This window comes from Delphinus delphis, chromosome 2 (genome assembly GCF_949987515.2).
Source record: "Delphinus delphis chromosome 2, mDelDel1.2, whole genome shotgun sequence".
Classification (NCBI taxonomy): domain Eukaryota; kingdom Metazoa; phylum Chordata; class Mammalia; order Artiodactyla; family Delphinidae; genus Delphinus; species Delphinus delphis.
In genome coordinates, this window is record NC_082684.1 from 40,053,475 (window position 1) to 40,125,563 (window position 72,089).

The 72,089-nt window shown below is 36.8% G+C and overlaps 1 protein-coding gene and 1 long non-coding RNA gene across 4 annotated transcripts; one reads left to right on the plus strand and one right to left on the minus strand.

Moving 5' to 3' along the window:
* The first annotated feature begins 1,579 nt into the window (after positions 1–1,579).
* Positions 1,580–36,842, plus strand: LOC132420219 (uncharacterized). Of its 2 annotated transcripts, none has more exons than XR_009518330.1 (3): positions 1,580–1,776; positions 20,220–20,281; positions 36,033–36,842. It is a non-coding gene; the product is annotated as an uncharacterized lncRNA (long non-coding RNA). The 2 variants fall into 2 exon arrangements; XR_009518331.1 differs by lacking the exon at positions 1,580–1,776 and adding an exon at positions 19,150–19,703.
* On the minus strand, positions 4,738–46,170 carry HIF1A (hypoxia inducible factor 1 subunit alpha). 2 transcript variants are annotated; one of them, XM_060004441.1, is made up of 16 exons: positions 45,828–46,170; positions 28,897–28,975; positions 26,242–26,432; positions 25,605–25,750; positions 25,433–25,517; positions 21,612–21,724; positions 20,483–20,685; positions 15,992–16,098; positions 14,701–14,848; positions 12,701–12,921; positions 11,798–12,084; positions 10,212–10,334; positions 9,675–10,099; positions 7,242–7,350; positions 6,548–6,674; positions 4,738–6,062 (listed from the first exon to the last, which is right to left on the minus strand). In XM_060004441.1, exons 3-16 carry the CDS (start codon positions 26,288–26,290, stop codon positions 5,911–5,913), a joined length of 2,295 nt encoding a protein of 764 aa, XP_059860424.1. In that variant the 5' UTR covers positions 26,291–26,432; positions 28,897–28,975; positions 45,828–46,170; the 3' UTR covers positions 4,738–5,910. The 2 variants fall into 2 exon arrangements, with proteins under 2 accessions (XP_059860424.1, XP_059860423.1); XM_060004440.1 differs by lacking the exon at positions 28,897–28,975.
* Between the last annotated feature and the right edge of the window lie 25,919 nt (positions 46,171–72,089).

A 72,089-nucleotide genomic window follows, 5' to 3' on the forward strand; every position in this document is an offset into this window, starting at 1 on the left:
TACTCTACCAGTAGGCTGTAGAATTAGGCAACAGCTTATAATGGCTTACCCCAAAGCTTGTCCAGTACTCCTATTAGAGTATGTCATAAGCAGTTGTGTGTGGAACCATTAAAAAAAAAAAAAAGCCATTTTAAAGAGCCAGTAATATTATCCAGAAATATATGGAAAGGATCTCTACATAAAAATGTTTCATGTTTTAATATTTCAAAGATCTCTAAAAAATATGACTTAACAGCGTCCTAGACTACTTGTCAGGCTATATATGATGTTTCTCAATTTTAAAAAATGCTTTTGTGATTAACATTAAAGAACCCTACTCCTCCAATCCCCTGGCCTGCTCTCCTCCGTGAAGAATCACCAGTTTACAATGATTTATTAAGCATCAATAAGACCAAAAGAGTTGTAGTATTCTCCCTAAATAACACCTAATTAAGTACAAACATGGTGACTGAGGCTACAGTTCAGTTTTTATTAGGAAAAAAATATTTAGAACACCTCGGCCACTTGTTTTAAATGTTAAAAGAGAATTTTTAATGTCCTACTTTGTAGGAAATTCTATTTGAGAAAACATGAACAATGGATTTTCCTGAAAAAAAACAATTTAAAATAAAATATAAGATGTAGTCAGCTGTGTATATACAAAAGCGAGGTTATTTATTCTAAACAATACCTGGCTCCGTACTTTACAACAAACTGCGCAATCATAACCTAATTACAGGAGACTAAATTTAATGCCCCAAGCTTTTGTTTTCCAAACTCACCTCCCTTCTTTCCAAAAAGATTATCTTCTCCCAAAGGATTCTCAGGGTGCAGACACACAATAAATTCAAAAAACACGACAAGCAGAAAAAAACAAAACAAAACAACAATAAAAACCCACCCAGGGCAGCTAGTTTCCATTTAATTACTTAATCAAGCATATCTCAAAGTGCTTTATTTAAAATAAACGAAGCCTTTGAGTGCCTTAGGGGTAATATGTTGAAATGTACACACAACGTCTCTGTTTTTGATAAGATTAGTAGATAGGACTAATCTTTTTAAACTGTTGCGTAGTTACGCAATCTGTTAGGCGACCCCTCGACATTTCTCTGTTCTACAGAGCACAGCTTAACACTCCAAAGCATCTGCTTGGGAGTTCGGAAGACAGCTCTACCTACAGCAACACTTCACTTCTCCTTCCCTCAAATCTCCCCCCGCCCCGCAAACTCCAACATCCAAAACGGCCAAGTTTCAGTAAGGGCTGGCAGGCGAATCGAGCAGATCACGGAAGACAAAGGGCAGCGCGGGGCCCACGAGCCCCCGCCGACCCTTCCGTCCGCGCGCGCGCGCATTCTAAAGCCGGGCGGGGCGGTGCCTCCACATGCGCTCCCACACGTAGGCGGGAGCCCGGAGCAGCAGCCACACGCGCCACTCCTGCCGCCTCGCGCCGGCCCCCAGTCCCCGGCCGCGGGCGGGGCTGGGGCTGCGGTGCTGAGCCCCAGCACGTACTGGGGCGTGGCCTGAAGCGCGGCGGGCGGGGTTTGGAGAAGTTTCTCCGGGCGGCTCACATTTCACATCGTCATCATGTAGGCACCAGGGCGCCAGGGCCAGAAGTGGTGCCGGTCCCTTCCGCATCCTTGCTGTTCTCCCCGCTGAGGGTCTGATCACTGCCGCTCTCAGGCACCTGTCTTTCCTCTCCGTGCCGGAATGGAGCCAAGACAAAGGAATAAAAGAAATTAAATAGTACAAGGAGATCGGGTGTCTGAGCAGCGTCTTGGATAATGCCGTCCACTACAGGTAAGAATAAAAATTATGTCCAAACCTCTTAAAGATGTGAACACAACAAAGCTCCGAAGGTGTTCATAGGAGGGTAGAGGTAAGGTGTAGTTTTTGTTTTACAGGGAGACTTTCATTTCACATCCTACAGATTGAACTACTTCTCTGTAAAATGATCTGGGACAACAGGCTCAGCGCTATTTAAAGGGAGGAAATATGAGCAAAGTGGTTAGTGGCAGACTTAAAAAACACCCCAGTAAAATTTTTTTTACATTTTTGTTGGTTCTACATAGCAACATGTTTGCAAAGGTTTTATTTAACCAAACACCGTTAAAAAAAAATGATTTTGTATTATTTGCAACTTGTTTTTGACGTTGCTACATTGGAAATTTGAACTTTTGGAATGTTGACGTTTCTGCAAAGCCAGTAGCTTTAAGTTCATCATTTTTCCATTTTAGAGGTTGTAGGGGGAAATCAAACTTTAGAATGGTAGTTGTGAGGTTAATACAAACTTATAAGAAAATAAACGTGTCTAGCATGCTATTAAATCGAACAGCGCTGACAGAACCATACCATATATTCATCTGGCCTTTTATAGTTTATCAACATGCATTTCATATACCACCTCATTTACCTGAGTTAATGTCTCCGTAACCACACACCAAAATCTCTAGCTCAAACTCAAAACCCACTAAATAGCACCAGAACACCTCTTTTATTCATTTCCATTTGCCTTGCCATTCCTCTCATAGACCATCCCCTCAGTGTCCTCTATGATTTCATTACCATCAAGGGACAACCACTCTCAGTTCCCTACACCCTCATTGCTTTCTATTTGCCATTTAAACAGTTAATGGGAAAAGGGGTAAGGTTCTACTGGACTGGCTAGCACTTCACCAGCTCAGACACTCTGAATCATAGGCCATCTCTCCAAGACTGTTTTCTCATCTACAAAATGAGATACAGGTACTATTTCATAGTGTTTTTTTGAAGATTGTGAGATAACATGCAAAATGCTTAGCACAAAGTCTAGCATTAGATTCATTTTAACTCCTAATCTAAAAGAAGTTGTACCTACCAATGGTAGGCTCCCTGGGGAAATCTTTTTCAGTTCCAGAGTTAATAGTGAGGCTTAGAACAAATGAACAAAATACACTAAGCTCCTTTGCCATACTTTTTTCAGATGTGAAAATAATACTGTGGTCATTCACTCACAGCACCGCCAGAGGAAGAAGTATAGGCATTCATCAGGAAGGGAGACAATACAGGACTGTAGCTGCTGGGGTAGAGCTATACTTGGCTCAAGGCATTATAAAGACATTTGTTACGGTCTCAAAGAGGCTGGCACAATGCTGGGAGGAAAGGCTGGTTCTGCTATTTAAAACAGCTTCAAGCACTCCAGGGGACTTATTTTCTGAATGACCAAGGGGTGGATACTTGTTTTCTCCCAGCTTTACCATCCTTTAAAGTGGCTTTTTCATCTAAATCATTGCTCCACAAGTCATTTTCCTACTCGTGGTCATTACAGATCTGACCATTAACTAATAATTGAAAACGATCAACTTCTAGATTTCAGCTTAAGTTAATTTGCTAACAAAATGAGCAGAATTTTAAATTTCAACCCGGGAATATTAAGCAACTACTTTATTCTAAAATACCACCTCTAGTACTATCTGTAATTAAATGCAGAAGCACTTTGGATCATAGTATTTGCAGTGAAATATGCCCCTAAAAACTTAGGTTGAGTCTTAATATTGTAAACTTTTGTTCCCATATTTTCATGTAACTGTAATCAGATTTTCTTCATTCTAAGATAAAAACAGCCTCCTAAGATCTGTGGCTTAATTTTGTCCAGGATATTTTGTTCCTCTAACCTCAGGATACAGGGCCTAAGGCTCTGGCACTGCCTATGTAATTTGTCCATAAAAATAATTTGCTGTTACTTCTAGGAGCAGGGATTCACTATCTCTTATTATATCTTTTTGTGCTGTCTGATTTTTTAAATTTTAAGTAGGAATGTATTACTTTTACAATCATAAAAGAAATAATGCTATTTCATTTTAAAAATATAGGGAAAAAAGCTATTTAAAAAATTTTAAATATACAGTATCATTAAGACAAAAACAAAGCAACGTTTTTCTAGTTTCATATTAGAGTCAGAAGACCTAAGTTTAAATCTTCGGTCTGCCACTATTACCTTTAAGGCTTGGACAAATCCTTTATCATTTGAGGTCTAAATTTCTTTATCTGTGAGTGACAATAGATCGGAGATCTTTAGAGCAGGGGTCCCCAACCCCTGGGCCACAAACTGGTACCAGTCTGTGGCCTGTTTGGAACCGGGCCCACAACAGGAGGTGAGCGGCAGGTGAGCGAGCGAAGCTTCATCTGTATTTATAGCCGCGCCCCATCGCTAGCATTACCACCCGAGCTCCTCCTCCTGTCAGCATTATGGTGAGTTGCATAATTATTTCATTATATATTACAATGTAATAATAATAGAAATAAAGGGCACAATAAATGTAATGCGCTTGAATCATCCGAAACCATCCCCCACCCCCCAACCGTGGAATAACTGTCTTCCACGAAACCGTTCCCTGGTGCCAAAAAGGCTGGGGACCACTGCTTCAGAGGAACTTTCTAGCCCATACAACATTATGTAACTATAATGTTCAGGATTTGCTTCATTCATCCCATTCATATTAGAACATTAAAATTTTGTTTTACTTTAATAAATTAAAGGTTCATAAATGACAAGTTTCTTTTCTAAAAGCATACTTTTCACAGTGGAACATTACCGTTTGTTATTATTTAACATTACATTTAGGGACACAGTATAACTTAAGGTGATGGCAATACGATAAATGTAGAAATAAACAAGAGTAATGTAATATTCATAAAATACTTAAACTGTTGGTAAACAATATTATGAGTTGGAGGTGTTAAAGCAAATATTATTTTAACATAAAAGCCGATCAAAGGGGGCCTGGTCCACAGAAGATGTTTATTTGATGTAACAAAACAATACAGTTAGTGTTAGATCCAACCACAAAGAGCAAAAGGAATGAAAAATTTGTACAATGCACATAGAAAAACAAGATGTTTACTGTGACAACTATATATTTCTAAAATAATGCTTTTCTAAAATTACTCAATTATTGAAATCTATATGAAAACAGAATGATGTTAATAGCGACAAAGTGCATAAAACCAAACATCAAATTTCGAGCAAATTAACATACTAGGCAATTTTGCTAACAAAGCATGATTTTTTTCTTGTTCACAATCTGCTCAAAATACCTTTATACCAACATGGTGGGCAGAACATTTAGGTTTAATATCAATTACACAATATTAGCATAAACTTCCACAACTACAGATAGGGTATTGTTTTCTTTTGAGCTGGCAAAGTGACTACAGAAACATCAGATCATTTCTCTGAATTGAGAATTTTATCCAAATAAATGCCACATACCTTCCAGATATATGCATATCTTTCTATATCATGTAAATGGCTTTACCCATTTAAATAATAAACCATACAAGCATTTAAGAATCATTATTATATGATTAACAATGTCATGTTCCAGGTTTAATAATTTCATAGGCCAAAAAAAATTTCTTCTTAAAAACTAGTTTTATAAATGCAGAATATATTGCATGAGTAACTGCTGGTATTTTTTTAAGAAAATATATTGTGCAATTGTGGCTACCATGTACTGCTGGCAAATCATTACTGTTTATGTAAAATGTGAAAAAACTGAGTAAAAATTTTTCAAACTCATCATGATGAAAGGTTACTTGCCTTCTTAAAAAAAAATTACATTGGCATCTTATTAAAAATAATTCGATAAGGGACAAACTCCCTAGCCCAAAATAAATAAATAAAAAGGTGCATTTTAAAAATGATGCTACTGCAATGCAATGGTTTAAATACCAAAGAACTGTGAAAATGTGCTGTGTGTGATCTGGCATTAAGGAACATACTAAAAAAGAGCATTAATGTAAATTAAGTAGAAAGGGGATCAAAATTGAACTAACCAAGTTTGTGCAGTATTTGTAGCCAGGCTTCTAAAATTAGATATAGAAAATATAAATAGACTGCTTTAGGTAATGAGCCACCAGTGTCCAAAAAAAGGAATGAGATTATGAAAAAGCTCAGTTAACTTGATCCAAAGCTCTGAGTAATTCTTCACCCTGCAGTAGGTTTCTGCTGCCTTGTATAGGAGCATTAACTTCACAATCATAACTGGTCAGCTGTGGTAATCCACTCTCATCCATTGATTGCCCCAGCAGTCTACATGCTAAATCTGAAAAACAAAGATACTTAAGTATTTATTCATCTAATCCATGAATATTATTAAACAGCCACTATGCACTAGGTATTGGGGAAAATAAGGCAAATAAGCGCTAGAAGGGTTTTAGTCTATTAGGCAAAACCACAATCGTGTAAACAAGAAAGTGCAAAAAATTGTTACTGGTGCTATGTCACAAATGTTTAAAGGTACCTTGAAGGCACAAAGGCGTGATAAACCAATTTAGAAAAAGGCATTAAAATGTGCAAGCTTCAGCTTCTATTCAATATTGATAGCACACAGACTCAGATCAAAGATAATTACTAAAAATTCATAGTTCCATCTTGAAATAGCTATTACTGATCAAATAAAATGCAACCTTACTTTTTAATCCTGCTAAGGAGTGAAAATCACTCTCAATTGGAGTAAAGCTCCTAAATAAAAGTTTCATATATTTTAATTCTCTTTGTGATGTTCAAGGGCAGAAAGAATAAACTAACCAGAGGGTATTAAAATAATTGTCTTTTGCTCCATTCCATTCTGTTCACTAGATTTGCATCCTTTTACACGTTTCCAAGAAAGTGATGTAGTAGTTGCACGATCATCTGGTTGCTGTAATAATGTTCCCTAAAAACAGTAAAGTTATTTCAATTTTACTATGTTGAATTTTTTTTAAGTCAAAACTTTGAAATCAGTGTAAGTTTGCTAACAATATGTGGGCAAGATTCTTAAATACTGCCCTAAGTTATTTTAAATTCTTTTTCTTCATACTACTTCATACTACCGGTGAATTCATTTGCCGGTCATTATGACAGCTACGTGTGTAAATGCTTTCCTGTTAATTTGGTCTGAAAATATCAGTATGGATTACACCAGCACTGACTGTTCTGTGGGTAAGAAGGGAAAGTAACCTAAAGGGAAGAGAAAGAGACTTGGTGGTGACACTGGGTGTGGAATGAGGGGAGAACTGTACTTACTCAAAATACATCTCTAGTGTTTGGAATTTTTACACCAAGACTGGATTCATTAAATGTTTGTATTTTTAAGAAAGAGTGTGTACAAGTGAAAAAAAACAATGTATAACTTCTGAAAATGTAACATTAGTATTTGGAAGATACAAGGAGTTACCTATATATCTAACTTAGAAATAGCACATTAGCTAGAATAGAAAAGCAAACATACTGTCACACTTACAATTCCTACTGCTTGAAAAAGTGAGCCATCATGTTCTATTTTTCGCTTTCTCTGAGCATTCTGCAAAGCTAGTATCTTTGGACTTAGTTCTTCCTCAGGAACAGTAGTTCTGAAAAATATTTTTTAATAAAAATATGGTTGTTTTATTTATTTAAAAAATATCCAGTTACTTTTCTAAAATGAAATATGTAATGCCTATTTTCCAACATTAAGGAATATAATGTTATACATAAGAGAACCGTCCTGATTACTAAAGTTTATTACCTTGAAAGCCCAAGTTCATTTTTTAAAACAAAATTTCCTAAAATATGCATTTCCCTATTTAGAAAATAGAACTGAACAGAACTAAATTGATGTCAAAGAGTTAAATATTGGCCTTTCATCCCACCTAATACACAGATATTCTTGGGACTACTGTAATAAAAGATTAATTTCACATTTGTGTTACGCTTTCAGTTTATAAAACATTGCATGTTCATTAGTTCACTGTAGCTTCACTCCAATCCCCAAGATAATACAGGTAATATAATACACATTCTATAAATGAGAAACCTGAGGCTTGTTAGGTAACTTGCTCTGTTGCTAATTAGCTGCAGATATGGAAGTACACTGCAGGTCTCCTGATACCCAGTCTCCTTCCCAGTGATCCTCCCACTAAGCCATTTTGCCCTCAGTATTGATCTGGTTATCAAACTTGATCTGCATCTAAAATTAATACTAAATAGTGAAGAACTGTTTTATGTGTCAAGTACATCGATTTTGTTATATCTGTTTCGCCTTTTCAAGAACCGCCCGCCCACCCCCAACATAATCACAATAGCTCCTTGCTGTCCCATCTAGTTGAGAATGGCATATGGGTAAGGGATGTACTACTCTAACGGCTCTCCTACATGCAGTCTTGTTTTGTATTTTTAAAAAATTCTATGAAACCGTCAATATATAGACAGGCAGATTTTTAAATTTTTATATAAATGTTACCTCTATTAAGCGTAACTCAGTCTATCATGTAAATATCATCTTAGTAGTAGTACTTTTAATGGTTTATTTTTAATCTTTGCTCTAAAAGCTGCAAATTGTCTGGTTTACCGTAGCACTTTGATTTTGCAAATTACCTACAGAGGTAGTAAAGAAAAAGCCTCCATATAGTTCTGAATGGTTAAGTTCATAAAGTGTTTAGTACATACTATATTGGAACTAATGTAAAAAAAATTGCTAAAATGACTAGATGTTTGTTGGACTTTGGTTTTGACAAGTACGTAGTTATTCAGAAAACCAAACAGCCCATGGTTCTCTGTAGCTGTAACTGAAAATTACAGATCACTGCCAATTCTACTGCTATGTTCATTCTTCTCTCCATCTAATAACCATTTATTGAAGCAAGTGCTACATGTTAGGTACTGAGTTAAGTATTAGTAACACAGAAATGCCCGAGGCACTGTCACCTCCCAAAGGAGCTCTAAAGTCGGTTGGTGATAATAGTAAAACAATAATGTTAAATACTTCTTTGATAATTTAAAGCTCTAAGATCTTTTCCTAGCTCTGGGAAAAGGCCTCTCCTAGCATTCTAGGTCAAAGCAGTGATGCAGGGCAGGAGAATAAAGCCATAAGCTCTGGCTATGGCAGTGCTTTTTCCTATTGCTATTGATATCTGACTTAGTCTAGGCACTGTGGAGGAATCATTCCTCTCCTCCACACACTGCTCCACTAACTTGTTTCCTCTGACTACAGCCTAAATTTTAAATGTGTCAAATCCTATTACAAATTATACACAAAAATTATAACTTAAAATTTGGATAGTGACCATATGTTTGCTCAAACTAGCTCCATAGAAGCAATGCCATGACACATGCTTAGATTCTTGTTATAGCTTTTAAAAAATATTTAACCTATGATATAGCTAGTGTTCTATAAATAAAAAGGAAAAATAAAAGCAATTTATAACTATACATCAATTTTTTTTAAATGCTTATAAATATCTATATTGAATACTGAGGACTGAAGACCATCAAGTTCAATTTGGATTGGAGAACTGGAAATACCCTTAAGTTGGAAAGGTTTTTTTCAGCTAAGCTTAAAAAGAGCTCCAAGCTATGGAGGCAAGTAAGGATAGTTAATGAGTCTGATTTAAGCAATTACAAGAAACTGGGCCAATTTTTGTACATTTACAGAACTTACTGGCTGGATTTTATTTTTAGAGGTATTAGAAGACCCTTCTACTCCTACATTTAGATAAGTGATATGACTATAAAGTAATACACAAGCTAATTTAGAAATGGTTTTTTGAGTGCTTGTTTTAAGTTCAGAATTTGTACGTCAATTTTATGTTCCTTAAAGCATATAAATCAGAAAGTTTGCTACATTTAGAAATAATTTACCATCATACATGTTTCCTCAAAAATAACAAACTATAACTTTAATGTTACATATAAATACCTTTGACTCAAAGCGACAGATAACACATTAGGGCTTCTTGGATGAGATTTTTCTGTCTGTTCTATGACTCCTTTTCCTGCTCTGTTTGGTGAGGCTGTCCGACTTCCAGTGTCACTATATGGTGATGTTGTGGCACAAGTAGTTTCTTTAGGTACGTGGGGAGGAGATGGAAATGCAATCAATATTTTAATGTCTTCCATACCATCTTTTGTCACTGTTTTTAATTCATCAGTGGTGGCTGTGGTAGTGTTGGTGGTTATAGGAGGTTCCTGCATTTGAGTCGGCTGGAATACTGTAATTGTGCTCGCACTTTGAGGAGTAGTAGAACTGCTTTCCAATGGTGACAACTGGTCGAAGGAACGTAACTGGAAGTCATCATCCATTGGGATATAAGGAGCTAACATCTCCAAGTCTAAATCAGTGTCCTTTAAAACAACAAATACATGAGTTTTTACAATGGCCACACCATATAAAAGAAAAACAAGTTAAACCCAAAGCCAGTTTTGAATAATATATATAATAAACAAGTTCATATACCTGAGTGGAAAATGGATTCTTTGCTTCCGTGTCTTCAGCAAAAAGTTTCTCTACCAATTCCAACTTGAATTCATTGACCATATCACTATCCACATCAAAACAATATTCACTGGGACTGTTAGGCTGTAAAAAGAATTAATATATTTACTTTTCCCTGAAGAAGCTTACATAAATGTTTTGCTGGTTGTTAGAATGTGAAAACCTAATCTCAGAGAATACACAACAAAGTCTGTCTCTTCTATCGAATTTTATCTAACTAGTGAGAAATGAGATTTTTTGAGCTTACACTTATAATTCTGTCAATACATCCATTTCTAACTTTATGTAATATAACAGCATTTATAAGATTAAAAGATGCATTTATCTGCTTATTCTAAAGAATAAAACTCACCTAATAATTCAACTCCCAAATGGTACCTAACTGGCCAATAACCAGATGATATACTCACTGGAATCTGTGTAATGAGAGGCCATACTGCTGTGGTGATCTACCTAAAAATCTCACAGCTACTCTGGGGGGCAGGCGAGGATAGGGCTGGAGACTTAAGTTCTTTACTTGTATTCACCTTAATGAATGCAGTACTAGTTTAGTTTTCAGCAAGAATTCTAACCAAAAAACTATAGCTATGTATTCTAAGCATAAACTTTTGCTTTCCTCATCTTAACATTTTTGTTAGATTTACTTTTTATGGATTAAAAACAAAATGACTCGAACATTTTTGTGCTAGGCAAACTGAGCAACCAGAGAGTAGGATATATTTTCTAGAAGGCTATGAGATGTCAAATCTCCTACTTTTAGCTTGCCAGTTTGAGTCAGTAAATATTTAATGTAAAATAATATACCACTTTTTTTAGGCTTATTTGAGCCTCATTTATCAAGTCATAATATTCAAATCTGAGCTGCCGTACTCATGAGCATGTTTTTAGACATAGGAAGCTCTGAAATCAAATCATTCTAGATTGAGAAATAGAGCCCTATATGATACCTTCAGTCTTGGCCTAGCCTAGCCCTTAAAGACTATTTTTATTGTTTATAGAAAAACTAGTATCAAGACAGAACTTGAATTAAAAAGTTACTAAGTAATTTTTCTGAGTAAGACTTGGTGAGACTTTCATGTTACTCTTATCCAGAATGTCAAAATAGTGATGGAAATTGTGCTAAATTGGGCAAAGAGCTTAGAGTCCTTTCCCTTTTAAGCCTTGCTAATAATAAGCCCTTTGCCACTGGATAATTCTCCAACTCAAAGGGTAATATGAATGGGCTTAGATCATTCATAGGCACACAGTATTGTTCTCTGTGGATATCTAAGTTCAAGACTTTTTTTATCCTACTGATATAAATACACACAGGAGCAACATATGTTTTACCTTTTGCCTTATGTTAAGGCAGCTCATTCCCATGTTCCTGACTGTCTTTGAGCCTAAAACATGGACTGAGGTCTAAGTCAGGCATAGCTTTTGTAGTAATTTTAAAAGTGCTAAAATTCATAGAAACAAAACTATGACATGTGGTTCAAATTTATATATATGTCCCTAAACATTAAAATCTGTAAGTTATCCTTTTCTTGTTCTATCATGACACCTACCTCAGGTGAACTTTGTCTGGTGCTTCCATCAGAAGGACTAGCTGGCTGATCTTGAATCTGGGGCATGGTGAAAGAAAGTTCCAGTGACTCTGGATTTGGTTCTAACTTTAATGCAACTTCCTGATTGAGTGCAGGGTCAGCACTACTTCTAAGTGGCTTTGGAGTTTCAGAGGCAGGTAATGGAGACATTGCCAAATTTATATTCTGTAATTTCTCATTGGATGAGGGGAGCATTACATCATTATACAATGGAACTTCCTCAAGTTGTTGTTCATCAGTTTCTGTGTCTGTAGGGGAAAAAATTAGTCAATTTGAAGACTATCTAGATTTCAACATATACAGAAATGTATGCCCCCTTTTACAAAAGGTTTATCTAGTTCACTCAAGTAACAAAAATGTTACCAAATTTTACTTAATCCGAAAGTCTGCAGATATTATGGTATAACCATAAGTCTAAGTTCTTTCCAATCCACTACTGACAACTTCTATAATCTATATAGCATAAAAACTCCTTCAATTCCAACCTTTTCATACCTTTTATTCATTAAAATTTAACATAGTTTGAAATTACAGTTTTCTTTTTCAGTGTTTGATTTCTGGTATGACTGCTTATTTATCCTTTAATGCAACTTATGCCTACTGCAGTATACCTGCTAACTTGTGAAAAAATATGACAGTAGGCTATAGAAATAGCAGAGCTTATTAAAAGTGAACAATTAAAAGTGGGAAAAAGAAATATCTTAAAAACACTTTGAAGCACAATTTCCAACAATGTGCAAAAGCAGGAATGCTGAGAAATTACAGGGGCAAAGACCACAATGTCCAAATGATTACCAACAAAAAATGTTAAAGTTTAGGCAATTAACATAGTTTAGGCAATTAACAAAATAACTAAAGACCCACCATTGCTGCCAAAATCTAAAGATATGATTGTGTCTCCAGCAGCTGGGGCCAGCAAAGTTAAAGCATCAGGTTCCTTCTTAAGTTTATCAAAGAGACTACTTGTATCTTCTGATTCAACTTTGGTGAATAGCTGAGTCATTTTCATGTCTGAAGATTCAACTGGTTTGAGGACACATTCTGTTTGTTGAAGGGAGAAAATCAAGTCGTGCTGAATAATACCACTGTCAAAAAAGAGAGATTAGTAATTCTTAAATGAGCACTTGACACAATGTGGGGGGGAGAAGGACTCTGAAATGGCCTTGTCTCTCAAAAAAATTCAAAATTCTGTTTTATGGAAAGGAACATTTTAAGATGCCTTAAAACATCTCTCATGCCTACCTGGTCACATTCAGGGTTTAAAATACCAATATGAAATAAAGACCTATTAAAATTCACAATACAAGATAATTCAGGTATTTGACTAATTTCAATTAAGAAACTTCAGCTATTCCTTTGAGAAGATTGGTGGTGACAAAGAAATGTAACAGTCAAGTACATGTAGGACGATAAGCAGATCTTTTGTGCCCACATGTAAGGATATTGGCACAGAAGAACTCTTTGACATTCATATATGAAGCATGACCTAAGGATGGCCCTAGAATATAAAGATATATAAATGACAAAGGTCCTTCTAAGAGGGGCACTGTTTTTTCCTTGGTGGTAAGAAAATGATCTGGTGATACCACCTACAGGATAGAGTTGAAGAGAGATGATGAACAACAGCTCCATCTTCATGTTTGGCTTAATTTTATTGCTCCTTTAATCAACAAACATTAAGTGTTTACTATGTGAAATGAACTGAGGATACAAAGTTTAAAATATCTAACCCTTGCCCTCAGGAAGTTTAAAACCCATTGTGAAAGTATGTGTGCAAACAACTGAAATACAAAGTGATAGTTGCTAAAATGGAGAAGGTTTGTGTCACAGAGGCCAGTAAGCTGAAACTTGGACTCAAGTAGGATCTGTTAGACAGACTGGGATAGGGGAAAAGAAGGACATTCCAAGTGGGTGATTCTTATATAATGGGAAGGTCACAAAAGAACTCTTTTGCCTAATTTTAAAACATTAAAGGATGGTGTCAGAAGTGGCAAAAATAAAAACCAAATGATGAAGGTCTTCCTAAGAGAGGGGTGGCCACAGATTTTAGAAAGAAGGCTAAATCTACAAAAGCATGGGAGTACAGAAAATAATGACAAATGATGCTACGCAAGTAGGCAAGGGTTTATTTTGGGGGTGATAAAGGGATCTTTAAAACAACTCTAAGGAAAATGAGATGATCAGATATCCATGCAAGAAAACTCAGCCTGGTGGTAATGTAGAAGATGGACTAGAAGTGGGCAATTGCTTACTGAAATAGATCAAATGAAAGATTAGTTTATGATATCCATAATATTTACAAGCCAATCATCTAAGAGAAGAGTTCATGAATACACACGAGCCATGTGTCACACATACAGCCTTTTACAGTAATTTCACGTAGAATTTCAGTTAATCCTCATTTTAACCTTTTGAGGCAAGGATTCCTAAATGGATGAAATTCAGAGAAGTAAGGAGACTTCCCCAAGTCATGGAGCTAATGAGGGACAGAGGTATGATACAAACCTAACTATTCCAGGGCCAGAATTCTTCTTATAAAAATAACATAGCTGCCTTGAGATAGTTTATGCTGATAGCTGTATGACTAGAACAAATTAATCCATAGGAGATCTGGTATTTTTTTCAAAGTCTTTTAAAAAATGGGAATAAAAAAGGATGGGGATGAATAGCTACTGATGGTAATTAGTGGAATCACTAAAATAGCTGGCCTAGAAACTCAGGTCAGAATACTGAAAACCATAATTAGGTAGAAATGTGAAAATAAAATAAAATTCAGTGAACATTTATAATCTTTCTATAAAAGAAAAGAGAGTATTCAAAGACTTACTACTTGTTCCCCCCAAATATTTATTTTCCAAGCTTACCTCACAACATAATTTACACATACAATGCACTGTGGTTGAGAGTTCTTAGTGTTATATATGACAGTTGCTTGAGTTTCAACCCAGACATAGCCACCTCTTTTGGCAAGCATCCTGTACTGTCCTGTGGTGACTTGTCCTTTAGTAAACACTAGGAGTGAAAAGGAAAAGAGTCATGTAGAGAAAATAACTTTGAATTTTTAATCGAATGAATAGATGCTGAATGTTGATCATTATTTTAGAAAAAAGGAGAAATGTTTAATAGAATCAGTTTTAACTGTTTAAATTGAGAGACAGAGAAAACACCCCAGGATAGCTGAAAATGTACCTATTTCATTCTTCTAATCCCCCCAATAAACTCCTTTCCTGCCAACCTTCACTTTAAATAAGATGAAAGCCAGGGATGAGGGACAGCAGCGACTAAAATTCCTTTAACTACTTACAGGTTGAAAGTATCAGAAATATTAGAGAATGAATAACCCTGATTCCACAGAGAACATTCAACAAAGTGGCACTGCTATCATTTCCTTAAATTCCTGCTGTAGTTTCCAGAGAACCAAAGATGCTTCAAATAGATGTGCTAGCATATTTGAATCTCAGTTGATATCATGCTGAAGTCTTCTGGCAATTTAGGCAATCTTAATTATTGATTTGGGAGAAAGTACTAGATAAATAGTAACAATGATATCATCATGAGTATTGGGACCCTGACTCTGGACTTAGGCCCGTTTTGCAGTTCAAGGCTAATCATGCTAACTCAGTGACATTCAGGCATTCCCAATCACACTGGGAAGTCATGTTTAGGTACAGATTAAACAGGCAATTGAGAAATTCCAAAGTTTTACTTATCATGGGATCCTCAAATAACATTCATATGAGTAAAACTGAGCATTATGTCTTACGTCAAGTGTACCTGTTTCCACTAACTAGTGCATGATGTTGATCATATTTGCATTCATTGATTCACTGAACAGTTATTTTCTCAGTGCGTTCTTTGTGCTAACCGTTCTGAATACTTAGGTAAGAATTCTGAAAATGATGCTATATTCTATGATACATATTTTTTAGATTTTGTAAAATGCCAGGGTAGTTTTATATATCATTAAATGATTCTGCGTTAACTGGTATTGGTTACAATAAATACAAAACAAAGATTTAATGACCCAGATCACTTATGAAGTGGTTTATTAAAATGTGTGGTCTAGGAAGACTGGTTAATTTTAACCAAAAAGTTAGATATATAACCAAACAGTAGAAATTGCAAGAGTTAAATAATTAGAATATCTATACTTACTATCATGATGAGTTTTGGTCAGATGATCAGAGTCCAAAGCATGATAATATTCATAAATTGAGCGGCCCAAAAGTTCTTCTGGCTCGTATCCCATCAATTCTGTAATTCTGTTAAATAAAAAATGTAAGTAAGAATAAAAATGACAGAAACTAACTAATGAAGGACATTTTGCTTCTCCAGAGTAACTGATATGCCTTAATCTTATGGACAATTGAATTTTCAAAAATAAAGAGCATTCTTCTTTGTTTAGATAAACTTATATCTCACCTATAGTAACTCTACAGTTACTAAATGCAGCACCATGCATTTCTTTAAGCCCTAAGGGTTCATCCTGCTATTTAACCCTTTTATCTGTTACCTATTTTTATCATGTTTTATTGTACACACTTTTGCTAATAAGACAGTTAATTAATGTAATAGATAGATACGAAGGTCTGCTAAATTAAATGATAAAAGCTTTAAAAGTAGTTAATGACATTTAATTTAAATTATAGACTAAACCCATAACATTATTCTACCATACAACCAGATTCCTTTTGTGTGTGTGTATACTAAATCAGATTCTTTATATAACAGTTCCTCTAGGCAAGGCTTTACACTTTGGGGGATCAATATCTACTACAAAATTTTAATATAGGAACTAAATAAATTCATATTTTGTTGGTTTGGGTAGATACTCTTGTACTTAGTTTTTGAAATTACATAAAATTATAGGAATTCATTTCAGATGAAACTGTGATATCAAAGTGAAAACGAACTGGAAAATAATCCATTTACCCATTCTGGTTCCCTGGCAGTTCCTTTAGAACAGAGACTAGATCTTGTGACTTCCTCTAACCACAGTCTGAAATGGAGCCCATTTCATGAGAAAAAGAAAGCTGTCTTCTTAGCACCATGCTAAACATAAATATTCTCTCCTTTTCAGGGAGCAAAACATGAGTTAAGTTCTTTGATTTCTCAGACTTTAGGATTCAAAGGACTTTCTAACTGAGGCACAAGCAAAAGTTATATAATGCACTGTATCCAAAAAACCAGCTAGCTCCAGAAAACACACAGGGGAGATATCCTTCTCCTAAAAAATGTATAAAACTAATACTGTTTGTGTTGTCATACCTTAAGGCAAGATCTGCCATAGTGTATTCCAAAATAAATAAACAGATAAATAGCTGAAAAAAACAGAAACTAAACAAAACTAAGCCAAAATCCAGAATTCTTTACTAAGGGATATCTCTAAACACATCTACGCTAGGTGGCAGCATTACAAAGGAAACTACTGTTACAAAAACCCAAAAATCCTATTTCTTTAAATTATGCTTTAAAAATGATTTTAATTGGTCTCATATAGGTTATATGTTTGAATAAAACTCTCATGGAATTAAATTTTTTTCATTATTTAAACCTTTATATTCCCATATGTGCCTGGCGTTGTTCTAGATGTGAAAATGCAAAGGCAAAGTATGGTGAATTTTCTGGTGCACTTACCACAGTACTTATGAAATTATGTGGCAAGTGCAGTGATGGGAATCGTGCAGGAATCAGAGGAACCAGCCCTATCCATGATAAGGAATGGTGGCGGTGAGGGACAGCTTCTTATAGGAGACTTATGAGTTGAGTATAAAAGAGAGTCAAAGAGAGAGCAAAACCATTTCGGAAAGAAGGTACACTACAAGCAAAGCCAGAGATGAGAAAATGGTCAACACTGTACAGGCAACAAATACTCTGACGTGGTTAGCAGGGGGAAGTGGGGAGGTGAGGCTGGAGAAGTAGGCAGGAGGATGAGATTAATGAGAGCTTTTGTGTATCACGTTAAGGAGCTCTGATTTAATCAGATGTCAATCAGTGCTTCTCAATCTGAGCTGAGGTATGTCTATCACTAAAATATAAACATCAAAATACAGCATTATTTTCCTAGGTCAATTGTATTCATATTTGACGGAGAAAGGTCAAGATAATTTAACATTAGAGAATTACATAGCTTTTTATACCAAAAAGGGGAGGAGTGATCCAGAAAGTTTAATCAAAAAGTGTTTTTAATGGACTAGGAAACCTGTAATCTAAAGCAACTGTGCAGTACAGGATTCATTCATTCTAAGTATCATGGGGTGAGAATTAAACTTCATTTCTACTTTAGTGCCAGTTGTCGTGCCACAAACATAGTAGATGCTCAAATGTTTGAATGATTATAAGTGGAAATTAGTATAATAAATAATAGCCATTTGTGGGACATTTTGGATATAAGAAGTTTGATATGTTAGATTTTCTCAAAATTGAGAAAAATTTTTTCTATATCTTGGTTCTTAGGGGTTATAGCTGTGAGAAGTTCCTAAAAAGAGCTCTAACCAGAAAACAACAATCTCCTGGTCAGACTCAAAACCTTACTTGGTTGGTCTCTAAGCAGGCTGCCTTTACCCCTCTGCCACGACCATTTTGCTTATTTTCTAAGATAACCAGAAGGGGAATGTCACTCCCTTTCTTGTTTTCTCATTGTAGCTCCATCACTTTTCTTTCTCCCCAGCCCACCCCTATACTTCATACTGAGTTCAAAAAATAAAAAATAATTCCTAAAAAAATGATGGGCCATCTCTGTTCTATCATACATTGACATAAATACAGGCAGTAAACACCATAAAATACTTCTTAGCTCTTCTGTCTTCATTCTTCTTAAAGCTAACCCCAGTGGTGAAGCAGTCACTATGCGTACTAGGCACTCAACAAACTCCTTACAACGGCCTTTTGAAGCGTGACCCTTATTTAACAGATAAGGAACATGAGATTTAGAACAGTTAAGTTGTAACACCCAGGCCACACTATAAGTACCAGGACTGCAAGCCAGGACTGAATCAAGAATTATGTGATTCCAAAGCCAGTGCTCTGTCACATTTTCTTGTCCAGTAGGGCTGGGGCTTCTTATCCACTTCATGTTAGAGCTAAGGGCTTCAAATCGGTTTTCTCACATAATGTTCAAGTTGAAGATAATACAGATACATGTATTATACTCTAAACAAACTGATGCTCAAAGAAAAGTAGTAATGTGTCTAAGATCATCTGGATATAGGCAGCAAAGTCAGAAGTTAGTAGTCTGGGTACAGAACCTATGCCTTCAGCCACTGTGTTACACAGTCTTACAGTAAAAAATGGGACAACCAAGCAACTAATTACAAAAGCTGAAAAAAGGTTATGACAGAATATGTATAAGGAATGGTAGTTTTTTAAAGAAACAAGGAAAGCTCTACAAGTAGATGCAGTAGGTGGCTCTTGGAAGCTAAGTACGTGTTTGGAGTTGAGAAAACCATCATTGCACTAAGACAATAGTGCATGTGGAGTTCTCTGGCTGTAGGGTGTTGGGGGCCGCATCAGAAGGGGTCTTCCCCTTCTCCTGATTAATTTGGAGAAGTCAGCAGGGGCCAGATCATAAATATCTTTGCTTGCCATGCTAAGAAGTTTAGATATATTGCATAGGTCTGTTTTTCTTTCAGCTTTTCAAAATGTATGTCTTCCTTTGATAAAAATCTCCTGCTCTTATAATATTTTTTATAAACAAAAGTTTTTTTGTGTGTGAAGATGAAGGGAAGCAACTGAGGCATTTTCACATGACATGATATGATTTTCACATGAGGAATTCCACTTCTTGGAAACCTGGATGAGATTAAAAGGGCACAAATCTGTTGGCAGAGATGCAGTTAGGAGACTATGGCAACAGTTCAAGCCAAAGGTAATAATAAGCTGAAGAACTCAATGGCAGGAAAGCAAGAGTGGAAGGAAGGAATGGATCAGGAGGTATATGTACATAGTAAATCTATTAAGATTTAGGAACCAACTGAGTGTAGATAATGAAAGCAAAAGAAAAGTTAAGGACGACTTCCCAATGTTTGCTGGAGTCATGTGTCTACAGTGGTATATTAATCGTGATAGGCATTAAAAGAGGAAAAGCTGTTTCTGAAGTGTTGTTTAGGGGTAGGAGTGTTTCAGTCAAGTACAGAAATATTTAGTCTATAATACAGAAGAATATCCAGATAAAAATATCAAATTGGCAATTAAATGGAAATAGTTATGAGTAGAAATTTGAGAAACAGCAATAGAAACCATGGGCAAGGATGGAGCTGCTCAGGAAAAATATGTAGGATGAGGAGATGACCAAAGACTTTGCTTTCTAATCCACAAACAGAAGTAATCCTTCCTCAAATTATGCACTGTATATCTCTAAAATATATTTATCTTTTCTTTAAAGAAATTAGAACCCCTAAAGGAAAAAGACCTCATCCTAATAATCTCTGGATAGCACCTGCTAGAGTAAGTATGTATGGTACATAGTAAATGTGCAATAAATGTGGCTGAATTAATCTATAAAGTTAATTTTACTAAATTCTAGGATGTATGGTTGTATTCAACTTAAGTGGAAGAAAGCATACATAGTCTTTATTACAGTTAATAGTTAAAAAAAGTTCTGTGGACTAATTAAAAATTTCAAGTTATATTTTATATTTCATTTACCTTTCATCACAATAAGAAAACTTCATATCCAGACTGTGACGACTGAGAAAAGTCTTGCTGTCTAAAGGAATTTCAATATTTGACGGATGAGGAATGGGTTCACAAATCAGCACCAAGCATGTCATAGGTGGTTTCTTATACCCACATTGAGATTGGTTACTATTGGTATCATATACATGAATATGGCCTGTGCAGTGAAGTACCTATGTATAAAGAAAAACAAAGCAGTTTTTAAAAAAATTTATGCTAGTAAAAAACAAAATGCAGAGACAGTTGAGTCTGACATGGCAAGTAAGCTTTGATAAAATTTACTGTCATTAGTAGATTACTACATTTTTGAAAATCAATAAATGTTTTCCCTACAACACCACCCATGACCCCTCAGGCACCATAAGATTACTCTTTAAAAAAATTTGCCTTCATACAAATCTGAGCTGATTTTTCACTCATCTGGTCACTGTTTGATGGTTATTTCTTGATCTGATGACTGTGTTTCAACACTGAGCAAAGAAATGATACAACAACGAATAGAAAATTAATCTCTATCAAGATTCAAACACTGGGTGGTTGGCAAAGCCAGTAGCATCACAATGCACATAAGTTCATGCCTCAAATTGGTGAATTACTACACTGTTTGGATGTTAAATCTATAAAGGCCAAGGAACAGTAAGTTTTTCCCTCATAGTTCTAATGCTATCTTAATTTTATTTATTTATTTATTTTTGGCTGCACTGGGTCTTTGTTGCTGTGCACGGGCTTTCTCTAGTTGTGGCGAGTGGGGGCTACTCTTTGTTGCGGTGCGCGGGCTTCTCGTTGTGGTGGCTTCTCTTGTTGTGGAGCACGGGCTCTAGGCATGCGGGCTTCAGCAGTTGTGGCACATGGGCTCAGCAGGTGCAGCTCGCAGGCTCTAGAGCACAGGCTCAGTAGTTGTGGCACACAGGCTTAGTTACTCCGCGGCACGTGGGATCTTCCCGGACCAGGGCTCGAACCCGTGCCCCCTGCATTGGCAGGCGGATTCTTAACCACAGCGCCATCAGGGAACTCCTCTAATGCTGTCTTAATATTAGAAATGTCAAGATGTATTAATTTACCTATAAATCAAGTGCATTCACAGATCATTTTTACTTACTTTCCATGTTGCAGACTTTATGTTCATAGTTCTTCCCCGGCTAGTTAGGGTACACTTCATTCTGAGAAAAAAGCTCCGCTGTGTATTTTGCTCTTTACCCTTTTTCACAAGGCCTAATGAAAACATGAAATAAACTTAAAAAACATAATTAAACACACAAATTTATTACAGTAAGAATAGCATAGTCCCCAGCACCTAGGTGCTATTCAATGAAAAGTGTCAACATGAGCACAACTGCTTTGCGCATTTTAACATACCCAAGGGATTTAACACACTTCTAGTAAGTAATGGGTTCACAGTAGTAGTGATTCCCTGAGTTGGTGGGATGAGAATCCATATTTGGGATAGCACCTAATCATTTCACATTCAAGCCAGTAAGGTTGGTCAAATTACAAAGAAATATAAACACTGTATGAATTTGCCCTATAACTGTGTTATCAGTGTACAAAGCACACCCAAAAAAAGAACTTCAGCAAACTCCTCCAAACTTTTACTAGATGTGCTAGCTCAATTTATAATAAATATTCTGTATATTTATAGAACTTTTAAAACAGAAAATTTCTCTTCAATAGCAAGTAACATTTTTATATATCTGATTTTTCTTAAATCTTCCTGTAAAGCAAGCAGGAAATTATCTCTACTTTGTTACTAGGAAAAAAAAAAACATGTTGAATGACTTTCAAAGCAAAGTTAGATTTAAATAAACTCAAGTCTATTTACTCCCATTCCAAGCCTCAGATAACTAAAAAAATGAGATTAGACTCAGGTGACTAAACAAACAGCAACTTGATTTCTCCTCTTCCTTGATCAGTCTGATTCACAACAAATACAAAAATATTCATTATTCAGGATCTGGACTAGATACTTCAGGCAATATAAAGATGAACAAAACACAATGCCTCTCCTGAAGAAGTTAAAAATTGAGTATACGTAGTGAGGCCAATGACAACAATATGATGTAGAGTAAGCGCCCAAGGCTTACAAGAATTCTTTAAAGGAGTACAGAGAGAGATTAGAAGATAACTTCTAGTCAAGGGGAAATCTAGTCAAGGGGAAACCAAAAAGTCCTTCTTAGAAAAATAGACATTAGAATTTCAGTAAGTAGAGATGAATAAGAAGAGTATTCCAGGCAGAAGAACAGAACGAAAAATAGAGAGGTGAGAAAAAACAGCACATATTTGGGGAACAGTGCATAGTCCAGTTTGACTATAATATAAAGTACATGCAGAGGAGTAATGAGACAAACTTAGAAGGGATGGTTAGGCCTATAACTATAGAGGGCTATGGATGCCACAATGAGGAGTTCAGCCTTACATATACAAAATACAGCTTCTAAAAAATTTGAGTTGGGAAGCACAATAGGAACTTAAGGAACATTAATCTAGCAGCAATATATATGATGTGTTAGAATACAATGATGGTAATGAGGGGCTGAGCAGCAGGCAGTAGAAGTGAAAAGAAGGGCAACAAAAGACAAGTGAAGAGGTAGAATCTATAAAAACTCAAAGATTAATGGAAATAAGGGAGAAGAGAACTTTTTAAAAGACCTGGAGATTTTGAGCCTAGTATATTGAAAGAAAAGTAACATGTGCAAAAGAAACAAGATAATATGTTTAAATTTAGGCTGCTTAGCTAGAAATACTGGACTCTTGAGAAAGAAGAGTTCTAGTTCATACTCACAATTACAGAATATAGGCAAGTTGGGGCAGTCTTGGTGCTGATACAAGTTATTTGGGTTTACTTAAATAGGACTGAATTTGCCCTCCCTAGAAGCATTTGAAAGTGGATTTTAAAAAGACACAAGAACCACAGTGGTCTTGGTGATGGTATTAGGGATGTGTGTGTGTGGGGGTGGGCGTTGTGGTAGCAGCAGAGATCCACATGTAAATTCTTTGGGGTATTTTCAGTCCTTCAAAATCTAAACTTGAATTGGACTGACCTTTGGGAACCCAAAGCCTTTGAACTGGGACATGAAGATATTAATAAATTTAAAAACTATGGTAAGTGAAAAGTACTAGCATTTTCCTAATGAAAAAAGTTTTTAAACAACTAAGTTTTTAGCCCTATAAAAATAAATATTTTATAATAATTTAATGAACTCTAAATCTTATTTTTAGAATTTAAATGAAATAGGACTATGCTGTATAAACAATACCACAGGCTCTTAGTGTATCATCGAAATGTGATGCATTGCAGCAGCCGCACTTTGCTAAAAGTGAAAATCTGCATTTTTCTTTCCCAACAAGATATCAAAAATTCATTAACATTAGGAATGATTTTTTTAAATGTTCATAATTAAATCACAAATTTATTATAAGAGAGCATATGTGCTTTGAACGTTCATGTGCTTTAAAGAAACATTTGGTTAAAAACATACATTTAAGCTATAATAAGTAGACTATATCTGATTTAGAATAATGCATTAGCATCATTACCAAATCAAAACAAGACTTCCATATATCCATGCATTTATAGTCTAGCCTAAGGGAAGCACTGAGCTGCCAATACAAACCTCAAAGTGTAAACACTATATTAAACTCATCAACGGCCCACTTAGGTCCTTGCTTAGAGTATATTTACTCCTCCTTTACACAGAATTCTAAAAAGTATTCATTTGCTTTCCAAGTTCACAGTAAGAACACGGCATGAAATTAAATAACAGAAGAGGGCTCCAAGGTGAGAAATGGCAGTAGAATGTAATGAGAGTTGGTGAACATGAAAAGAGCTCTAAAGTACTAAGGAGTGTGGACTTGAGCCAGTCTACCTTAGTTTAACCCTTATTCTGCTGTTTACTAACCAAGTAATCTTCAGCCAGTTATTCAATAACTCTGTAACTCAGTTTCCTCAGTAAAACAGAAATAGTTAACCTCACAGGGTTTTTAAAGGAGTTAAAGCACATAAAATTCAGAAAACAGTGTCCTGGCACAGAGTAATCTCTCAATAAAGGTTAACTATTAGTATAAATGAGGTGAGATTAAACAGAAAACCATAAAAAATTATTAACAAAGAAATATAAATGAGGTTGTTTAATGTAGAAGCAAACAAACTTACACTTAAGTGGGAGAGCTGCAAAGAACAACCACAGAGCAAAATGACAAATTTTCAGTGTGGTAACTTTTGAGTCATGAAAGAAAGATCAAATTATGATCTATATACTCTATTTAAGAAGGCACAGCTGTGAAAAGACTTTAATTCAGTTTTTGTAATTCACAAGGTACTTTTCTCCCAAATCTTGGAAGATTTGATTATTTTTAACAATTCATTCCTGAGTTAAAGGTCCGAGCAGGTCTTTTTTGTTACTGCTAATGTGGAGGCATCCATAATGTAATACTTTCTAACTGAACTGCATAGTCTCAAATTATTGTGAACAACCTGAGGGGTCAGACAGCAGTTATGCTCTTTAAAATTGGGGAAACTTTTTCTTTTTCTTGGGCATTTAGAAGCTTGAGCCCAAACTGGCACCTCAACTTTAATAACTGTCTAAATCCTATTATTTGTATTATGACTTCCCCTTGCCTTAAAGTTACATTCTAAATTAACTTCCTTGGTCCTGATTTTCATTTATTTTTCCATTTTATCAATTCTTATATTTGTATAATTATTTATGGATTAGGTGGGCTTTTTAAAAAATTTAGGTATTTTTATGAAATTCCTAAAAAATAGAATAACATGGACTTAACAAAGAATAGAGTAACATTTTATTAAGCATGAAATGAGGTTTGGCCTTAGGTTACAACAGCAAAATTTTTAAATTAGTGACAGTATCCAATTAGGTAAAACCACCTGTCACAATAAATCAAACAATAAACTTTTCTTCTCACCATTTCTGTGTGTAAGCATTTCTCTCATTTCCTCATGGTCACACGGATGGGTAAAATCAAACACACTGTGTCCGGTTAGTTCAAACTGTAAAAACATTAAAAAAAAAAATTAGACCTATAACATAAAATCATAAACACATACAGAAGGGCTCTTAATATGTGGGTATTTTACCTGAGTTAATCCCATGTATTTGTTCACATTATCCGAAATGTAAATCATGTCACCATCATCTGTGAGAACCATAACAAAACCGTCCAAGGCTTTCAAATAAAAGCAATTCATCTGTGCTTTCATTTCATCTTCAATATCCAAATCACCTAAAAAAAGCACAAGAAGAAAAAAATTAGTTAAAAAGTTATACTTAAATGATAGTAATATTCAGATGTTTTTATAAAGTTTTCCCCAGATACTTTAATACATGCAGCATATATTTTTTCTATATATTTAAATTTTTTCTCCTGTCATTCTTTTAACACAAAACACAGTCAAGGCCAGAGGACAGAAAGACTAAAATTAGATTTTCCAAGGGCTTTTAATGATTATTTAAACTAATGAAGCAAGGCAAACCACTGAAAAGAGACGGGTCATGTCATTAGATACAGGTAGGTAGGTAGGTAAGTGCAGCAAGAGAAAAAGAGGGGGAGGGAGGCCAATACCTTAAAATTCCTGAATGAAGCTTTAAAGGCAGGTAATAAAAAGGATATCATGTTACAAAAGAAGTGAGAGTATGACCACCTTCTAAAAGTAATTTCCAATTACTTCTGATTTCTAATTTTTAGACCTATCATGTTCTTGTAAACCAACTCACCAGCATCCAGAAGTTTCCTCACACGCAAATAGCTGATGGTAAGCCTCATAACAGAAGCCTTATCAAGATGTGAGCTCACATTATGGGGAAGTGGCAACTGATGAGCAAGCTCATAAAAAACTTCAGACTCTTTACTTCGTCGAGATCTGGCTGCATCTCTAGACTTCTCTTTTCGACGTTCAGAACTTATCCTATTTAACAAAAGAGAGGAGGAGGAGGAGAGAAAAAAGACAATACGTTAGTTTGCGTCTGCTTGAATAAAACTCATTTTACATTTTTCTGCTTACCATGAAAGGATAAGAAGATGCCATGTAGTTAAATTTATATATAGAGATTTATCCTACTACATAAATGTATTTTTTTAAAGACAGCTACACAAATTGTTGGATTACTGCAGACAAAAGGAACTCTCACAAGAAGTCCAAGGTGAAGCTTCACACCTGTCCAAAGCAAGTGTTTCCTCCCTGGCACATCAAATTGGAGAGGATGTTTTTGATTTGGCCAAAATCTTAAAAGTAGCCTGTATATCTAAGGCTGCACTTTCATAGCCATTCAAAAGTAGTCTCAACTTAGAGACTTTTTTCCCTCTATGCTACCACATGAGCAATACTGACTGTGAGCTACAGGAATTTATATCAGCATCTATAATCAGCTACTGTTTTCAGCTTGCTTACTCCTTTAGCAACCCCTTATCTATTCAGTATTACTGGCACAAAAGGTACCAAATAAATGCAGGCGTATGGAAGAAAAAAATGATGTGGCATAATACTAAGAATTTAAGAGAACAGTTTAAGAAAAACTAATAAGGGTGTCAATATAATCATACATCTTTAGGGAACTCTTCCAAGAATAAAATCAGTCAGAAAGATTTTCATAAGTCATCCAAGCAGAGCCATCTTCCTTTGCTTCACTGTGTAGCACTACCTATTCCTCCTGACCCAGCTGAAGGTAAACAAGGCTAACCTGGTTCTATCCTTAGCTTCTTCTTTAATAGCTATTGTTTATTAAAACCTACTATGTGTCAAACACTATCCTGTACTAGTTCTCTCATAACAACCTGTAAACAGGTTAAATATTATCCCTATTTTACGGATGAGGAAACTGGGATTCAGTAGGTTAAAAATAGCCATGCTGTAGGAGACAGGATTTCAACACAGGTGGTTTTTTTTAATTTTTACTTAAGTCTCTGCTCTTCCACAAGGCTTTATCTTCTTAATGGAGAATGCTGCTTCTACCTCAAATACTCAGCTGCTCTCCTATGACCCTCAACCTAATCCAATTAAATCAATTATTTATTAAATGTTGAAAATAGCCATTACCATTTATTGAGCACTTAGCACTGTGCTAAGAACCCTGCCAGCATTATTTCACTTAATCTTCCTTATATTCTGTGAATTAAGTACATGATTGTCTCCACCTTAAATCTCTCCTCCCTCCACTATCTACAAAGTTATGAGGTTCAATCATAGAAGTAACATTCTCAAAAACAAGCAAGGCTCTTCATTCTCAAGAGTATGCTCCTGTTATGCTGTATAATTACAAAGTGAAATTCCATCAGCGGTGTTGTGACAATAGTGATGATATAATTTTAGCACTTGCTCACGTTTGTGTGCTCATCTGACTTTTATACTTTAATAAGGAATGTGAACATTTGCTATTATTAGTGAACTTTGATACAAAAATTTCAATTCAAGCAACTAGATCAATTTAACTTGAGTATCTTGAGATTGAAGGTGAGCTATTAAAAATTATTACTACTTATAACTACTGACCTATATGAATCAGGATTTTCTCAATGCTGTAGAATTTTTTAAAAACACAAAAATATATTCGATGCTATAAGTCTAACATGAAAATCCAAGTGTCCTCAGTCTACAACTTCATTTTTTATTTGCATTAGAACTTCATTGTTCTCATTGATTTTAAGTAAATGTATTAAATTTGAACTTTAAAATGTACAATAATAAAAGTTTAAAAAACCTATCTTATACATGTACTGAAGTTCCTGGGGGTGGGAGAGACATCTAGTGTGTCCCCATTGGCCCTAGCATCTCAGATACTGTTTCTCTCACTTCTTTTCCCTTTTGAATTGGCAGGTAAGAGGCAGCAGTGGAGCAGGAAACAGATTTCTATCTGGTTCAAGTAAAATCACCAAAAAAACAGTGATGATCAATGATCTCATGATAAACCTGAATATTGGTTCAAATGCCACAATTAGTCCAGGTGATCAGAATTTAATCAGCAACTTTCATCAGATTTACTAAGCCCTTTCTTTTAAATTACTCAACCAAATCTAAGCTACCAACAAATTACTACCCAACTGAAACACCTGGTGAAAAACTTAAATCCTTATATTACATGCTATATGCTTTTAAAGGGCATCTGATCAAGCTAACCATGCTGATGGATTATCTCTATATCTTTAGAAATAGTTGTATTGTTCAGAACTTTGAAGATAATGAATGTCCAAGATATGGCAACCAAGTTTTATAAGACAAATCCATTAGAAATGTGAGCTTGGATAGAACATTTAAAGGATAATATATTTAAGCTAGTGAAGACTGTGAGAATAAGAATTTGAGCATGAGCCAGGATTTTGGAAAAAAAGTAAGCCTCAATAAAACAAGTAATATGATATCTCAAGAGTTGACAAACCTAAATTAGATGAAGAAGGTGATGAAAATCAGTATGTCTTCTATTCATAATCAATCTAGACATAAAGCAATCAGGAGACCTGTAATAAAGATTTAATGAAGAAATTTATCTGATGTTCTTCACATGTGACTATAGGAGCTCTTAAAACATTTCTCAGCTTAAAGCTAAAACTTCCAAAATTCTTAATAGTTTTAGCATCTGAACTGCCCAGCTTCTTGTCTACTCACAGGAAGGCTCTTTTTATCAGTTCATACCCCACAGAATTACAGTACTATTGACCACAAATTATTTCTGGTAGAGCATGGAATCTAGGTCCCACAAAGATGAATCCTGTACTATTTATTTACTTACTATTTAGATGGCACAATAGAAGTTTTGTAGACCAGAACAGGCAGATTTTTAGCATGCAAATAAGGGCACCGTTATTCTCTAAATTATCAATTCCATCTATGTTGTTTTTATTAAGTACAGATCAAGTAAAGATAGTCACACTAGAAATCAGTCAAGAGTACAGTAAAAATTCTGTCTTTTGAATAGTTTGCTTACCCATTTCCATGACCATTTTAGAATCAATGTTTGAGTAAACTAGCAGTACAGCTTAATCTTTGTGGTACTATAGTTTTCACATACTTACTATTTCATTATTATTTAGCATACAGTACTGGACAAGAAGCTAGTAGTTATATCCTCATATGATTTTGTATAGGAAATACATTTAGAGCTGCTGTCTTATTAAGCTTCTTGTGTACAGAGTTCATGAATAAGCAATAGCCATTTTACAGAGAAAGCCTATTATTCTTCAGATTAATAAGAACACAGAATAATTGCATATATGTTAATTCATCTGTGTTGTCTACTAATTGCACAAGAAAAGCCTGTTGGCATTCCTAATTGTAAATATTGGTGACTTTAAGAACTGAAGTTAGATCATAATCATTCGAAATGTTAACAGATGAACAGACATTTCTAATAAAGTTAAGGTATAAATTAAAAAAAAATCTCTCAGCTCTATTATTTGCGGCTTTAAAAATTCTTTCTGGCCTTGAAGGTACAAGTTGTTGTTGTTTTGCACTTCTTGTGTATTTCTATAAGATAGACATTCTGAAGTGAAATTCCATGATCTAAAGGATATGGCATTTAAGTTATCCTTTACCAAAAAGATCTGTTTCCATTTTTGTCTCTGCCAACCCATGAATGTGTATTTATTTGCCCATGTGTTCTGTGGTAATATATATTATGGGTCTTTTTTATTGTTTTAATTTTTCCCAAGCTGAGATATGAAATTTGTATATCTCATTGTTTTAGCTGCCCTGTACTTCTTAATGTCTCAGGTCAGAGGAAATTCCAAGGAAATTTTCATTCTTTATTTGGCATTTTGGCCTGCAGCTTTAAATCTAAACATCTATACATGGTGCGTACTATGTACACAGTGGTATTCTAAACTTTTTTCACCTATTAACTTATTTAAACCATTATATCATCACCATGTTACAGATAATGGAACCTGGATAAATAGTTTACCCAAGTTTACACAGTTAATAAATGGTAAGCCTATATTCAAACTTAAGCAGTCTGGCTCTAGAAACCATGCTATTAACACTAGACTATGCTGCCTCTCAGAAACTCATTTTAATAACCAAGATAAGTATTTATAAGTCCAGGGCATTATTATAAAGTTCAAAATTGGTCTACTTTACATCTCCAAAGACATAAAAGAGAGGTATAGGGGTTGGCTTTGGAACTTAGGACCTGACCCTAAGCTATTCAGAGGAACTCATGGCCAGGCTCTTTCCTGGAGTCTGCCTATAAATCCAAAATTCTAACTGAAAGGCATCTAACAATGACAATCCTTTCTGCCCCACCGACTACCTGTTCAAGGCAAAGCACCCTTTAATGGGTACTGCCAGCCACTAAGGGGAGAGAATCAGTAATCCAATCAACTCATACATTCCCACTAGACTTTATTTTTAATTTGTGCAGAGGAGCATCTCTGTACTTAATTTGAACATCTTAAGCTCACTATTGTTGGTGTTTTTTTATTTGCTTAACATCCAGATCCCCAAAGTAAAACCAATCTGCATACTTACTTCAGGAGCTCTGGTCAGGCATAAACCAATTGCCAAGATACCTATTTACACAAAGTACCATGAGAGAAAAGATGAAGAGAATTTTCCCCCTTCTAACATTTATTGAGCACTTACTATGTGCTAGGTGCTGTGTATTGCTTTCACTTAAATATAATGCTTTCATATATTAGCTCATTTAATTATCATAACTCTTTAGAGAACCAAAACACTAGATGGGAAGTGGCCTTCCTGAACCTCAGAATAACCATCTTCATTCAAGAACTATTCATTCAATAAGTATTTATTGAGCATTTATCAAGTACCATGCACTGTGTAAGTACTAGGAATATAGTGATAAGCAGAACAGCCCTCATGGAGCATAGCCAGCCTCCCACTTAATCTACTGAAATAGTTACCTAATGCGATATTCCCAAATGCTGATCTAGCTGCATTGTAATTACTTGGGGACAGTCAATATTTCAGACTTCTGGGCCTTACCTTTGTAAATCTGATTCAGTAGATCTGAAGTAGGGCCCCCAAATCTGGGTTTTTTAAAACTCCCAACATGTATATGATACACAGTGAGATTTAGGAACCACTGACTGAACTAATCTGCACTGTCATTTTCATTCAATTTCGCCCTCAAATCACTACCACAATGATACTTCCAAACGAAGAACTCTGATATTATGTCCTGCTTAAAATCCCATCAAAGGTACACAGGACAAAGTCTAATTATTTTCAGATGAAACCCTCCTTTAGCTAGTTTCCTGCCCATCTCTTCATCCTCATCATTTCCCACATTTCTTCGGCCACATTGTAGTTACTCAAAAGCATAGTATGTTATTCATTTATGGCTCACTCACTCCACTCTCTCTGCTGAGGTATCCTTCTCAATATGTAACTTGGTAAATTTATGTGAGAAACTTTCAAGATTCAATTCCATCATCACTTTTTCTCTGTTTTGTCTTCCAAAAACTGCTCCTCTCCCCTAGATCTGACCACTCTGGTTATTTTGCTATATTTATGTTCCTCTACAGTCCTTAAATCTTCCTGGAGGCAGGAGACTGCCTCGTTCAGTTTTGTGTTCTTAGTAGGCATGTGTGTAAGTGGCTTTAAGTATTTGGCCCAAATCTGCTATTTGACTTTAACTTCAGTCCATGGAAGGTTAACTGCCCCTTCAACATTCTTTTTTGGTATCACTGAATTTGTGATTCACCAGCATTCCTGTGATCCTATAGATTACAATCATAGTTAAACAGCATAATGATGTCAGTACTGGGAACAAGGCATACTATTTGGATTTACTGCAATTATCTGGATATGCACTTTCAAATATAAGTAACCATACTAGATGTTAGAATGGAAAAAAAAAAAAGCTAAAAATAAAAAAAATTCACCAAGCGGTGTAACAGTGAATAGCACGGATACCATCACCAAGGAGAGTAAGTGATCTTGACAGAGAAGAGATTTACAGCATAGGAAGAGAGCTGAGAAACTAGAATACCTATCTGCTAAAAAGAAGCTTGAAGTTTAAGATTACTTCCCTTATCACTGCAATCTATGTCAGGAAAATGCATGAGTTATAGTTAATGTTGTTAACCAATTAAATCAATACCTTTATCACATTTATGTCTTCCTAGTCCAGCTGGAAACATGAGAGTTGATTCCTTTTATTTTCTATAATCTTTTCCTAGAAACTGTTGTAATTATTATCATAAGACACAAAAGTTTTCAGTAAGTTGATTTCTAATCTTATTGGCTTTTTTTCCAACGGGGGGTTAGCCTTAGACAAGTATTTCAGATTTATTATTAGGAGTATTCTCATCATAAATAGGATTTGTTGTTATATTTTCCATCTAGTAATTGCTGTAAAACCAGAATACTTCAGATAATGTTTAATTTTTTAAAATCCCTCTTAATGGACAAATCAACAAAAATTTGACATTTCAAATTAAATTTTCAGGACGGTTAGCTAGCTATTATTTATAATTAATTTCTCCAGAAAAATGTCTCTGAATTCTAATCAATAAATTTAAAAATGAACCTTTAGGATACTCATGTTAGAGAATATATTCATTTATTCCACAAATGTTTCTTGGTCATCTCCTATGAGACCGATGCTGTTCTCAGCATGGGACATAGTACAATAAACAAAACAGACCAAGTTCCTACTCCCATGGAGCTTATATTCTAGGACAAATATGTCTTCGTTTCTTGTCTTTATTCAATAGTCGTTACCAGGGTCAATTCCTAACTGACAGAACATTAGCCACAGAAATAATCTTCCCACAAAACCAAGTAATATAAAATTTTAGGAGACAAGGCAAAGTCTACAAAAATTAATCTGTAGTTATATAAGATGTTACAATACAGTAGTATGCAAAAACAGCAGGCTCTACAACAAAATTTGAGTATGAATCCATTTCTCTCTGTGTCTATATAATGCATATTTATGTATATGAATAAATGTATAACTTATAAATGCACAGATAAAACCAGAAAGATACAATATATAAAGTGTTAGCAAAGTTTACACATGTTAACAACAGCAGTTTCAAGATGGCAGGATCACAGATTATTTTGTTCTTTAAGAATATCCACCACTGAACTAACACTAACACTGACACCTGCACTTGTCAGAAAAATCTGAAAGTAGTCATCTTTTAAACTTGTCTTCTAAAAAGACTAACTGAAAACAAGTTAAATTTTTTCTTCATTTTGGAATAACGCAAGAACAATCATATTTTTTCCAGGGAATGGAAAGTAAAACTGAGTAAGCAATATAATTCAGTATTTTCAGTTTCTCATTCTAATCTAATTTTCAGATTTTGAAAATTCATCATTTTGTAATTAATTTGAAATTCCAAAAGGCAGGTGAAATGGTTTATAACAAAAAATATTAAGAATACATATACTTGTATTATTTTTGAAAGCAGCTTTAAAATTTCTTGGTTTAGATGATAATTATCTTACTAACTTAAGATCTCTTAAATGTCCACAATTAGAGAAAGATGGATTATTCACTTTCCAATAACCTCACAAAAATGCTTAGTTTTAACACTCGATTTTCTAATGTTGCAGTAAAATAAATAGGGGGAAAAAGAATCACTTTTAAATTAGAGGGTACATTCTGAAAATGAAATCTGTATCACATCTGAGATAGCATTAATATGTAAATGTTTTATCTATGCACTAATTAAATTAATTAGCTAATACATTTACATCTGTTTAATGATTGTGTATTGAAGTTCTGTTTGGAAAAAGAATATGCTTTTGTTTTTAGATTATTCTTAACTAGTGATTTAAAAATCAACTCTCTCAGTTCAGAATTGGTATTGAGCCTCTCAAAAAATCTTTGATCCCCTACAATATATAAAGTACTAGATAAATTTTTAAAATGTGAAGCTATTACTCTAAGATGGAGGTTCTCAAACTTTAGCTTCCCTCACAATCAGAGTTTCCAATTTGAAGGGCTGGATGGGGCCTGAGAATCTGCAATGCTAATAAATTAGCAGATAATACCAAAGATGCTGGTCTGGAGAATACCTTGAGCCCCTCTGCTCTAAGAAAATACTTCATTATGTGTCCTTCAAAAATGCCCAGAGAAGTAAAAGATTGTTCATCAACACTCAAAAATTGTCTACTAAATACCTTCTCTTTAAAAATCTGCCCAAATGCTTTACAAACAGGGAAAACATAGCCAGACTCTAAGACATTAACATAGCCACATACTTAGAACTCAGTAACTATAAAATACAATATGGACTTACACAAAATTAATCAATGGTTGACCTGTGGTCTGCATCACAATCACCAATAGAACTTTTCCCCCCAGATGTTTGTACCTAGATCCCAATCCTGGAAATTCAACTTGTAGGCTTGGCATGCCAGTTTAAAATAGTCTTCTGTGTACAACATGATTAATAAATTGGCACTGCTGTATGTTATATATGAAAGTTTGTAAGAGAGTAAATCCTAAGCATTCTCATCAGAAGAAAAAACTTTTTAAAAAATTTTGTATGTATGTGAAATGATGGATGTTCCATAAACTTATTGTGGTAATCATTACATGATGTATATAAGTCAAATCATTATGCTGTCCACCTTAAACTTATACAGTGCTTTACGTGAATTATATCTCAAGAAAACTGGAAGAAAAAAATAGACGAAGTCCAATTAAAAAGTAAAAATAAAAAAGAATCTTCCAGGTGATTCTGATGAGCAATCCTAGCTGTTCAAGGTTTGTGTTTCATTTATAGGTGCTTGTGAAGTTTACACATTCCTGAGTCCCATCCTAAATTTACCGAATCAGAACCTCTGCGGATGGGTACCTGGGAACCCTTATATTAATTAAACACCCAGGTGATTCTTAAGCCACAGAAATTTGGGAACCATCAGCAGATCTTATAGCAGAAGTTTAACAGGTTAGCCAGCAAATCTGAAAACAGAAAAATTTATTTGTAGCTGCAGCTACCTACACATACCATGATAACTGTGTTTGTCAGGCAGAACACTGAACTGAGTGGATTGGGCAATACTATGTAGAACGAAGTACAACTGCTGGGAATAAGAAGCTAGAGGTACCACTCAATGACAAGCCAGTAATAAAGTATGTGCTTAGTAAAAACCATAATTTTCCTCAAAAAGATCAGAGCATAATTAGGCTTTAAAGATGACCAAATGAAAAATGTGATAATGGTGCGACGTTTTTTCAATTCTCTGTAATAATTTTTTATAAATCACCTTTTAAACTCTTTATGAATGCCACAAACATCAAAGGATTGAGACTCACTGTCCGTGAGTAACAGCTGTGTGTTAATGGCTTTCCCGAAATCACGTCACCTACGCTATTACCCTTCTCCCTTAGCATTTACCTCCCTCTCAGCTTGTAAATGCCTTTCTGTTTCCCTTATCATATGCTTTCCGATAGTAGTAGAACTGAGACTGGAAATCAAGGTCAGTGACATTAAACTTTATGCATGTGTATATTCAGAAAAATGTATCCTTAATTATTTGCTTAAATATAACGATACGTAAGTTATAATAATCAAGTTCTTTCTTATATAGTAGGAAAAAAATCACATGGAATGAAGGTATACACACAGAAATCACACCCTGAAGATTTTTCCTGTTTAGTTCTAAGCCGTGACCATGATGAAGTTTCTGGAAACGATGACAAAAGAGAAGCTCTTCTGAAGCAAATGTCTTGATTTTCCACCTACACCAATCCATCCTATCCAATGTTACCAACTAAAATTTCAACTAACCCTCTGATCCCGTTTCTTTGTCTATAAAAAGAGGATAAGTAATACTATTATTAAGTGGCAGCTCTCAGATTCCACCTAGGAATGATGCCTCTGTATTTAATACGGCTGATGCCTTTCCACACATCAGATGCTTAACATATAATTTTTAAATTTAAATTAAAAGATTAAAGAAATTTAGGATGTTTTTACTTAGGAATAGAAGGAAGAGACATGATAACTACCTTCAGATATTTGAAAAGGATGTCACACAGAAGGCAGATTTCATAATTTATGCAATTCCAGAGAGTAATAAGTGGGAGTTACAACATGGCAGGGTTTGCTCAATAGAGTTAAGCAGTGCTGAAGGTAAGCTATAAGAATTTTTAAATCTTATTCTCATTTTGGTGGCAATGTAAGAAAAAGAAAAGGAAAAAAGCATGTTATGGATCATCTAGAAGATCTCTATATAGATCTCTATCATTGTTAGAAACGTTCTGTGTTTGAAGTTGCATTTGTTTATGATCAAATTGGTACCAAATGATCACTAAAAGGAACAGGGTTACATTTTTAAACATGGTACACACAGATTGAGGTCACTGGGCACATCTCAAAGGTTCACAAGGATTACTTTGCTCCAGAAGAGATCTAAACAGTAGTCAGGGTTGAGAAATGCTGGGATAAAGAACTTTCTAACATTTAAAGCTGCAAAAATGTGAGAGTGCTTTTTGTGTGTGTCTAAGAAAATTCTCACAGCAGACTGGCAAATTTGTAAACACAATTATAGAAGATACTCCTGTGATGGCTGATATTAAAATAAATAATAAAACAAATAAAAAAAATTCAATCCTAAAGTCAATTATTTTGCAATAACCTCAAACTTAAATCACACTGTACTAAAAAATAAAACATGGAACACATAATGGATGAATCAATTAACACCAAAAACTGAATGTTCAACTATGGCCTGAGCCATCAACAATTCACTGCTCTGCCTGACAAATTAGATGCACAAATATCTGCTGAATAAATGAATGTGCAATAATATGTTACAGGCCATGGTGGTTAGGTGCTAGAGTAGTGGTCTAGGGTTGAAAAAAATTTTTGAATCATTGAGATAAATCAACTTCTTCATATTATCCAAGAAAATATCCCTTCCTCCACTCACAATGAAGGTTCTATTGATTTGACACATAACTCATTTAAACATTTTAGCTATGTTACCTGCAAAGGTAGGCAATTTCCAACTCTCCTCTGCAAACAGACTAAATAGACATTTAATGACGTTCTGACATCAAAAGAGCATGGAAAAGTAGGCTTTCTTAATTTCCCATCCTGTAACAGCCACACAAATACCCTTGAGAATATTCTTCTTCCTTTACTATTATCACTGTAGAAAATGATTATTTTAGAATAACCTGTCTACACAAAAAAACAAGTATCTTCACTTAATTTTCAAAGGCCAGACATTCATGGAAAAATAGCAATGTAGAGGAAAAGCACCACCAACTATTCTACTACTATTATAAGTTCACTGATGGTTTGGCTCAAAAGGACATCAGCCTTTGTCAGACTGTCCTAAAGAAGGTTTGAAGGATTCTAAATAATACCATGAGACTTAAAGGGAGTGAAACTCTTCTGAAAACAACTTAATAAATATAATAATAATATGGATATAATTGGTTTCTAGTTTATTAAGCCCTCACTTTGTGCCAAGAATTGTTATGAGTGTTCCACATGGGTTAATATCTCTTTTGTCCTCACAACAATACTATAAGGCAATTACCCTTACCCTAATTTACGGATGAACAAAGTGAGACCTAAAGAGGTAAAGCAACTTGTGCAAGATTACACAGCTAAAGTGGAAAAGTAAGCAGCCAGCCTCTAGAGCCAAACCTCTTAGCCATCAGTCATTCATTACTACATCTTTCTTAAAGAAATGAAAGCCTTAGTCCAGAGAAGAGATTTTAAGCTTTCCCAAAGCAAGAACAATTGTAGACCAACTAGATTTGATAGAGAACTCTGCAGAATATGAATTCTGGTGATTTGCAACAAAAACCTATAGCCCAGCATTGATCAAGAGTCCTGTATAAGGAGATAATAATCTACATCAAGACAATCAAATAATCTACAAAAAGACATTTGACTCATGTAATAAGGGAACCCCATTGACATTTAAAAATGAATAGTCCAAGCAGGGAAACGGGCATTCATCCAAGAGACTGATATGTGGATACTAGAAGACAGAGGGAGTTTCTTTTTTTTTTTATCATCACAAACTGTATGCATGCAGACATGGGAATGCTTAGTGGCCATAATTCATACCATATTAATAGCTTGTCAATGGCAGAATGAGGCCAACATGCAAATCAAGCAAAATATAAACCAAGTAATATTCAAGAGAAAGCCTGAGATTACACTTTAAGGACATCACTTAAGACTCTGGATCTAACTGTCCCTTAAACCAAAGCTAGATTGTGTGAGCTAGTAACAGCCTCCCAGCCCACACCCCCCAAACTAGTTTGAGCTGTGTTTCATCACTTGCAATAAAAAGAATCCTAATACACTTACAAACTGCCAGTGTTTCATATTAAAAACAAACTTTAATGATGATAAAGTACAAGAAAAGGGCACTCTCAAATACTGCTAGAGAATGTAAACTGGTCTAAACTTTCTGGAAGTTTAGAGTAAATTTAAGAAATGTTTGCTAAAGATGAAACAAGGGTAAAGATATTTTCCACATTTGCCTAGCTGATTTTCCCCAGCCATACACGCCTCTTAGTAAACTTTTTACTCAGTGTTCTAAGTACATAGAATTGGCAGGCACTAACCTTTAACATACCTTAAAATAGGGTATTGAGATCTTTTCAAGGCCAGTACATGTTACCTAGCTATATTTATTAACAAAAGTGTTTTCTGACCTGGTTTTAATAGATACTATAAATGTTTTTAAGTGATGAAAAATTACAATTCGAGATTCAAGAAAGTTCTAAAGTAGCACAAGAGATGCCCCAGCATAAGAAAAATTCCTATCAAAAGTGCAACATAGAAGAGCAATAACGACTTCCAAAAAATCCTTTTAAAAATCTTAAAATCGTCCTCTGCTTTCTTTGTTCATTCAGTTATCCTTTCATTTTGTTCATTTATTCATTCAAATACTTAGGAGGTCACTGTATGCCAGTAATCTCTTCTCCATCACAAGTTTCAAATTCAGTCTATTTGTGATCTTGCTCATTGAAACATGTTTCAATTTTATAACTGAAAAAAGGGGAAGGGGTCACTTTAAATAAATTTGCTTAGCATCTGAAATCATGAGAAAAGATCTATATATAAGAATAGAAATATATTCCAACTCAAAGACTTAAATGTTCTGCCTTTAAACCTTGTTTATTTTTACCATACTATTATTCAGTTGGAAAAAGAAATTCTCACAAACTATTAGGAAAAGTGGAGAAGCACAGGGAACTGTCACTAATGAGTGAAAACTGCAATATAAGCTAGGAGACACTTTAAATACATTGTGACTTTCAAAACAACTGGCAGAACTACAAGAACTACGGTAAGTTATGTTCCATCACTAATTTTTGTCCCATTTACAAAACAATAAATTTTGAAAATCATACTTGGAAATAATCTTTATGTTTAATATTATAACCAAGTGAAATTTTTAAATGAGGACACGCATAAATAACAGGTGAGATCACCAGAACAACTAAAAGATAACATCTTGGGAACAGTTATTTTATAAAAATAAGTCATTTCAATTATAGTTTTAAGTTCTTTAAAACAAAGTTACTAATGAAATGGGACTTTATCAACAATAGAACAGGTAGAGACCATTTTAAACAGTAAGTATTTTTCTGAAGAAGTACTGGCACATCAAATCTTTCTAAGTCACTAGAAAAACTTAATTCTCATTTTAGAGTTGCTTAATCTCACTTCTGATAAAGCTTCCAGTGGCAACTGTTCTCTGCTGTTAGTTTTAAGTTTAATTATTCACAAACTAACCCTTAAAAACACAACCACTTCAACAAATCTATTATGATACCTACTACCATAAAAACAGAAAATAACAAGTGTTGGGAAGGATGTGGAGAAATAGGAACCCGTGTGCACCGTTGGTGGAAATGTAAAATGGTGCAGCCACTATGGAAAACAGTATGGGCAGTTCCTTAAAAAATTAAGTTACCATATGATTCAGCAATCCACTTCTGGGTATACATCCAAAATAAGTGAAAGCAAGATCTCAACGAGATATTTGCATACCCATGTTCATAGAATCACTATTCACAATAGTCAACAAATGGAAGCAACTGACAAAAGAAATGTTCACATGTTGAGGTGTGGGGAAATCATTCTGGCTTATACATAAGTTAACTTGAATTTTATGCTAACTAGAACAGACTGTGGCCTACCAAATATACACTGTACATCTGCTTTAATTATTACAGAAAAGGGCACACTGACCAGAAGTAAAGAATGTCCATGTTAAAAATAAAGATTAAATGCCTCCCTTTCTGGGACGCCAAAGCTGGTACTCCTTCGATGATAAGACTCCCATCCCAGGTGCCAAGGCCATACTCGCTGTGTACTTGCTGATCTGCTTTTTTTTGAAACCTTGAAGGAATGTATCTCTGACTTGTTTTTGATGTTTTTTGTTCTGACAAGTCATAAAACTATGCTAAAACCATGCTTCTCCAGAGCAGTTTCTCAGAGTAATCTGGGAGGCTGTCTTCTGGGCTATAGTCCTCAGTTCGGTTCAAAGAAAACCCTTTCCTATTTCTATTATAGATTGTCTATTGATTATTTTTGTCAACACAACCTAAGTGTCCATCGAAAGATGAATGGATAAATAAAATCTAATACACATTATTCAGCCTTAAAAAGGCAGAAAATTTTCACATATGCTACAACATGGGTGAATCTTGAGGACATTATACTAAGTGAAATAAACCAGTCACAGAAAGACAAAAATTGTATGATTCTAATTATATGAGGTATTTAGTAGTCAAACTCATAGAAACAAAGTAGAATGACAGTTGCCGGCGGGGGGGGGGGGGGGGGCGGCGTAGGGAGAGGGGTAAATTGGAGGTAGTTGTTTAATAGTTACAGAGTTTCAAATTTACAAGGTGAAAAAGCTCTGGAGATTGATTACACAACAATGTGAATTAACACTACTGAGCTGTACAGTTATTAATAGTTAAGATGGGAAATATGTTGTTTTTTAAAACCACAACTTAAAAAAACCCTACAATCACTTCAAAAGCTATGGAGGAAAAAAAAGTCATGAGGTAATCATTAAAGTTTGTTTTTATAGATTTAGATTTTATACATTATATTTTCCTAAAAGGGTCATGTCTGGCAAACAGATATGGGTTTATTACTTTTTACTGCAGAAAATACAAGTTTTAATATAAAACTCAATGCACATACAAAATAGTTAATTTTTGATGCGCCAAGACACACGGATACAATTATCTTTAAAATTCCAAGGCCTATAGTAGATTTAAAAATTATCACTATACTTTCACCGAAAATACTGAGCAACAAGAAGATTGGCTCGTCTTAGTTTCAAATTCTTTTTCGAACCCTCTAGTTAAGCAGAAACATACACAACACATATATCATACATACATACATACATCACAAATAGCAGAAGGCTGGGTAAAATCCACCAACTGGATAATTAGTCCCAATGTTGAAAAAAAAAAAAGAGAAAGAAACAAGAAAAAAGAGCATTCTTCTTATGAATTAAAATCAATATCTTAATAGAAAACTAATCCAACAACACATTTAAGTCAGATTATTTTCTCCTACTTGAAAAACAGACCTATGTTAACCATCTCAGACAAGAAAAGAATATAGTATTTTAAATATGTAAATTTTTTAAAATTATATTTTAAGAGAACATGTCTATAAATAAGCACAGTAATCTAACCCAAATCTTTAACATCCATGCATGGTAAGTTTTTTATTTCACCACCAAACACAGTAAACTATTATGAGTTCTTCTGAAAAAAAATCAGTCGAGACTAATCCTCCTCAGCCTCCTATACACCATTCCTAACATAAAACAATAGAATGTAACCATAAAATCTTTACCTTGAGCCCAAACACCATTAGAGCTGCAAAGACAATGGAAGTCAATAGGTAGAAAGACTGGATGTTATCTAAACTGCACAAAATGCTTTGCAGTGGACCGCAGGAATAAACTACCACACATAATCTAAAACAACATGATAATTCAGTAAACACATACACATGGAAGAGTGCACTAATATAAATTTTATACAAATCAAGCTACAAAAATCAGACAAACCGTACAGGCTTGAAGCCTTGCCTTGAGATAAAAGCCTAAGATCTTACCTCTGGAGAAATTCATAAGTAAAGTACAGTTTTTCTACTATGTAGGCTCATATGTTTTACCACAAGTATTTTATCAAGTCATCATATTTAGCAAAGATTAATATTTATAAAATTTTCTACTCCAAACTGTGGCATCAAGACAAAATAAAAATGTTTTAAGTTACTGCCATTCCTAAGACTGCAGTGCCTTGCACATACCCTGCTGAAATGAACTGTCTGACTAGTATATGTGTTTATGACTCTAGTCTCTAAAGTCCAGAGGAAATTTTTAGTAGCCTGTTTGGGGAGGAAACAAGGGAGTAAGGAAATGTAAAAAAGGGGGCCTAAGGTAGACAGTAGATCAGATGCTCAAGAATAATTGACGCTAGATGCCAACATAATCCAGGGATATACTGTTTTAACTGAAAAGAATCCCCTTTAAAGTTATGGATCCAATGACAGTCTTTTCATTTTTAGGAGATATAGAAAAGAAAGTGGGGAGAAGGAGAACTAACACAAAGCAACATTTGGAAGGACTTGCAAAAAAGAGTTTTAAAGTGTTGTGGAAGTTTAAACTAAAACTTTAACAGGTAACACCTATTTTCAAGTATATAATGTTACCAAGACTCCTAAACCAAGCACTAGGCATTATCACATTTAATCTTCATAATAACCACTAAGATGGTTGCTATTATTATCATCATTTCAAAAGGAGGAAATAGGCTCACAAGCATTCAGTAACTTGCCCAAGCTCACAAAGCTAACAAGTGAAAAGGCTAGACTCAGAGGTGTCAGGTTCAAATCCTATGCTCTTAACCACCAGGCAACCTCTTCAAGAGTTTCAAGAGGAAATCAAAGTAAAATTGTAACAAGAAAAAAGTTTACTAGTAAATGAGAGCTTCTTGATTTTTAATGACCAAAGTTAAAGAAGGAAGTTAAGGAAAGTCCATTCTCTGAGATTTTAATGATCCAATAACTATGTTTCGGAAAACACTGAAGGAGTCTGGCCTGAAACTTGAAAGCGAACAATGAACCTCTTGACATTCCACTGAAATCTAAAAATCAACATTAATGTGCTATTAATTAAGTCCAATCCCTACTATTAAGGAATCAACATGAAATTCCCTATGTTAAATCTATTATAACTATACCCAACCTCTGTTCTGATTTTTTCCAATCCTTCAGCTTTTGAATTTCCTAACCCTCCTTTAAAAATGACAAATTTGTCTCCCCACCTGCACTCTACAGGCTCACTTGAAATGGAAAAATTCTAAGGAGAAAAATCTCTGCCCCTCAATCTTTCAGTTATCTTTTCAAAAAGTTTTAAAATTATTAGTTAGAAAAGGATAAAAAAACAGACATCTTTAACAAACAACATCTAAAAGTTGTTGAGTAGCTACCATTTATTGTTTAACTTAATTTTTCAGTTTTAAGAACCTCTGTATTAAGAAACATTAAATCTGATCCAAGTTTGCTAAATTTTCAAATGAGAATATTTTGAAAATAACAAATGTGACTGAGGAAAATCTAAGAACTAGTTTAGACTTGGGAGTGAAGCACAGTAGCTAATTAACTCATTTATATTAAAGCTGCTTATGCTCCTCTCAACTGATGAACTGCAAAGGAGAAATAAGTAGAACACTGCATACAAAAAGGGAGTGACTGGTGCATAACTTCATGCACAATATTAAATATGATTCAGCATATAAGGACAGAATATTGGCAATACATAGAGATGATATGCCTTAGGTTTACAATATAGCAGCCTCATCATTTCATCAAAAACCTTGTAATCACTTCTACAAAATTAATTGCAATTAATTCCTGGCAACCCTTGGAATGGAAATCTAGACCTGTTTTCTCACTTTTTGAATTTAATACGTGCTTCCTCTGGTGTATACAAACTGCAAACTTATCATTCCATTAGATAAAGACCAAAAAGGAATCCACAAAATAGCAAGAACATAAACAAGTTTATCTTCTGCTGATGCTGATTAGGGCAGTTAATCTCTCCCAGACGAGTGGGAGGACTTAACAGTAAAGCCAGCCTACTAACCAGAACTCTTACCATAAATCTTCAATTCCTTAAAATAATTTCCTCAAAGGTTAAAATACCAGAGTGGACCAAAAGGTGGGAGTGGAGGTGGGTCACTTAATTCCACTGGTTGGACTCACAATTCTTAATCCTATAATGTACCACTTAAGACTCAAAATTCAACGTGTTTTTAAAACTTGCATTAAGTCCTAACAGGATGATTATTTACTTCGGGTATATCTTAATATACTTCAATTCCAGGAAAATGAGGCAGGTCTGTCCAAAAACTTTGCAACATTTTACTGCAGCATTTCAATTGCTCTGATCATATACTTTTCTTTCAATCTCATTAAAAGTGTCTGCCTGAATTTAGCCAGCCGCTACGTTTTCACTAAAATATTTCCAAGAATAAATGAAGCATATAATTCACTTATAAAGTCTGGGCTCTCTTGACAGGTGACAGAAAGTATCCAATTCTTATGTTCTCATTAAAATGTTGCCATTCCCCTAAATTCCCGTTACTCCGACTCTCGCTCTAGGCAAGTTTTTCAAGGCGATTAAAACCACACCAAACCAAACCAAACCAAACCTGCACGTGCAAACTAAAAAGTTAGCATCCCAGGCCATCACGGCAAATCCCTAATGCACAAAGGCAAAGACACACGCCTAGCCGGACAACCGCGGGGCAAGCTCATCCAACCACGCGAGTCCCTGGGTCGGAAACCCAGGGCCCCGAGCCCACAGGGAAGCCAGGACCTGCGTGCAGGGGCCGCCCCGGGGCCGAGTTTTCAATGGAACCTGAGAGGATGGGGGCGGGAAGGAGCGGAAGCTCGGGTGCAAGCGGCGGCGACTGAGCTGCGGCTCATTTCTCTTCCCGGGGTTTTCAGGCTCGGGGAAGTCCACCCGGAGTGGGGCACGGGGCAGGCTGGGGGTTTGAGGCGGGTAAGGAGGGCGGTGCGAGGCCCGGGCGGCCGGGAGGGGTGGCGAGCAGGGCCCAGCCCCCAGCCCCCGGCCCCTGAAAGCACTTTCGACGCGTCTCCCACCCCCCACGACAAGATGGCGACGTGGACAGTGGGGGAGGCCGGCCGGCGAGGCTGGGGGAGAGAGAGGGGAGGGGAGAGAGGCAGGAACAAAAAGGCGGCCCCCCGGAACGCGGAGGCCGGCCAGCGAGCCCCCGGCGGCGGGCGGGCAGGCGGGAGGGCCGGCGGAGAACGCGGCCGGCTGGGGTAGTGGGCTTACTTTTTCTTGTCGTTCGCGCCGCCGGCGCCCTCCATGGCGAATCGGTCACCGCGATGCCTTCACTGCCCGCGGCCCCCAGGCTCGCTCCGGCCTAAGCGCTGGCTCCCTCCACACGCGAGGAGGGGAGGAAAGGCACGTCCAGAGGTGGGGGGTGCGAGGCGGGAAACCCTTCGTGAGACCAGAGGCGGGAGAGCAGGCGGCTATCGCAGGGGTCCAGGTCCGGCTCCGAAGAGCCTCCCCTGGGGCAGTTTGTCAGGGCCCGGCCCAACGCACTGGCGAAAGCAGCAGCGAGGGCGATCCTCGCGTCCCCTCAGACGAGGCGGTTCTGTGCACTGAGGAGCTGAGGCAGCGGCAGGGGGCGGGCAAAGGCGGAGGCGCGCGGGGGGGGGCGCGCGATCGCGCGGGGGGTGGGAGGGAGTGTCGGGGGCGCGCCCGCCCGCGGAGCACAGGGCGCGCACACGCAAGCCCGCCTCACCTGAGGGGGAGGCGGGTTCCCTGAGAGCCAATGGCAAGCGACGCAGGCGGCCAGTCCCCACCCCAGCCCACGTCTGTCTCAGCCAATCAGGAGGCGGTCAGCTGAGGCACAGCTGGGACGAGCTGCCGAGCTCACGTGCTCGTCTGTGTGCCGCTGCGGAGGAAAGAGAAAGGAGATGGGGGTGCGGCCAGCCTGGGTCTGGGGACTCTGCGCCTTCTCCTAGGGAAAGCACTGGCTGGCTTTGGGAGGCGCTGCTGAGAAGGGATTTCGGTTTTTGGGTCCCAAGCCTGCATCACACTTCCTGATTTCGGAGCAGCAAGTCTCCCGCTGTCTTTTTCTCCGGCAGCTGTGCTGTGCAGGGTTGCCGCGCGCTCTGCCAAGTCTCAGTTTAAAAAAGCAGACTTTTCGCTTCGTGGCAGCAAACCCTTGGTCCCTTTGCTCAGCTGTGTTACGGTGGGGTCTTTCTTGCCAGGTTACCCAACCATGGGCCATGTCACCGACCGCAGCCTTTGCCATAGAACACTAGGGTACTCTCTTTGTCCCCTAAGTTTCTCAGTGATGAAGTTTGATTACTGCGTAAATACGAATAAAAATATAAAATAAACTCTTCTTGCTGTAAACCTCTCAAGGGAAGTAGTTAAGGTAGCAGGAACTCTTAAAATCTGAAATTATTTTAAGCATTACAAATAGATATGTGACTTTAATAAAAGAGTATAAGCCCGAATTTCAGAAAAAAAGAAAAAAAGAGCAGGAAAAATGGTTTTAGGTTGACATTTATTTTCTTGGTACTTTTCAAAGAGTGGAAAATAATCTTAGGTGGATTTAGAAAAAGGGGAAGACGATTTACCACCTTGAATTGAGACTTACCACCTTGAAGTGAGTTCACTGTGCAGACAGGAAAGAGGAAGGAGACTCCAAAACCGGCACCGAGACCTGAGCAGGGGACCTCAACTCGATATGGTGGCAGCCACTATTGCCTGTTTGCTAGCATGACTTTGCAAGCTCCTGGATAAGACTTAATCACTTTTTGGCTTTTGAAGCGTACATTTCAAGCCTGTCAGTCTTTTAAATGAAAAAGAAACGTGTTTTGAGCCAAACAAAGAAGCACTGCACACATATCTCTAGCTGGCACTAGATTATTTTACTTCTCACCTTTGCCTTATTAGTTATATTGTTACAATCTAGCTTTGGGTTATAAATTAATGTGGATATCTGTAGTAGATTTCAATTATATTGTCATGTAAAAACAATGGTCCACGTAGCATAAGCATTAAACTCTGGTAAGACAAAAATCAATTCACATAGCACCTCTTAACTGGTCAGCAGATCCAGAGATATGGTTAAAGATTGATCTTAATGCTACTTTTTTTTCCCCAGATCTACAACACTGAATGATAAGTCTTCTTGAAAAGTAACATGGGAAATGCCTGAAAAAAGGAAAGGACCAAAAATAATGATTCATGTTTTTCTTTTTTTAATTGTGGAAAGAATAATTCTGTAAGTTAAAAACATTTTAATTTAAAATTCTGAAAACTCAGTGTTAAGAACACTGATGCCAGAGTCAAGAGTGAGCTTGAGTACAGGCTCTGACACTTTCTAACAAGTCATTTAACCTCTCTGTGCTTCAGTTTACTAATTTATATCTATGCCATAGAATCTGGGCATGATTAAATGAGATAATACATATAAAGTACTTAGAACAATACCTGGCACATAGTAAGCTATCAATAAATGTTAGCCATTAGTATTGTTGGTGGTCTTGTTTTCATTATTCTTATCATTATTATTACCCCCAAATTTGTGCCTCTGCTAGTGATAATTACTTGGGCTTCTACAGCAGTTCAGCCAGTTTTAACTTCCTAAGAATGCCAATTATGTTCATATAAATTCACATATATTCTCTGTTTTCAACTGTGGAACTGCCCATAATGTTCCCACTCTTGTGTATGAGCATGATTGCAGAGATCTTCAATCATTTCCTCTCATTATGCTGGTGAGAAATTCTCTCTGGCCAGTGATTATAGCTAACGTGTATAGTGTTTATTACAACAACAACAAAAAGTGAGCCTTTTGTAATACCAAATCTAAGTCATTTAAAAAAGTTTAAAGCGGAATGATAATCCGATCAGCAAAAGATATTTTTGAATAGTCATTACATTTGCCTCAAAGTTCAATTTTGCTTTCAGAAGAATGTATAAAATATGGTATTTTATGTGTGTATGTAGACATATATATGTGTATACTCACACATATGAACATGGAAAGCGGTAATATTCAACTTGTTTTCACATAATTACAAAGTAGCTAAATAGTGTTCCCTAATTCAATCAATCCTGTTAAATAACAGAATTCTAAAAAGCAAAACTTTCTATGGGGTAAAATTTTAAATTATCCTCTTTATAAACACCCATTAATAAATGCATTTAAGTTATTATAATGTGAATAAACCTTAACGAACAACCTTACTTAATTATTTTCTAATCTTTGTAAGTGTCCAAATTTCATTCCAAGCCACTTTGCAGAACTTTCTAAGTAGGCTGAAAGATTACCTGCGAATGACTCAGTTGACCCTTAACCCATATTTATAGTAGTAAGTTAGGCAGTGACTCAGGAAGAGGCAGGGTAAAACTTGAAATCTAGATTAGTACTAAATAACATAGAGCGTTGAGCCTTTTAAAGAGTGAAACACATCAGATTCAGATAATTTAGAATGTATCAAACTATATAAGAAGACCTAGTGGTCAATAAGTGATTCTTGTCTTTGCGGTGCGCGGGCCTCTCACTGCTGCGGCCTCTCCCGTTGCGGAGCACAGGCTCCGGACGTGCAGGCTCAGCGGCCATGGCTCACGGGCCCAGCCGCTCCACAGCATGTGGCATCTTCCCAGACCGGGGCACGAACCCATGTCCCCTGCATCAGCAGGCAGACTCTCAACCACTGCACCACCAGGGAAGCCCGATAAGTAATTCCTGATTCATTACTATCCTTAGTGCTCCTCTCCTCCATCTTGATCTATTCTATTATAAGAGCAACAAAAAAGCATATCATTTGGAAGGAAGTGCTTAGCAGATAATAGACATTAAAAGTCTTTTATTTTTTCTTTCAAGGATCAAAACAGAAAATAAATATGTATATTTGTCTGAATTTCTGGAGAATAAGAATAGACTGAAATTTTGCCACTAGCACTTTTCAGTTATGATAGACATTTTAAGCATAAATTTACAAAGGATTTTCAGTTTCTGAAAAAGAGCTTGGAAGAATCCATCCTTGCAATAAGAAAAAAACAGCTTAACAAACTGAAAACCAACAACTCTTCTTAGATCCACCAGGGAAATGAGGTCACAGGGCAAACTGCTGCCCTGAAACCTGGAGGGACAGATAGACAGATATAGAGAATCAAAGCTCACCAGAGGATCACAGTTTACCAGGAGCGGAAGCCAGAAGCTGAAGTCAACATCACAGTTGGAGCCAATATCAGTAGGAACACTTTAAACTGCAAGTGAGGAACTGCTGGAGGCTCTGTGTGGACCAGCTTGAGAGTTAAAAACTACAAAGGGGGTTCAGCCTTAGAGGGGCCCCACAACTTTCTTGAGTTTCAACTCCAGGAGCCTAACAGATAATCACTGTGAAGGTCTGAGGAAAATCTCTTGCTTTTTGCACAGCTAGAGAAGAAATTACCTTTTTGAAATACTTTCAGAGCATTCTGTTCTTAACAAGATCTGTCCTCAAGGGAAGCTATTTTACCAGAGCCTAACCTACCTTAGGGAAAGGGAACACTCAACTCCAGCCCCTTCTAGCTTTCAACATGAGAGAAGGGAAATACTCAACACAGGCTCACAAAAAGGCTGAGCCCTAATCATAGGATTATAGAACGCATTCCCTCCGTCCACACCTTACCATACCATACCACCACATCAGTAAGGCTCCTGGGTAATAACAGGGGATTAGAGCTAAAAGAACTGCAAGACTCAGACCCTATTTAAAGAATCACTAGGGATATCCGAAAACAATAAGAGAAACAAAAACAAGGACACTAGAGAAAATTTTAGCTTCAGACACCACAACTACAGCAAAAAGTAGCATAGCCTATCTCCTCACCAGCCAAACATAAAGCTTTATTGTAAAAGCCTATCTACCTAAGTTCCTTTTACCTAATATACCATGTCTGGTTTTCAACAACAAAATTAGAAGACATGCTAAGAGACAAAAAACATAATCTGAAGAGATAAACCAAACATTAGAACCAGACTCAGATATAGCAGAGATTTTGTAATTATCAGACCAGGAGTTTAAAATAACTGTGATTAATATGCTATGGGTGCTAATGGAAAAAGAACAACATGAAAGAACAGATGAGTAAAGTAAACAGAGATATGGAAACTCTAAGGAAGAATCAAAAGTAAATACTAGAAACTGAAAACAATGTAACAGAAATAAAGAATGCTTTTGATGGGCTCATCAATAGACTGGACATAGCTGAGGAAAGAATGAATGAGCTTGAAGATATGTCAATACAAATTTCTAAAACTGAAATGCAAAGAAAACAAATTAATGAAAAAGATGGAAAAGAATAAGATCTGTGGGACAATTACAAAAGATGTAATCTAACTGTAATGGGAATACTGGAGAGGGAAGAGAGAGAGAGGAACAAAGAAATATTTGAAGAAATAATGGCTGATAGTTACCCAAAATTAATGACAGACACTAAACCACAGATCCAGGAAGCTTAGAGAATACCAAGTAGGAAAAATATCAAAAAGTATTCAAACTGCAGAAAATAAAAGAGAAAATCTTGAAAGAAGTCATGGGGCAGAGGGCTGTAGTGGAAATACCTTACCTATAGAGGAGGAAGGGTAAGAATTACATTGGATTTCTCTTCAGAGACCATGCAAGCAAGAAAAGATGGGTGAAATATTTAAACTGTTGAAAGAAAAGAACCACCAACCTAGAATTCTGTACCCAGTGAAATTATCCTTCAAAAATGAAAGAGAAATAAAATTGAGAAAATTTGTTGCCAGTAGATCTGCCTAACGAGAAATGTTGAAAGAAGTTTTACAGAAAGAAGGAAAGTAATATAGGTTAGAAACTCAAATTTGCATAAAAACCAGAAGAGTGTTATGGAACAAATAAATGAAGGTAAAATAAATTTTTAAAAATTTTTCTTATTTTTGGTTTAACAGATAACAAATAACAGTTTGTTCAGAAAGATAATAGTAAAAGTATAGTTGATGATTATACTTTATAGATAAGTGAAATGAGTGACAGCACTATTAAAAGGGATGGGGGAAGAATTGGGAAAACCCTATTAAAAGACATTTGCACTACTGGTGAAGCAGTATAATGTTATTTGAAAGTGGACTTGGATTAGTCATAAAGGTATATTGCAAACTCTAGAGCAACGACTAAAATTTTTTGAAGTATAATTGATATGCCAAGAGAGGAGAGAAAATGTAATCATATAGAATGAATCATCTGGAAAGCCTCTTTTTAAAACCAAAGAAGGCAGAAAGAGAGTGGAAGACAAAAAAGAAACAAAGAACAAGGGCAATAAATAGAATTCCACAGAATCAACAACAACAACACAAACAGAAAAACTCCTAGAATGAATAAGTAATGATAGCAAGATTGTGGGATATAAGTTTAATATATAAAAGTCAATTGCTTTCCTAAATAAAGAAATGAGCAATTGGAATTTGAATTAAAAACACACAACACTATGAACTATAGTTAATAATACTGTATTGTATACTTGAACGTTGCTATGAGAGTAGAGCTTTAATGTTCTCACCATAAGAATAATAACAACAACAAAATGGTAATTATGGGAGGTAAAGGATGTGTTAACCAACCTTACTGTTGTAAGAATTTTGCAGTATATACATGTATCAAATCATTACATTGCACACCTTAAACTTACATAATATTGTAAGTCAATTATATCTCAGTAAAATGGGGCAGGGGGGCTGTGGGGACAAAAGACTGTTTACATTAGCTCCAAAAAAAAAAAAATACTTAGATACAAATCTAACTTAATATGTACAAGACCTATGTGAGGAAAACTATAAAACTCTAAGGAAAGAGATCAAAGGTCTAAATAAATAGAGATTTCACGTTCATGGATAGGAAAACTCAATACTGTTAAGATGTCAGTTCTTCCCGTAACTGATCTATAGACCCAATGCAATCCAAATCCCCAGCAAGTTACTTTGCAACATCAACAGGCTGAGTCTAAAGTTTATACGGGAAGGCAAAAGATCAGAACAGCAAATGCAATATTGAAGAAGAACAAAGTAGGAGGACTGACACTACCAAAATTCAAGATTTACTATAGAGCTACAGTAATCAAGACAGATTGGTATTGTCAAAAGAGTAGAAAAATAGAACAATGAAATAGAATAGAGACCTCAGAAATAAACCCCCACAAAAATAACCAAATGATCTTTCACAAAGGAACAAAGGCGATCCAATGGAGAAAGAATAGCCATTTCAACAAATGGTGCTGGAATAACTGGACATCCACTTACAAAAAAATGAATCTAGACTCCAACCTTATTACACCTTTCATAAAAATTAACTCAAGATGGATCCTAGAGAGACTTCCCTGGTGGTCCAGTGGTAAAGAAACCGCCTTACAATGCAGGGGACGCAGATTTGATCCCTGGTCGGTGAACTAAGATCCCACATGCTTCAGGGCAACTACGCCCACGTGCCACAACTACTGAGCTCACACGCCTCAATGAGAAAGCCCGACTGCCGCAAACTACAGAGCCCACATGCTCTGGAGCCCGTGTGCCACAACTAGAGAGAGAAAAACCCTCATGCCACAGCTAGAGAGAAACTGGCACGCCTCAACAAAAGAGCCCGCGTGCCTCCATGAAGATCCCACATGCTGCAACTAAGACCTGCCGCAGCCAAATAAATAAATAAATATTTAAAAAAGAGATGGATCCTAGACCTGGATGTAATATGAAAACTACAAAATTTCTTGATGATAACATAGGAGAAAATCTAGGTGACCTTTGCTTCAGTACCAAAAGTGTGATCCATGAAAGAAAAATAGCTAAATTGGACTCGATTAAGTTAAAATCTTCTACTCTTCAAAAGACACTGCTAGGAGTATGAAAAGTCAAGCCACATACCAGGAGAAAATATTTGCAAAACACCTATCTCATAGAGTACTTCTATCCAAAATATACAAAGAACTCTTAGAAATCAACAATAAGAAAATAGATAACTCAATTAAAAACTGCATAAAATTTCTGAACAGATACTTCACCGAAGAATATATACAAATGGCAAACAAGCCTATAAAAAGGTGCTCAACATCATATATCATTAGGGAATTTCACATTAAATAGCAATGACATACCACTACACACTTAAAATGGCCAAGATCGAGAATACTGACAACACCAAATGCTGTTGAGCGCATGGAGAACTAGGAACTCTCATTCACTGCAGCTAGGAATGCACAATGGTAGAGCCATGCTGCAATACAGTTTGTTTGTTTATTACAAAGCACACATAGTCTTACCATACAATCCAGCAATCATGTTCCTAGATATTTACCCAAATGAGTTGAAAACTTATGTTCACACTAAAACCTGCACATGAATATTTATAGCAACTTTATTCAAAATTGCCAAGAATTGGAAGCAACTAAAAGTTGCCAATGAGTGAATGGATAAACAAACTAGGCCACATCCAGACAATGGAATAGTATTCAGTGCTAAAAAGAAATGAGCTATCAAGCCACCGAAAGACATTAAATGCATGTTTAAGGAAGACCTTAAATGCATATTGCTAAGTGAAAGAAGCCAATCTGGGACAGCTTCATTCTGTATGATTCTAGCTATTGATATATGACATTCTGGAAAAGGCAAAACTATGGAGACAGAAAAAATATCAGTGGCTTCCAGGGATTAGGGAGAGGAGAGGAGGGATGCATAGGTGCAGCACAGAGGATTTTTAGGGCAGTGAAACTATTTTGTATGATACCCTAATGGTGGATACATGACATTATGCATTAGGCAAAACCCATAGAAATCTACAGCGCAAAGTGTGAACCCTAATGTAAACTGTGGACTTTAGTTAATAATGTATCAATATTGGTTCATCAATTATAACAAATGTACCACACCAATACAAGATGTCAATAATAGAGGAAACTGGGTTTGTAGGTGGAGGAAGAGGGAGTATATGGGAACTTTCTGTTTAATTTTTCTGTAAACCTAAAACTACTGTAAGAAATAGTCTATTAATTATAAGAGAAAAAGGGAATACTCTTCCAAAGTCAAGTTTTCATATATTCCTCAACAAAGCAAAAGGCTTTAATTTGTAGCAATGAACCTTGATGAAGCATCCCTTTGAATAGAAAGGAAAGTGATATTTGGATATTTTTCCAACATCAAAGTTAGTTGAAAGATTCTGAAAAGCCACAGCTTCATAAGGTTTTTCATTTCTAGAAAGGAAAGACATAAGAGAAAAAAGAATAGTCTTGTCTTTGAAAATTAATGGTACTACTACCTCCTGATCCAAATAACTACTTACAGGATTTCAACTTTTTTTCATCTGTATATAAGTTGGTACCTTAATAAACCGAAGAAAGATGTATATTAAGAATCTGTCTTGCCCACTTCCTAGCCCCCATCCCAGACCACATCAACATGTTAGCATAGTTAAAATATATCATTGTTTCATTCACTGATTCAATATATATTGTAGCCATTCTATTATGGGCCAGACATATACTTTTTGCTTAATATGCAGGTTTGTGTGCCATTATAGAGTGTAGAGAGGTTTTGATGGACAGGAACTTTCATCTTGGCAGCCCCAGAATGTAGGATGCTAACCAGTACACAAGAACAATCATCTCTTGAACAGCAGCCCTATTCTAAGCACTGTGCTTAGGATTTTTAGGTGTGCTCTTTCATTTAAGCACTAGGACAGCCCTATGAGATAGATATTCTGGTGGTCCTATTATGGCTCAGTAAGCTTATGGTCAAAGAGCTAAAAATACAAAGTCACAAAGCTAAGAATCAGTGGAACCATGCCACTCCTTTATGCTATTCAAACTGTGATACCTGTGTGGCAAAGAATGCTCAAAGCTGTGGAAGTCAGGGGTGGGGAGGACAAAAGCATAGTATCAATTTTAGAATGAGGAAAAGTTGAGTAATATAACTACGTGTGTGTTTGTGGATATGTTATGCATTTGGCAAGAAAAAAATCAAATACAGCAAATGAGCAAATATAAAAAAGTTCTTCTGACTTCTCTTCCCTCTTCTTTCTCTGTAGAGGGAACTGCTGTTACCAATTATTTGTTTCTACCCAGAGATATTCAATTAATATACCAAGTATTCTGTCTTGTGTCCTTTCCTTTTTGTACAAATGATGGTATAGTATAGACTTTGTCCACCAGTCGAATTTACTCCATGTGACAAAATTGTTTGTAGGTTATTTTTTATCCATTTGTATAGATCTAATAATTTCAATATTTATAATAAATAGATGTACAACGAAGCAGAATGCAAAATCACAAGAATTTTAAAGTAAAACTAATGTAACGTTAATATCTATGAAAAAGATCTTTTACATTTGATTACATATACAATTGGGTTTCTCTAGGTTAGCAGAGACATTCAACAGCTGGAAAGACAAACTTTTAATATATAGTTTTCTTTGGGAAAACGCTACCGTGTCAATTTCTGTTTGTGAAAGCTATCAACCTTAAATGAATTACAAATAGAGAAAATCGCTTTCTACCTATACTCACTATTCTAATCAGTTAAAAAATTATTTTTTCTTTCCTTTGTCCTTACTATCCTACAGCAACTACTCTGATTTTGCATATCATACATTCTATTTTTCAGCTGCAAGGATATGAAACCTCTTCGTTGTAAATAACTAACAATTTCAAAATCTGGTTCAAACCAGCTTAGCTCATTCTGATTTTTATGAAAATGAAGGGTGAAAAGTACTCTATGAATCTAAGCTTTCTAAAGTAGGAGTTTTAAGAATTCGATTACTAGATTTTGAGCATTTATAGTTGTGATATGAATTAATATTATATAATTATTCCTTATTTGGGGCCAAAATTCAGATTTGCTCACACATCTCTAGAGGAGAAAATCTTCAAGTTCTATATACAGTCTGCTGAAGTTCTGCCCAAACCCTGCTAAACGATAGCTCCTGCTAGACTGTAACGTTCCAGAATTTCTGTGCAACTCCATCCAACTCTGTTTCAATGCTACAAGGAAAACTTTTTTTTTTAATATAGTAATTCAGGCAGTCAGATGACTGAAGGTAGGTGAGAGAATCCCAAAATAAGTCTTATGACAGAAGTCCTTACTTTTATAAACTGTGCAATATAGTCATCCTCTCCAAAACAACTGTGCTTTCTATCAGGAGGAAAACACTACCAGAACATTAAAGATGCCAGTGAACACGCCATTTAAAAGGTATTTTTCTTCTAGATAATAATTTCCACTACAAGTTGTATCTTTTTTTTTATACAGGGATTTTAAAAAATAAGCATTTTTATTTATTTATTTATTTTAGAATAGGCATTTTTTTTAACGTCTTTATTGGAGTATAATTGCTTTACAGTGGTGTGTTAGTTTCTCCTGTATAACAAAGTGAATCAGCTATACATATACAAATATCCCCATATCTCCTCCCTCTTGCATCTCCCTCCCACCCTCCCTGTCCCACCCCTGTAGGTGGTCACAAAGCACCTAGCTGACCTCCCTGAGCTATGAGGCTGCTCCCCACTAGCTATCTATTTTACATTTGGTAGTGTATATATGTCCATGCCACTCTCTCACTCATCCCAGCTTACACTTTCCCCTCCTCGTGTCCTCAAGTCCATTCTCTACGTCTGCGTCTTTATTCCTGTCCTGCCCCTAGGTTCTTCAGAACCTTTTTTTTTTTTTTTTTTTTAGATAGAATAGAATAGGCATTTTTAATTGAAAAACTGTGACAGAAAAATTAAAGCAGAAAGAGAAGAAGGATCTTACATTGACTATTTATTCTAGCTTGGTTTTCTTTCCATGTGTGCTAAGACACTGGCAACTCATATTTTCCAAACTTTGGGTGGATGATGTTTTCCCTTTGATTTTTTGTGGGTAATGCAGAAACATTAGCTGTTTGGCTCTCATATTGGAAAACTTATAAAGGTTCTTTGGTTAAGTGTGTCAGAACTTGCCTATGAAAAAGCAGAGGCAGTCGCAAGAAATTGGTTTTTATATAATGCATGGACTTGCAAAGACAGGTTAGCTACTCTCCTGTGTGAGTGTGAATTACAGGGCAATACCAAGGAAGACAAAGCTTCACAGCATTGTCTTATTATCAGGGCTCAGGATACTGAACATGTACTATGTGCCAAGGTTTGGGGTGGATCTTGAGAATTACAGACATTGTCTCTCATTATTTCAACCAACACCTTCTAGTCCCGACCCTCACTTCCATTCTCATTTCCTGTCCACTCTTCCAGGATTGTGAGGGACAACAGGAAAACAATCCAATTAGTTGTTAAAAGTGTTTGTATTTGGACAGATAAGCATCTGGATCCATGACCTGACTGTTCCCTCCACATTCCCCATGTGACCAAGCAGCAGAACATCTATGATACTTGCTTCGTGGATGTTCTCCAAGCCCTTTCTCAATCCTGTTAGCAATATCTGTGGCAACTAGCTTCAGGGACAAGAGTTTATCTCAAGGTCTTGTTGACCTGGTACTTCCTTGATACTTTCTGTTGGAGCAAAGACAATCCCAGAGCTTGGCTATCCTAGGACCTGCAGGAGGACATAGCTGAGAAGATTATGTGGTGGGAAAACAGGAGTCCATACTGAAAACTATTATATTGGTGTCATGGTGGATACACAAGTAGTTCCATATTTCAAAACACATCAAACTCACATAAAATGGATTTATATTACTGCTTGTAAATTATATCTCAGTAAAGTTGATTAAAATTTATACTGTCAGGGCTTCCCTGGTGGTGCAGTGGTTGGGAGTCCGCCTGCCGATGCAGGGGACGCGGGTTTGCGCCCTGGTCCAGGAGGATCCCACATGCCGCGGAGCGGCTGGGCCCGTGAGCCATGGCCGCTGAGCCTGCGCATCCGGAGCCTGTGCTCTGCAACGGGAGAGGCCACAGCAGTGAGAGGCCCGCGTACCGCAAAAAAAAAAAAAAAAAATTTATACTGTCATAATGAGGCTCACCACCTGTCCACTGATCCACTCTTCTAACTTCTGACCCTTTACTTGGTATCATTCTCACCAGACTATATTTCACCCATCAATTAGTTGATCACCAGAATGTTGTCTACACCCTAGCCTTTAGTTGTTCATCTCAGCTCTGCCTATGGCCCATTGGCTCCTGGGTCCCAGCTCCATTTCTCAGAGCTTTACACACCCTGCTTTCACTATTTCAACCAAAAGAATATATATAGCAGCTAATGGTCAGCTGGCTCAGAGGAGAAGAATCCAGAGGATAAAATAGCTGAATGAATTCTGTCTGCTCCAAAATGTTGAGGGAAAATAAAATGGCCAGACACAGATGTTAAAAGCTGGCTCTTTTCTCCTTCTGCTCAACCAAGTGCCGCTGCATGTTTAGGAGATGAATGCCACCAAGTGTATAAGCAAAATATGTGTTTCATTCAATACAAGGTAGATGTGAAACATAAAAGTGGTTCTCATATTGCATGTGGGCTTCCATAGACATATTCTTTTTTTTTTTAACATCTTTATTGGAGTATAATTGCTTTACAGTGTTGTGTTAGTTTCTGCTGTATAACAAAGTAAATCAGCTATATGCATACGTATATCCCCATATCCCCTCCCTCTTGAGCCTCCCTCCCACCCTCACTATCCCACCCCTCTAGGTCATCGAAAAGCACCAAGCTGATCTCCCTGTGCTATGCTGCTGCTTCCCACTAGTCCTCAAGTCCATTCTCTATGTCTACGTCTTTATTCCTGTCCTGCCACTAGGTTCATCAGTACCATTTTTTTTTTTTTTTTAGATTCCATATGTATGTGTTAGCATATGGTATTTGTTCTTCTCTTTCTGACTTACTTCACTCTGTATGACAGACTCTAGGTCCATCCACCTCACTACAACAAATAACTCAATTTTGCTTCTTTTCTATGGCTGAGTAACATTCCATTGTATATATGTGCCAGATTTTCTAAATCCATTCACCTGCTGATGGACATTTCAGTTGGTTCCATGTCCTGGCTATTGTAAATAGTGCTGCAATGAGCATTGTGGTACATGTCTCTTTTTGAATTACGGTTTTCTCGGGGTATATGCCCAGTACTGGGATTGCTGGGTAATATGGTAGTTCTATTTTTAGTTTTTTAAGGAACCTCCATACTGTTCTCCATAGTGGTTGTATCAATTTACATTCCCACCAACAGTGTAGGAGGGTTCCCTTTTCTCCACACCCTTTCCAGCATTTATTATTTCTAGCTTTTTTGATAATGGCCATTCTGACTGGTGTGAGGTGATACCTCATTGTAGTTTTGATTTGCATTTCTCTAGTAATTAGTGACGTTGAGCATCTTTTCATGTGCCTCTTGGCCATCTGTATGTCTTCCTTGGTGAAATGTCTATTTAGGTCTTCTGCCCATGTTTTAATTGGGTTGTTTATGTTTTTGATATTGAGCTCCATGAGCTGTTTGTATATTTTGGAGATTAATCCTTTGTCAGTTGCTTCATTTGCAAGTATTTTCTCCCATTCTGAGGGTTGACTTTTGGTCTTGTTTATGGTTTCCTTTGCTGTGCAAAAGCTTTGAAGTTTTATTAGGTCCCATTTGTTTATTTTTGTTTTTATTTCCATTTCTCTAGGATGTGGGTCACAAAGGATCTTGCTGTGATTTATGTCATAGAGTGTTCTGCCTATGTTTTGCTCTAAGAGTTTTATACTGTCTGGCCTTACATTTAGGTCTTTAATCCATTTTGAGTTTATTTTTGTGTATGGTGTTAGGGAGTGTTCTAATTTCATTCTTTTACATGTAGTTGTCCAGTTTTCCCAGCACCACTTATTCAAGAGGTTGTCTTTTCTCCATTGTATATTCTTGCCTCCTTTATCAAAAATAAGGTGACCATATGTGCGTGGGTTTATCTCTGGGCCTTCTATCCTGTTCCATTGATCTATATTTCTGTTTTTGTGTCAGTATCATACTGTCTTGATTACTGTAGCTTTGTAGTATAGTTTGAAGTCCAGGAGCCTGATTCCTCCAGCTCCATTTTTCATTCTCAAGATTGCTTTGCCTAGGGCTTCCCTGGTGGCGCAGTGGTTGAGTATCCGCCTGCCAATGCAGGGGACACGGGTTCGAGCCCTGGTCTGGGAAGATCCCACATGCCACGGAGCAACTAAGCCCGTGAGCCACAACTACTGAGCCTGCGCGTCTGGAGCCTGTGCCCCACAACAAGAGAGGCCACGACAGTGAAAGGCCCGTGCACCGCGATGAAGAGGGGCCCCCGCTTGCTGCAACTAGAGAAAGCCCTCACACAGAAATGAAGACCAAACACAGCCAAAAATAAAAAAATAAATTTATAGGGAAAAAAGAACCCTTCCTTTAAAAAAAAAAAAAAAGATTGCTTTGCCTATTCGGGGTCTTTTGTGTTTCCATACAAATTGTGAAATTTTTTGTTCTAGTTCTGTGAAAAATGCCATTGGTAGTTTGATAGGGATTGCATTGAATCTGTAGATTGCTTTGGGTAGTAGAGTCGTTTTCACAATGTTGATTCTTCCAATCCAAGAACATGGTATATCTCTCCATCTATTTGTATCATCTTTAATGTCTTTCATCAGTGCCTTATAGTTTTCTGCATACAGGTCTTTTGTCTCCTTAGGTAGGTTTATTCCTAGGTATTTTATTCTTTTTGTTGCAATGGTAAATGGAAGTGTTTCCTTAATTTCTCTTTCAGATTTTTCATCATTAGTGTATAGGAATGCAAGCGATTTCTGTGCATTAATTTTGTATCCTGCTACTTTAACAAATTCATTGATTAGCTCTAGTTTTCTGGTAGCATTTCTAGGATTCTCTATGTATAGTATCATGTCATCTGCAAACAGTGACAGCTTTACTTCTTCTTTTCCGATTTGGATTCCTTTTATTTCTTTTTCTTCTCTGATTGCTGTGACTAAAACTTCCAAAACTATGCCAAATAATAGTGGTGAGAGTGGAAAACCTTGTCTTGTTGCTGGTCTTAGTGGAAATGCTTTCAGTTTTTCACCATTGAGAATGACATTGGCTGTGGGTTTGTTATATATGGCCTTTATTATGCTGAGGTAAGTTCCCTCTATGCCTACTTTCTGGAGGGTTTTTATCATAAATGGGCATAGACATATTCTTAACAGTTTTAAGGACTTGGAAACTACCTCTAGGAAGATTGAAACTTGAGTATTAATCCAATATGGAGAAGCAGTGATTCAACAGAGTCTTCCAACTAAAGGAATACACTGCCAAAAAGAGTATTAGCTGTGTCTCCTATAAGCTTGAGAGAACAGGTTACTTTTAACCCATGTATCGTTTTTATGCTTAGTATTTCAGTGGAATATAATCTCTGGAAGTGGTTTACTGTCTTGTTAAATGCTAAATCTTCGGTGTCTTGACTAGTGCCCAGAACAGAAAAGGAAGTCAATAAATACCAATTTGTTGACCTCCTAAAAACTGGGCTCCATGAGCACTAGTCTGTAAAAGCTCTGGGAATAAGGAGTGGTGTGAATAAATATCATATATCTTACTTGGAGGTCTGGGCAATAAGCATGGTGGACAACTCTTCAATGAATAATTTCTGAAAAAGAAGACATAGTGTCTCGAGAGCACTCTTGTTTGATGTGATGAAATCAGTACTACATGCATCAGTATCTTGGGTGCCTGACATTTTACCCCATCTGTTATCTAGATAATCTGCCCTTCTTTGGACTCAATTTCCTCATCTGAAAAATGAGGGATTTGAGCTATAGAATCTCCAAAGTCCCTCCTTCCAGCTCTAACATTTTATGACAAAGCTCATCTAAAATAATTTATCTCACATCTTCAAAGGAATAAAACTGAGAAACACAGGGTGAATGTCATAACTTAGTAGGTGGACAATTAAAGTCAGAGACCAAAATTTTAATTAATAAGAATCCTTCATCTTTCACTAGTACATTTAATATTTTCAAAGCACTTTCACATCCATCATCCTATTTGATAGTCAAAGCCACCTTACGAAACTAATTTAATTCACTAAGAAATAGGTTCATGGCATGAGATCACAAAGAAAATTAGTTACAGAGATAAGATTATAATCCAGATATCCTGAATCCTAGTTTTAGTTTTTTCCACATATATATGTAAAACGTTGTCCAGAAAAACTTTTACATTTCCTTTGAGAAGGTACTAGGGCATCCTAGCTGGGCCAAAACTGAAATTTGGATATAGCTATGGGCAGAGATAGGCAACTTCCTTTCTACCTGCACCTATTTGTGCCTATTTTGTTTGATTTGATTTAAACAGATGCTGATAAACCTTTTGGAAAAATAATTTGGACGAGTGTTAATATTGGATTTCAGGCAAATATATGCATCTATAGATTATGAAGCAACGGGAGCAAATTACAATCAAGGGACACCTGAATCTCAAATACAAATTACCCTATAGGGAGAAAGGTCTGGTGTGGGTTGGATTTAGCAATATAAGCTAAGAGATTGAAGAGAGCTTATCTAGATTTTTAGAAAACACATTAGAGTTTAAGAATGTTGCTTTGAGACCCTCAAACAGCATAATACAGAGAGAAAATTGTTTTCCTTCTCACTTTGCAGCTCACTGCTGCTGTACTGTCACACTCAGCAAGGGTTGCGGGCACTGGTAGCTGGAGTGTTGTCAAGGATCTCGTATAGAACATCAACGTAGCAGATTTAAGCAACAGCATTTAAGCAGATCTCCAGCTGGCATTTAACCACAGCAGAGCTCCAGCATGGCAGAGGATAGCCATAGTATGGAAAGTGAACGACCTGAGCTAATTAGTTAATGCATGTGAGATATTCCTCTGGGATTCTCAGAAATACTTTGGAGAATTGGAGTTCCTGCCTAAACAAGTGGAGAATTTTACTAACAAATGTCATGTGGGATTATAAAACAATGGATTTTTTTTTCCTGGATTTTGGCCCTTGAGTCATGCTGCTCTAGCTTGCTTTCTGGTAAGAAGTTTGACTTCTTAAACTATCTGAAAAACACTAAGCTTATTCTCAGTGAGTAATCCATCTATTTCAATCAACTCCTGCATACCTTGGAACCATTTCCTCATTCAACCAACTAAAAGTACTTCCAGTTTTGGGAATTCCCTGGAGGTCCAGTGGTTAGGGCTCTGTGCTTCCACTGCAGGGGGCACAGGTTCCATCCCTGGTGGGAGAACTAAGATCACGCAAGCCACATGGTGCAGCCAAAAATTTTAAAAAATAAAAATGAAATAGAATAAACTATTTCCAGTTTTTCAGTAAAGGTCGCTAAATTTGCATATTTATCACAATTTCACTTGAAGTTGAAATGAGGCTTCATAAAGTTACTGGAAAATTCAAACCATAGTACATAAGCTGTTTTTTGTGTTTGCTGATCTTCTTTGCTAAATTTGTCTCCTTTGCTTTCTGAAAAATGAATTATATAAGAAAAGGTGTACAGGGGGCTTCCCTGGTGGCGCAGTGGTTGAGAGTCCGCCTGCCGATGCAGGGCACACGGGTTCGTGTCCCGGTCGGGGAGGATCCCACATGCCGCGGAGCGGCTGGGCCCGTGAGCCATGGCTGCTGAGCCTGCGCGTTTGGAGCCTGTGCTCCGCAGCAGGAGAGGCCACAACAGTGAGGGGCCCGCGTACCGCAAAAAAAAAAAAAAAAAGAAAAGGTGTACAAATCTTGTTAGTTTATTTCAGAAGGCCATCTAGAAGGCTCACATACTGTTCCTTATCAACATTACATTTTCTGAAAAGGTAATCATATTTGCTATGATATTATGGGTGGTTCGAATTATAATAGTGAGAAAAAGAGCTGCACTAACATTTGTTCCAACTAGTTGATGTCAATGCACAATGCAGTTTATTGCGAGAACTTCAGGATGTATTTCCTTTAGGTGGGCTCTAAACCTTTGTGTCTTCCAACCCTGCAATTTGCTCCATCAGAAGCACTGGGCACCTAATTCTTCTATGGTATTGGTGTTTCATCAAACCAAAATTTTAGAGCAGCAAAAATACATACCCTAGTATAGTCAGTTCCTAAAAAATTTACAAACATCACTTTTTACAATTTAACATAATCATAGGTACAACAAATAGAAGGGTCTTATTTTCAGTAACTGTGTTTCATCAACCTAAATAAAAATTTTTATTGTTTTTAATGTACCAATTAATTGTTTTTCAATGTTAACAGACAATTCATAGATACATCTTTGAATTGAATCATTACTCAATGGCAGTTCTTTTTAAATACTGTATTTTGCTGTATCACAATTGAAATTGCAGACTCTACATCCATATACTCTCAACAAGTGTATGAGAACTACCAGATTTTTCAGTGATTTCTGCAACTTTATAAGACTCAATGATTCCATTGTTATTTGTGTGTTCTTTTTTTTCTTTACATTTTAAAATTGAGCTTTGAGAGGTAGCACAGAAAAACTTATATTTTCAATGTATCATGTTTAACCAGAAGTTCACATATTAATTTTTTTATTGAGGTGGAATTGGTACATAGCATTATATAAGTTTCAGTTATACAACATTATGATGCCACATCTGTGCTCATTACAAAATGATCGTTACCAAATGTGTGTTCTTCTTAACTAGAAATTATCTGTTACATAACTCAAAATTCTCTTTCAAAATTTTGAAATATTCTAAACTCTTACCTGCTTTATTAAGATGTTTTCTTTTCAAGTGATCCAAAAGTCTTATTGGTTTCATAGCCTCAGTTGCAAAAGAACTATCACAATATATGACATAGAGACTGTCTTGAGTTGAATTGGCTTTCAATAGAACCATAGGCCGATATTCAGTAAGATATTGCTGACCATCTTTTCTTTTTAGCACTTGACATAATTAATGATGTGTTGAAGGACTTTTGTAGAATTAAATAATAAAATGTAAACTATTTTTACTTAATTCTCAAAGTCCAAGTCACACACATAAACACTGAGGATCAAAGATAGACAACATCCACAAGGCAGTCAATGCAACCCATAGGAACATGCAGTCTAGTCTCGCTATATGACTTTAAGATAGAAAATCCATCAAGAGAAAGCCTGCCAATCACAGCCATTGTTCACCATAGTTTTGTAGCACTCACCTTATATACCTTTTGTGTATTTCCATGAAGTCAATGTCAATGCTGTTCATGTCATGCTCATGAAAATTCAATAAGAGAAATGAAACATTAAAGAATAATAAAAAAAGAATAATGATTTTGGTCAGGTAGAGCTGAGCTTTGGAGAACTACCAACCATTGCAATTGTCTAAGAGTTTTTTTCCATCCAATAATCAATTTTTACCCTCAAACTGCATGTAATAGAGGTATTTGTGGTGGGAAATGAGATCATTTGTAGTTCATGGGAAGTCTCAAAAGGAAAATCATAATGTATACCTCTGGTGTTCTGGCACAAGGCCATGCCTTCTGCTACAAAGAACTATAAACCATTCAAAAACTACTTGGTGGGCTATTTGGTCACAAAAGAGACAGAGCTTATGACCATGAGACATCAAGTAGCCATTAAGCTAGTGCTGCCCAGTATGACTTACCTAGGGACCCACTTTACAGCAAAGGAGTGTAGCAGTGGAACATGGCCATGGGGTCCATTTGTCCTTTCTTGCTGTATCCCGCAGAGGCCATCAGCCAGATAGAGCGGTAAAACAGCCTCTTAAAGATGCATCTGAGGCTCCATCTTGGAGATGTTACCCTGTGAGTTTGCCACCATCTCCCAGGATGTTGTGTACATCCTAAATAACAAAGATTATATGGTACTCCTGTATTCCTAATAGGTAAGCTGCAAGTTTGGAAACCAAGGAATGGAATGGAACTGTCCCTTTATATCATCATCTCAGAGACCCATTTGAGAAATCTGTACGTCTCATCCTTGCGTTGGGCACCGTGGGCCTGGAGGCCCTGTTATTAGAGGACATAATGAGTCCCATTGCATTTTAAGCTTCAGCACTCACTTGGTCACTTCGGGCTCCATGTGCCAAAAGACTAGCAGGCAAGAAAAGGAATCACCATCCAGGCAAGTAAAGGAATCACCAACCTGGCAAGAGTAATTGACCCTAATCATCAGGAGGAGGCAGGGTTACTGCTCCACAGTAGGGGCAGGAAAGACGATGTTTGGCACGCAGGTGATCCACTGGAGCCTCTCTTGGTTTTCTCATGCCCTCTTGCTAAGAGTAAATGGACACCATCAGCTGCCACCACCTGAGGAGAGCAATGGTAACTACAGGCTCAGATTTCTCAGGCTGCCTGGGTCACAGAGGTGCTAAATGAGGGTGGATAGTGGAGAAGGATCATGAGTATCAGTTATGGCCCTAAGATCAAATGCAGCTTCGGGAGCTGTATTTCATCCCACTAACCTCTCTAAGTTGCTCAGAAAACATGAGGTTTTCCAACCAAACTCCTGAAGAAGCTACTCCGAGATGGAACAAACTTGTAAGAAACAAATGGACTGCTCTGTGTGATGGTGGGCTCTAATGGCTTCCATGGCTCCACCCAGATCGCCTCTTCAGGGCTGGCTCATCCAACCCACACTGCTGCGAATATCAACTGACAGCTTGCAGCTGTGTCTCACCCAGGGCGTTGCCCTCAGCCACAGAGAACAGCCTTGCCATGTGCTGTATCCTTTCCTATGGAGTGGTCTGTAGCCAAAGCTTGGTTGATGTATAGGCACAAAGGCACATCCCAACTGCCTTAGTTTAAGACAACTCTGAAAGGCTATCTCAGCTCCCGGGCTCACTATTGGATTATCTAAAGTCTCAGTTGCACATGCATTGTGGACTGGCTTCTCCCTCTCCCCAGTTCTATTTTCCTCTCTTCTTTGTAGGTATATTTCCTTAAGAGGTCTCCCCAGTAAACCTCCTGCATGCAACTTTTGGTTTCAAAGTTTGTTTCCAGGAAACCCAATCTCATACAACTATCTGGGCATGCAGCCAAAAGTTTCCCAACATATTAACCTTAGCAGTTATACCCAACTGCAACCAGGTGGTCAAAATTGTTGGGTTCAGAGAAACTAGAGGTGGTTGAACAAGAACTCACTCAACTTCCTGCATCCCCTTGACAAAATGACCTGCATCTATTCCCATCCTTATCTCTTTGTCTTTGGGAAGGGATACCTCTCCTGCTGTGAGCAGCTAATTTCTGCTCTTGTGTTTGGATTTCATCACTTGTCCTTTCTTCAGGGATCTGGAACACCCTTTATCTCCTCTGTCACTTGTATTGGGTTGGCCAAAAACTTCGTTCAGGTTTTTCCATAGGATGTTACAGAAAAACCCGAATGAACTTCTTGGCCGACCCAATATCTTCACCCTCCACCCTGATTCTTTCTCCTCAGAGTACTGACTCTTTCCCCTCATGGTACAAACAAGGTCAAATGCCTCCCATCTCAAAAAAAGACTCTTGCCATTGCCCCCTCTACCTGGCACCTGACAATGCTTTCCCTTCACAGCCAAATTTTTTAAAAAAAGTAGTTTACAGTCATTGTCTCCCCTTTTTACTTCCTGATCACTGCTTATTCCCATTGTCTTCTACTCCCATCACTCTAAGAAACTGCCTTTCCCTAGGTTTCAAACTACTAAGTTCAATAAATGATTTAGAATTCTTATCTCACTTTACTGATCTGCAGAATTTGACTGTTAGTTACTTCCTCCTTGAAACACTTCCCTTGATTTCTAGAATACCACCCTTTGCTGGTTTGCCATCTGCCTCTTGAGTTGCAGCTTCTTTAATTAATTTATTTCATTTTTATTCTGTTCTATTCTATTTTTCTTTGTTTCCTTCAGCCTTTTCTCATTTTTCCTCAATGCTTTTTAATGAAAAATATCAAATTGGAAAAAGTTAAAAGAATTGTTCAGTGAACACCCATATACCTATCCCTTTCTCACTTACCTTCTCACACTCACAGCCATTCCTGTCTCATATGTCCACTTTAGACCATTTCTGAGTTCAGACCTGTCTGGTCCAAATAGACATTTCTACCTCAATGGCCCAGAGGCATCTCAACCCCAACATGGTGAAATTCAACTCGTCATTCTAGATTCAACCTTTATTTTTCCTTTTTCCTTATCAATCAAGCCAAGTCCTGTTAATTCTATTTCTTTAATATCTCTTCACTCTGTCCAAGTTCCAGCTCTAGCCATTTCTTGTCTCAACTGCTCTTCCTGCAGCCAGGCTTGCTGTCTCCAATTTACTCTCCACATAGCTGCCAGTGCATTCTAAATGCAAGTGTGATCATCTCATTTCTTGTTTAACATCTTGCAGAAATTTCAGTTTAAGCTCTTAACGCTTTAGCAAGTCTTTCATTATCCTCGTTAGCCTCATCTTTCACTATCTTTCCTCTCAAACTTTATGAACTGGGCTATATAAAGCTACCTGAAGTTCTGGAGTGTGCCTCTGTCTTCATATCATGTTAACTTTTCTCACACTTTCCCTTACCTTTCACCTACTTGTTTTCCTTCCAACTTCCAGCAGTTTTCCAAGTTGTCCTTCAAAATTCAGTTAAGATAATACCTTCTTTGGGAAAACTTCCCCAACCTTCCTTTCCTACCATTCTGTCACCCCCTTATGGGGCACCCCCTTACAGGGCACCTTCCCAGAGCACCTTGTGTATTTATTAGTTAATTAGATGATTCTTTCAATAAAGATTCGAAGGCCTACAATGTAGTGTTCACTGTGTTAGGCAATAGGAGTAAAACAGTGAATAAAATAGAGCTCCTGTGCTCAAAGAATTTAGCACAATTTGAGAATTTAGATCAGTAAAGGGACAATCATGATAAAGTGTGATTAGCTAATGAAAGAAGTATGCACAAGGCACTCTGCGGATACTTAGAAGGGACACAGTTGGACTTGGAGAATGAGGGGTGGCTGCTTAGAGGAAGATTCATCTAAGATATGAAGGAAGAATACGAATGAGGGAAAGGGAATGGGTGAAGGAGGGAGTGGCTGAGGAAGAGGAAGGAGAGAGGGAACGTGATTTCAGGGTGCTGGTTAGTGAGAGCCTGGATCATTCACTGTAGGGAGTGTCCCTAGGGCTTGGCCCAGTGCCTGACAGAGAGTAGGCAGCTCAATGAACATTTATTGCTTGAGTGAATGCATGCAGGCATGAATGAATGAACACATGGTGCTGAAAACAGAAGGGGCCAGATTAGAAGGACCTCATATGAAAAGGAATTTAGATTTTATTCTGAGGACACCCCATTGGGACTCCACAAAAGAAAGGGTTTAAGCAAGAGGTTGACATAATCAGATTTATACTGTAAAGATTAGTTTGGGTGAAATGAAATGGAAGGAGAGCAAAAGGCAAGTCTAGCAGCAGGAGGTCAGTTAGGAGGCTGTTGTGGTCATTGATGTTAGATGGTGGTGACCTGAAAGAAGGATGTGCAGTTGGGATGGACAAGAATGACTCTTTTGAGAGATGAAGCAGACAGAGATCAACAGACTTGGCGATTGATTGTCAGAATGAGGATGAGAAATCAATCAAGGATGATATCCAAATTGTTGGCTTGGGCAATAATTGGCAGCCATGAAGGCAGGAAAACAGAGGAGGATGAAGAGGTTCTGGGGATAGGGTTGGGCTGTGAGAGAAATGAAAACTTTCATTTTGAAGGTTTGAGGGAGTTGGAGGCATGCGTTGGTCCTGGGCCTGTTTACCCACAGATCATTTTCCTTGCTCTTTCCCTGCTCTGTGGTGTGTCACCAGGAGCTGACTTGCTGGCTATGATCCCTGGGCTCTCATGTTAGCTGGTTTCTGGTTTGGCTTGGGCATGGGAGGCACTGGCAAGGGATTAGAGAACAAGAGGAGGGGAAAAGCCAAGATAGATATTGTTTCTCTTCCCTTCCAACCTCTGGCGTGTCTCTAGCTGTGGCTGCATCTGCTCTGGAGATACTCAGAATGGGTTCTGTTTGTTTGTTTTTTTACATCTTTATTGGAGTATAATTGCTTTACAATGGTGTGTTAGTTTCTGCTTTATAACAAAGTGAATCAGTTGTATATATACATATGTTCCCATATCTCTTCCCTCTTGCATCTCCCTCCCTCCCACCCTCCCTATCCCACCCCTCTAGGTGCTCACAAAGCACCTAGCTGATCTCCCTGTGCTATGCGGCTGCTTCCCACTAGCTATCTATTTTATGTTTGGTAGTGTATATATGTCCATGCCACTGTTCTGTTTTTTTGAGGAAGATCCAAGTGGAGATATGCAAAAAACAGCTGAGTACACAGAAGAAAGATATGGGCCCAGAGTCACCAACACACAGAAAACTGGAGTTTTTATCATAGCACTTACTTCCCTGGAGGGCAATTGTCTCCTTACCTGCCTGTGTCCTCCACCAGCCTGAGAGACCCTTAAGTGTAGAAAGCCCAGCTTTTTTTCTCCATATTCCCAGGGCCAGCTAAATGCCTGGTAAAGAATAGGCACTCAGTAATGTAGGTTTATTGAATGAAGAAATGAATGCATAATGCCTACACACTATTGTTGAGTGATATTAACTGGTGGATCCATTTTTACAGTAAAACTGAACCAATCAACCTGAGGAGTGCCCCAATCTGAATTAATAAGAAATCTGAATCATTGAATATTGTTAGCATAGGCAGTTTTATTGCCCTCAGGATTGTCACGATACAAATGAATGAACGGCAATAAGTTGCCCCAGTTGTTAAAGTCATTTATTGAGTAGATAAGAATAGTTAGAAATCACTGCAGTTGTGCATACAACTGTGTGTATAAAGCGTATTGCTAAATAAACTGAAGATAGTAGGTTTGTTTAAATGCATTAAACATTTCTCTGAATCCTCAAACCTTGGATACACAATTGGTTTCCCAGAAAATGATCTGCAGAGGTAACCTCAGCCAGGGTTCATATTACCAACTCTGAGCTGTAGCTGAATATATCGGAAGTTACAAACAGGGCATTACAAAGTGTAAATGTTGATATGGCATTAGTGGTTTTGACAGTAAGAGCAAAGAAATGCTATTAAGATAGGACATTTCATAATTCAGTAAAATAAGAGCCAGCTACATTGATTTAAATCACATATTGTTCAATTTACCGGTTCTACGACTATATCTTCTTACACACACACACACACACACACACACACACACACACACACACACACACAGGGGAAATCAGTTGTTTGAGGCCTTTGAGAGTTTTTATTTCATTATTTTAGAACATGCGAATAAGGGTATCAGAGCAGCCACTTGAATGGCAAGACTAGTCAAATCAAGGAACACTAATGCTCAGAGTTTAGTAAAATTTTCAAGTAAAGAAAGGGAATTTTGGCAGCAGTACATAATTCAAAAAGACAGATGGTTTTCATAGTAGGAACGCTCCCATTTAAAGTTATTGATGCCTATATATGATAATTTCTTTTAAGAGCAAGGATTCTCTTATTCAGAGGAGAGTCAAGTCTGTCTTTGAGAGCTATGGTTCATGGGCTTTGCTTCTGTCACCAGTGGGAGGGACCACGCTGGGCTCCAGGGGCTTTGCATGCTGCGCGATCTGTGGTTGGGAGGAAAGGAATGAGGCCAGTGACAGCTTCAGTTTGTCCCCTGTCT

Bases quoted from the DNA above. Each gene is read 5' to 3' on its own strand.
- HIF1A (XM_060004440.1), bottom strand. From the start codon at position 45,862: ATGGAGGGCGCCGGCGGCGCGAACGACAAGAAAAA. The intron at 12,922-14,700 runs GTAAGCTTGGAA...CTTTTTTGACAG, and splicing joins TGTGTAAATTATGTTGTGAG to TGGTATTATTCAGCACGACT. The intron at 10,335-11,797 runs GTAGGTGTCATG...TTCTTTTTACAG, and splicing joins CCAGACAAAGTTCACCTGAG to CCTAACAGTCCCAGTGAATA.